The following is a 72,089-nucleotide window of genomic DNA, read 5'->3' as shown; positions in this document are numbered from 1 at the left end:
TGTTTGATTGCCATCCTTGTTTGCATCTGAACATATTGCACAGCTATCCATGTTAAATCACACAAACACACAAAATATATATGTATATATATATATATATATATATATATATATATATATATATATATATATTTTTTTTTTCAGACATAACTGTGTGGTTCACAATTGCCTTCCCACAATTATATCTTTGTTGAGCATTAAACACTTGAGGAATTTATTTTGTCCCCTCCCCGGATAAATGTGCTTTATGGCTCCATTCGAGAACATCAAGAGTTAAAAATAAAAAGACACAACCTACCTGCCAACAACAAAATGTCGGTACAACCAGGAGCAAACGGTTTCCAATTTAATTCAGTTATCAAGATGAATGTAGCAAGCTCTATATTGACTTTGGTCTCAAGAAATGTGCGTTGCTTATTCTATCCTGTCTGCAGATGCTTCCCTTCATCTGATTTTCTGTCACGAAGTGACACCTGGCAAGCAACGACCTGTTCATAGCTTTGTGCGCAATATTCGCCATCGATTTCTACATTTTCTCTGTCAACCCCTCCTCACCTCCTCCTTTCCATCGGATTCCCCAGGCGCGGCAGTCTGTTTTTACTCTCGCACCATCGATTTTCTACAGCGAAATTCTCATGCTTTCAGCAGCAACGAAACACACACCAATATGTATATATATATATATATATATATATATATATATATATATATATATATATATATATATATATATATATATATATATATATATATATATATATATATATATATATATATATATATATATATATATATATATATATATATATATATATATATATATATCACATATAACACATATCTAATATATAAAGCCCTTTCTAAACACTGACTGATATTAAAGATCGGTACCTTCCGGATGATGTAGAAAGATGACATTTTGCGTGATGATGGACATCGAAGCCAATACACTGGGGAAAAAAAATCACAGAATCATCATACAGCATCTGTAAATGAAAATATAAATAAATGAAAAATAAATGAAAAAAATGCAGGTGAGTATCACAAGTTAATGGGGAAGCACGGTTCGTTATTGCGTACAATGTGTAAGTATACCTCGCATATATATATATATATATATATATATATATATATATATATATATATATATATATATATATATATATATATATATATATATATATATATATATATATATATATATATATATATATATATATATATATACAAACACACACATGTGGGATAAGCCAAATACCATATATTTCTGCATCATAAAGCAAGAGTGTTCGTCTGTCTGTTCCAAAACTACTCCCTCAGTTTTGGAGCAAACCCTGTTTAACCTCCTGTGGAACATTTTGGGGTCATTGCAGATGTCCTAAGGTGGGTGGGAGATTTCATAAATACCTCAATACAATTGCTACTTGTATTTTCGATCCATATGAAGCTCCTCCCAATCCGGATGTAAACAATCATGGGTTCAGCAGAAACATTCGCTGGTTTGATCATATCTCAATACAACTGTAATTTTGAGTTTCCACCCAAATGACCCTGCTTTTATTCACCCTAAGTTGAGTGGGAGGTTTCATAAATTTCTCAATACAATTATGATTTTAATTTTCGATGTCCACCCTTTCTTCCCGGCAGATTTATCTGCATTGTTTGTCACGTAATTGCGGCATCTTATATTTTGTTTACCTTAGGAGTGCTTGTATTTTGTTATATTTATGGTATAGTATGAATTTGTCATTGTAATGATACTGTTTGGAATGAAAACATATTCAGATTGAGTTTGAAGTGGAATGAAGAAATTATGGGAGTGTTTCCATCTGTGACATTTCACTGATTCAGTACTTGCAGTTTCGTCAGCTGCAGCAAGTTTTTTTTTGCCCAAGTCCTTCACCAACTGGCTGTCCATGGTTGATGTTAGACTGAAGGTGTCACAGGAATGTGGAATGTATTGGTTCATGATTTGGCATTTGGTGTTTCCGCATTATGCGTTTGCTGTTGGGCTCCCTTCCATGCATAGCACGGGTACCTTGCTCATATATAATGTTTATAGTGTTGTGGGAATGATCTTTATGGGGTGAATAAAACTTTTAATTGAACGATCGTTATTTCTTACCATTTGTTTGCATAAGTGTGGCGTACTATTTGTGCAATAGATTTATGTTGCATATGTACAGTGAGATATTTGTTTTCCCTATCCTCCTGTTTTGTCCTCCCATATTCAAACCTCAGGCTGTACGTCCTTCATGCTTTAAATGTACGTCATGTACGTCAGGCTTTAAATGCTTTTTTTTCCTCTATTTACATGTTTTTGCAAAGTTCACACAAGAACTTTGCAGCTCAAGCCATGAGAATGTGCAGGTGTGGTGTATCTGCATTGAGTAACTCAACAATAGCCTCACCACAGGAGCTCTCTCACGTGGCTATGCATTGAGCCAGATTGACCGTTGATCTCATACGGTTTGACCGTTAACAGTTGCTTTGATGGAGAGGGAACTATGTTGAGGTCAGTTGCAGCTGAGAGAGAGATAGAGATAGAGATAGAGATAGAGATAGAGATAGAGATAGAGATAGAGAGAGAGAATTACCCTCAGAGGAGAGACAACCAATTGGAGAAATGGCGGGAGGAAAGAGAACACCTTAATCTATGAATGTTTTGAGCTGAGTGTGCTGGAGCTGTGAACATTTAATCCCCAGAGCAAAGAGGGCTTCGAGGAAGCAGAATTATGGAGCTTGAGGAGTTTTTACGCCAGATTGCACCAGAGAGCAGCCGATAACTATGCTTCAGGACTCTAACACAGCTTGCCTCCAGGTTTGCAGTCGACCTCTTGGTATTTGTATTCCTTGCACTGTATTCTTGTCAAGTGAGTGAATGAGCTCTAAGATAAGAACTGTTAAGAAACCTGCGACATTTGTTTTAACGAGGGTAGTAAGGGATAAACGGATTTATTTACTGATTCATTTACACTCAGTGTACAAAACATGAGGAACACCTGCTCTTTCCATGAAATAGACTGATCAGGTGAATCCAGGTGAAAGCTATCATCCTTTTTTGATTGCACCAGTTAAATACACTTCAATCAGTGTAGATGAAGGCGAGGAGACAGGTTAAAGAAGGATTTTTGAGCCTTGAGCCTTGAGCCTTGAGCCTTGAGCCTTGAGCCTTGAGCCTTGAGCCTTGAGCGTTGAGACTTGAATTGTGTATTTGTGCCATTCAGAGGATGAATAGCCAAGAAAAAATATTTAAGTGCCTTTGAACTGGGTATGGTAGTAGGTGCCAGTGACACCAGTTTGAGTGTGTGAAGAACTGCAACAATGCTGGGTTTTTCATGCTCAACAGTTTCACGTGTGTCTCGAATTGTCCACCACCCAAAGGGCATCCTGCCAACGGCAAGCCAGTGGTTGAAAATGGCTCATTGATGAAAGAGGCCAAAGGAGACTGCCATGAATTGTGTAGAGCAATAGTTAGTCAACTGACAGTGGAATACAACATTGGTGCCAGGAGACTGATAAAATAATGTACAACTCGTCGTACCTTGACACAAATGGAGTATTGCAACAGATGACCTTTCACAAAAAAAAAAAACAACAACCTGCGGTTGCAGTGAGCTAAGGAACAAAAACACTCGACAATGGAGGATTATAAAAACATTACCTGGTCTGATGAATTCCGGTTCCGATTTGGAGAAAACCACATGAGTACATGCATCCATCATGCCGTGTGTCAACATTGCAGGCTGGTGGTAGTGGTGTGATGATGTGTGGGTGGGGGGAGGGGGGTATGTTTTCAAAGCACACATTGGACCCTTGATAAAAGTGGAGCAACGTTTGAATGCCACAGTATATCTGAACATCATTGCTAATCAGGTGCATCCCTTCATGGCAGCAGTGTATCCATCTGTGAATGGATTTCGCCAGCAGGATAATGCCCCATGCCACAAGGCTAGGATTGTCCAGGAATAGTTCCCTGGACATGACAGTGAATTCAGCTTACTGCAGTAGCCTGCCCAGTCACAAGATCTCAATCCAATTGAGCATCTGTGGGACAAGTTGGAATGAGCTATTCAGAGTAGAGATTCATTACCAGCTAACTAGACACAACTGTGTGAAGCATCAGAGTCAACAAGGGCCAACATCCCTGTAGAATGCTTTCAACACCTTTTAGAGTCCATGCCCTGACAAATTGATGTTGATCTGATGGCAAAAGGGGATACAACTCAATATTAGGAAGGTGTGCCTCATGTTTTGTACACTGAATATGTATTTGTTTATTGCATATTGATTCCCTTCAGGTAATCCTTCCACATGCCATTTAATTGTTAAATAAATGTAGCTTGTCTTAGGGTTGGATTCTGCTCATTATGTTGATCTCATTTGGTCTCTTTTGGTGATTTCAGTATCGTTAGACGAGCTGGCTCAATCCAGCTCAGAGTGCTCGTGATCTCTAGTTGCTCGACCAGATTAGGAAAGTCGCGAGTGCGAATTGGCATATCACTCGGTTAGATACATGGTTCTAACAAGTATTGTGACCTGACAAACATGTCTGGGAACTTGATCGGGGCTGTGGACTGAGCTGGTGGTCACTATCTATATTAGCCTTGATATTGAACTTTGAATAACAGGTGTGATGGCAACAAAATTTGAAGCCAATCAGTCAAATGGAAGAATCCAGAATGATCTTTGAGAAAAAGATGCACTGAACAAACAGATATTTTGGATGAAGTTAGCCTGTGGTTGCATCGCTAGGCACTGCCAGTTACTTTGCCTTCAGAATGCACAGGAATTTTGCCAAAGTACTACTAAAACTGAAGGTTTTGGAAGCTCAACCAAGGCAATTTGTGTTCTGCAGTGTTAAAATATTTAATTCAATTGAAATAAAATCATGGTTTTAAAGGCTGCAGGGGGGAAAAAAAAGAAAAAAAAAAGAAAACGAAAGAGCATCTCAAAATGCAAAGCCTGTCCACTTCCACTTTGTACTCAAACTAAGCTTTACGAAAGCGACAGGTAAAATTGTACACTTTATTAATTTGTTTTCTCCACAATCTCATAATAAAGACTTGTTTAATATTTGATGAGAAAAGCTCAATTGTTAAAAATGTCATGGCTTGGACATGCACACTGATCTCAATGGTAAGCAAGGATTTCGATTAAAACATTTATTGCTGGTCTACCACTTCACTGATGACATCATCCTTGCAATCATATATTCTCCATTGGGAGGAGGAGATGTGCCAAATTTCAACTTTTTCCATTTTCTTTTGGGGGCATGTCTGCTCTGCACGGCTGACAGTTCGACTTTCCCGTCCTGTTTTTGATATTGTATTGTCTTTGCCATCCAGCTCTTTCTGATAATTTAAAATAAATATAAATTTGTGCACAGTTCCTTTCTATTGATAAGTGTTGGGTTCTGACATGATTTGCAGGACATATTCAGTCCGAGAACAAAATATATTTGGCTGATCTCCCCCATAATCCCCATCCCCCCCCCAGCACCATCCACCCCATCCCCCCTCCACCATGCCCTCATCCCCCTACAACTTCCGATCCACCATCATCCCCATTAACCCACACCCACAATCCCCCCCCCACCATCCCTCAGTCATAGAGAGAGCAGGTATGGTCAAGGATGCCTATGCCTCTGCAGAGATGTGTGGTGAGATGCATTAAGCATGCTGATCAGGGTTCTGATCTGAACCCTTCAGGGTTCTGTTCTTGATCCTACTCTTTTTCTGGTATGTGTGTGTGTGTGTGTGTGTGTACATATATATATATATATATATATATATATATATATATATATATATATATATATATATATATATATATATATATATAAATATATACACTGTATATTTACTGTATATCCATAGCATGGTGGCTTCAAACCTCAGCGAAGTTACCGAGGAAACGCCTTAAGACCCCAGACAGCGATGTGGCCTAGGAGTGCATGATAAAGAATATAAGAAAATAAGGCCATTAATTATCTTCAAAAGGAGTGTTTTAATTAACCAAAACACCCAATTTTCACTCCTGCACTTCCTTGGAGTTTTCTTTTTATGCATGCAAAGATTCAGGCTGCTAGATTTTATAGTTTTGAATTTATGGAGGAGATACACTGACACACATTGATATTTATTTGGTGTGTGTGTGTGTGTGTATATATATATATATATATATATATATATATATATATATATATATATATATATATATATATATATATATATATATATATATATATATATATATAAATATATATATATATATATATATATATATATATATATATATATATATATATATATATATATATATATATATATATATATATATATATATATATATATATATATATATATATATATATATATATATATATATATATATATATTCATTCATTTACATTTTACAGGGTTTTCACTAATTACCGTTCCAGATTTAAAACATAATAGAAAAGAAAGAATGCAATTGGATAAAATGATGCGGTTTTATGCTTGTGAAAGAACATTTCTCAAAGTTTTATTAACAAGATCATAATATAACATTTATCATAATTTGGTCTCGATAAACAAGGCAAAACTGCTCTTTCTTGTCGAGATGCCATGTGCAGTAAATATGATGTCACGCGTCACACTTGAAAACGAAAAAAATGTAATGAAACTTTGAGAAATGCTCTTTAAAATGCATCAAACCGCATTGTATTACCCATTTTATTAATTTCTTATGACAGTTTGAATTTGGAACGGTAATTTCTGGGCACCCTGTACTCTGCAAATTTTCTTCTGAATGTCACCACGATCATCGAGGCTGTACTTTTTTTGAAATTGTCTTGCTTGGAATGGAACCTCCTTGTCATTACTCATGAATTCCTGGCTGTATCAGTATTCTGATTTTTTTTTTTTGTCACTGACAACCTCTCAAACAGCGTTTTTACAACGTTTGGTAAAAAAAAAAAGTACATGTAAAATCCGCTTTCGATTCCTACCAACCCACTTTTCATCACCTCCAACTTACCAGGTAGTGTATGCACAATCCAAACCCATTCTCAGTCACCTGGCCTTATCTGGTTGCGGACAGGGGAGAACACGATTACACACAACTTAACTTCTCAAGCTAATACTGGTTCCAACACTGTCTCTCAGCGGTGCACAAACATAGGACGACTTTTCTCTATCTCAGCTAACCCACCGCAAATCCCTCCTTCCGAATTTCCAGTTTTTCCGACTTGGAATTTCCTTTGTTTCCATCTTGTCCACCGCATGCATCCTCTATATCCATCTTGTCCACATCATGAATGCGTGTTTTGCGTCCTGTTTTTGTCCATTACGTCCTGATATTTTCGGTGTACTCGCTCTTCCATGAGCCTCAACTATGTATACAAACAAACAAACAACCTACCCCATTGTCCGGATTGTGTTCAGACCTTGATCCAGCAACTAACCTCCTCCCTTCATAAACATAACAGTATTTTCAGTGATTCTGTGGTTGCAGCAATACGTTAATGGAAAAGAAAAACGATGACGACCATTTATGCTGCAGACCTTGAGTATGCATCAGAGGTAAAGGGGAATAATGGACAGGATAAGGTGTACCTTTGAGGTACAATATATATATATATATATATATATATATATATATATATATATATATATATATATATATATATATATATATATATATATATATTGTTGCTGATTCTCGCCCGCCGGCGTGCTGACGGCCACGTAACTCGAATCACGGCACGTCGCCCACCGGACGGACAATCCAGTCGTGACCCTCTCGGACTAACGCCGGGAACCAGTCACGGGTGGACCTTTCGGTCTCACCGCGATCGAGCCAATCAGCCCCCGCGTGGGATAGGGTTGCTTGCCAAATTCGACCTACCTAAGTACCCACGCGGAGGGTAGACCGGGCGATCGCACCTCGCCGCAGGTCGACTTCGGACACGGGCCACTTAAGCGACCCGTTCCGTACTATCGGGATAACCGAGCGGTGTTATTCGTCGACCTCGACGGTTCGATTAATTATCGGGCGTATTCAGCCCACTACCAACCCTTTACGTGAAGCAAGATGAGGACTCAATGAAGGAAATGACGAAGCGAAGCGGGAAACAGTTCAACACAAAGCACATTTATTCGCGATGAACGGAAAGCACACATATTCAATTCCACCAAAAGCACACAGAAAAGAAAAACACAATTCAATTTACACAAAAAGCAAATGCGACAATGCAGATCTAATACCGATTACGCGAGCACACGGCAACACTTATACAATTTTACTTCACAGACGGCGCCGACAACACATACCCAAAACCAAGGAAAATAATACCCTCAAGGATGAGGCGGGCCTGAGGCCGAGACCGGGTCGGGCCTACCCGTCTGGTGATGAGACGCGGAGCGGCGATGGTGCCTCAACTCCGCGGGCCTCGCGGGCAGTGTCTGGTAGGGGGTGGGAAAGGGGCCCCCTTGGTCGCACTATCTCAGCGCGGAGGGAAACAGGAGGGGGTTGCTGATGCTCGGGGTGTAGAGGATTTTTATTGTCCCGCGACGAGCGTCTCCACCTCGGCCAGGTCGCGCTGTCGGCCTCCCTGGGGTGCAGCTCCCTGCACGACGCGAGCACCCCCTCGTCTGCCCTCGCCGCCTCTCCACAGCTCCGTCCCCTCCGCTCCGACTCCAACGCACACGACGACCAGCTCCTTCTTGCCAACTCCACCGCCCGCGAAGTCTTAACTCTCTGTTCCCTCTCGACTCTACTACTCTCTGGACTGACGAACACGGTCGCTTATATCAGCCCCGTGGCTTCGCCCTCTCATCTTTGACCCCCGCCCTTCGACCTTTCACCTCGCTCCCCATTGGCCAGAGAAAAAGTGGGCGTGAATGCTTTTTGATCCATAAATTTGCATATATCGATCGCCCTCCAACGCCCTGGGGGCGGGGCCAATTCGCCCCTCGCTCACCGATTGGACGGCAAAAAGTGGGCGTGTGTCGTTTTTGATCCGTTTTTGAAGCACAAAATCCGTGATTTTGTACACGCTGTTCGGCGCGCGCCCTGCACGAGTCCAACACCGGTACCCACAGGCGGCGCAAGAACGGTGGCGATGCGACGGTTGCGAGGTGTGACGTGAAGTTCGTGGCGGTTGTGGTGAAGCGGCGTTGTGGTTGGTGGTTGATGTTGTGGTTGTGGTGGTAATCATGGCGGTTGGTCCAAATTAAAGATAGTAAAAGAAAAACGGCTATCCTGAAGAGTCGCAGCACGCATAAATGACATGTATTCCCACTAGACAACGGGTTTGGGCCTAACTACACATGTACTTACCGAGATACCTCACCTAAGGGACCTGAATGGTGGTTTGTGAATTTGGTAACCACAACAATATATATATATATATATATATATATATATATATATATATATATATATATATATATATATATATATATATATATATATATATATATATATATATATATATATATATATATATACATACTAGCTGAATGCACCCGGCATTGCCCGGGTTCTTTTTGAATCAATTTTATCTTCCGTACACAGGTCTGATGTGAGCCCAGTATCAGTTCCATATTGGGCCACGCAATCATAGCCTAAGGTGGTTGGTGAGGGGAAACACCCAACAACCCCCGACCGAGGGGCCTCGCCACCTCGCCTATAACCTTCCCGGAGCCTGTTCCGACATTTTTTGTTTCATATGTTTCCTCCTATCTTTCACCGTTCAGGAGATTAGCACATGCAGACAAACAAACAAACAAACAAAAACTTCAAATATATATATATATATATATATATATATATATATATATATATATATATATATATATATATATATATATATATATATATATAATAAGGTTGGACAAGATAAGTTTTTCTTCTCCTTACTCTCACAATCCCTATAATCTCCCTTCCTCTTGTGTTCTCTAATTATGGTCTTCCTTTTCTCAATTTATTTTCCTCAATTTACCCAAACACCTCTCACACATAAAATGTAGACACCACACCCCACACTTTCCAGACTCTGCCTCCAAGCCCAATATACAGGATGTGCGTGGTCCAACATGTGGTCGCAACTCTTGCACCACAAGAGCTGCCAATGAAATTGATAGTGTACACTGTGTCCACAAACGAGACGATGTTACATCATCAAGTTGGTTTTCAAGAAAGCTCATGTGTCAAGCTGATAATTCTCTTCTCCTCCCCCCAAGGGTAATTTATCATTTTCATCAACTGGACTGAGAAAAAAAAAACATCCCAACCAAAATCCAGAGGATTGCCTTCAAAATCATGAGAAGGAGCCTCCAAAATCATCACGTGCTTGAGGGAATGGGGGGGGGCTTCCAAAATCACGATGGGCCCTTCCAGTGATAAAAGGAAAACTACAAAATCACGTGCTCATCATTTCACCGCATACAGTGAGGATGTGTTCAGGGGGAACGTCACATTAAGATAAACGTTAACAGCCGCGGCAAGCCCAAGAGGTGTGAGATCTTTCTTTAATCTGGCCGTGCGTGTTTGGTCAATTCGAGCCACCATGGTGGGAGTTTGGAAGTTTTCCAACCGTGCTCAGCAGGAGGTACGGACGCTTTATGGATTAGTGCAACATCTGGGATGCCAAGACGGCCCAAATCAATTAAACCTTTACACGGGGATTAGGGTTAATTAATACTCGCGATCTGAGCTTGATCAGGGCAAACTCTAGACGGATTGAGGGAGGACGCATCGTGGAGACCTTGACACGTGTACCTTGCAGGAGCCACATAAGGATCAAGTCGTCGAACTTGTGTGTGTGTGTGTGTGTATATATATATATATATATATATATATATATATATATATATATATATATATATATATATATACATCTGTTATATCTCATTCTCACTCTCTAACACTCACTCACACCTTAGCTGGCAATGGCCATCTGCAACAGCCAATTCTCAAAGCATCACAGAAATTTAATTTTTCCCTGGCCATGCATGGGATCTGCCATTCACTTAATGAGGGCAGCTGCGTTGCTATACCGCAGGCACAATCAGGGCAGGTATTTTTCATTTTAGGGTGCTGGCAATAAACTCACCTCATGTTCGTCGGAAAACACCGTGTGCCAATAAAATCCACGAGCTAATGCTATCAGATATGATGCCCAGCTTAACGTTCTCTTCCAATGGACCATATACACATTGATGTAACGCTCCAGTGCGACAATTCACAGTTTTTGTTGGGAATCAAACCCAGACCATAGAGAACTCAGAAGTGAGTAATCCACCTCTGTAGTATTCTACTATCCCTGGTGGATCGCTTCGAGCGTCGGTATTACAGCCAGACACTTAGGGGTAATTAAAACATCCAGTATCGACGGCAGCATAAGGGCGACCCTCCTCCCCATTCCCTTTCTCCCCTGAAAGCCTAAATCTACCAGGCAGTTTGATGGAGCGCTGTTTGTGGAGCATTACTCTGGCGGACCGGTCTCCCCTTGGGGTGTGGTTGCAATGGGATGACAAAAAAGAAAATATAGAAATGGAAGAGATATACATAAATACATATATATATATATATATATATATATATATATATATATATATATATATATATATATATGTAAAAAGGAAAACTGGTGTGAGAGATGGAAGATGCCACACCCTCAGTACGAGAACGTCTGCTCTAAATGTCGCGGGGGTAATGGCACCGGAGCCCAAAATTGGTGAAATATCTCCCAACGGCGATCACCTGTAATTTCGCACTGAATCTGTAAATTTCTATCAATCACGATAATGTGCTTGAACCGTATGTGCAATTTATGTGTAAATGGCTGCCGTGCACTTCGTACGCACCCCAAATCTATTACAATGCCACACTCAAAAGATATGACCCAGACGGAATGGCTTTCCTTTCCATCCATCTTTCCCACTGTCTACATCATTTGGAGCACACTTGCACGTTACACGAATGCACATTAAGCCACAAGGAGATGCTGTAATGGCAACCGAGAGAACAAGCTAAAGAAAAAAAATAAATAAAGAAGGATATACCTGTGACGATTTGCTACAAACCCTACCACAGTTTAAATCACAAACATATTGAAACTGAAAACCAAGAAGGAACCCGAAAAAGAGCAGAGATGGAGTCATCGGGAGAAACCGAGATAGGATTCGGGTTTCAGCTGCGACATTGATTGAAAAAGCTTCCTTTGTATTCAATCCCAGGGTAGAACATTTCGCCTATTTAAGAACAGTTCGTCGATTCACCTGTGATTAAGTACCGGCTTCGTGATGTAACTTGGCACTTGATACATTTGATGGTTGATTCCAATTGTTTGTTTATTTATTTGTTGGTTACACCACCGAAGATGGAATGAGGTTATGTTTTCACCCCTGTGTGTCTGTTTGTTTGTTTGTTTTTGAACAGGATATCTCAAAAAGCTGTGGATGAAATTTGGTGGAGAGCTTGGGTATGGGACAAGGACAAAATGATTTTATTTTGGTGATGATCCGAATCCAGATCCAGATCCGAGAATGTTTTTTTAGTGATTTTTCACCATTGAGAGATCGGGACAAAAAACGACATAGAGCAGGATATCTGAAAAAGTTATGCACAGTTTCAGCCGAAACTTGGTGGATGAGTTGGGTATTTGAATGAGACAAACTGAATCCAGTTCCAGATCCGAGAATTGTATTCAGCGATTTTTCACCATTGAGAGATCGGACCAAAAAAACGACATGTAGCAGGATATCTGAGAAATTTATGGACGGATTCGGATGAAACTTGTCAAGAACAAGCCAATAAAATTTAAGTTCAGGTCCGAATCCAGATCCGTCCTATCAGTGGGATAACGAAACGTAAACTAATCAGACTGGCAGAGGTATGCGCTCTACCGAGTGATTGTTCTCGTTTTTTCATGTACCACACTCTTTACAGAGTGTTGGTGCTGCTGAAGCATTTTCTTGGCAAGGGTTTTCCTGGGTGATTTGCCATTGCCTATCCAGCATTGTTTGTCTGTGCTCTATCCTTAAATGCTGAGCATCAAGCAAGGAAGCAGCATGTACCGTTTTAAAAGTCTTTGGTAGGACTCGGCCGTGGTTTGGACCACCGACCTTCCAGACTCTGAGCAGACAGAGCAGATGCTGTTCTAGTTGTTTGTTCCTTATACGTTTCCAAACCACTGGGGCAATTTCCAAGAAAATTTCTGTACCGTTTTTGTTTTCACAAGCGGAAGGTCAACATCACAACAGAAGCTTGAAATTCTCAATCAAATTGATGTTAAAGCTTGAAATAAGTGTTTTGGATGATCACAGTCGTATGTTCAGTGTTCCCCTCGGCGGATGGAGAGAGTCTTGTTTCTCAATGCTTCTGCTTGTCAGGAATCGAACCACTTGCATTTAAATATTTATACTCTGCACCGTATGCAGAATGGAAAGTAATAGAAATGGGTCCACAGTCTCCACGGGGCTACACCGAGCATCAGGAGTGGTCACACGTTATTGTACGACTTTATACAAGGAAACATGGAGGCCATTTGGGTCACAACTGCCGTGTTGCACTCCCGAGTTAATTTTTCCTCCTGGCGTAAAACTTTCATTTCTGGGCTCATGTTTTTTTTTTCTGAGTGTTTCTTCCCCTCACCTGTTCTTCCTCTGTTTTTTTTTTCCATCCTTTCCATTGTGTTAATAATAATTAATACTAAAGTCTAAACAACCAGATCTTGATCAGGTGACCCAACTTGGTGTTGACAGGTATCCACTTTTTTATTTTTAGGTGGAGTGGTTTGAGATACAAATTGACATTTGATTGTAATTTCCTTTTATTATCTTTCCAAAACGAAGTTTTTGCAAGATATGTTAGTCAGCTTGTATGTTTTTGTTTTTTTTTGGTTTATTTGTCTGTAATCACGTATCGATCACTCTGCAGAGCACAGTTATCATTGGAAATTTTTGTAACTTCGCATATCAGAGTCCTATAGAGGTCCCTTTCAGCGCAGAAAATTTTCAAGGTCAAGGTCAAAGGTCAAGGTCACTGTCGCAAATCAGGGGAGTCAACGAAACCCTTATTTTTTGAGTAATTTTGATCGGATCGTCTTCAAACTTCATAGGAATATACTTCATGTTCTGGCGCTCGGCTGATTAATTTTTGGTGGCGATCGGCCTTGACCTTCATGGTTAGCGCTGGAGGTCGAAAGTTTTTGACCCCAAGTCAAGGTCAAATTTTGAAATCTTAGATACCATATCGAGTAATACCTCATATGAAAGCGCTTGATAAGTGCTTTCCAGATCTGTCAAAAGTTTGACGCTATGAAGTCATTTGATGAAGTCATGACGAAAAAACGGATTTTCATGAATATTTTATTTCCTCAGTTCTCATCAAAATCTCTTGATATTTCATGTACAACGGTCCTAGAGAGATACCATTAACCGTACGAAAATATAAAGGTCAAGGTCAAAGGTCAAGGTCACAAAAAGGTCAAGCATCAAGGTCGACGAAACCCTTATTTTTTTGAGTAACTTTAATCGAATAAATAAGTCACTCATGTTCACATTTTGGCAAGATACTGGTCACCCTGGGGTGACATTGGTTTTTTTTATTTTTTTTGTTGCTGTGGTAAAGTACCCCCATTGTTTAAATTCTGTGTTCGAGATGGAATTTCTCATTTGATGCATTTGGTGTTAAATCTTTTTGTTTGTCGGTTTAGTTTGTTTGTGTCAGTATGTATCTGCATTATTTGAGTGGCAAGTCGGACATCTCATTTGACGTTTGATGGTAAATTCCCTTCATTTGTTATTGTGTTATTGTTAACCAGGTTATTTAAATGACTAGTTGTCGAGACATAATTTTACATTTGATACACCTGATGTCATATCCGTTATGACTGTTTGCTTGTTTGTGCCCAGAGGTATCCGCATTATTTTTATTTATGGTTTAGAGACGTAATTTTACATTTTATCTTGTGTTGGTAAATTCATCCTGTTTGTTTGTTTGTAATTGTATATTAGTATTCACATAATTTTAAAGCTATACATACCGGATACATATATCTCGTTTAAAATTTGCCATAATCTCCGATTTCTCTAAAAGCTCAATTGTAGTCTGCGTTAATTTAGTTAATTGGCCTCAAAGCGATTAATTGCTTGGCAGCTCAACTTTGCACAAAAGCGCGTTTGCTTTATTATGTAATTGTGTTAATTGTCTCACGCATATTAATTACAAACAGTTTATCGTGCCGTGTGTTTAGCTCGGAGTTCTTTTTTTTTGTGTGTGCTTCATTATTTTACTTGTGCTCCTACACAGACTCCCGCCGGTCGGCATGATGTTTCAGTTCTCATCCGCACAAAGAGCTGGAACGAATTGCGCGTCCGCCTTCAGAGTGCACTGGACGCTGCGCCGCCTGCAGGGCTGTTGCCATGGCGACCCCCAATTAGTACCGAAGCAGAGGATGTGAAATGGGAGTACCTCTTCAGACGAAGTTTAGCCTAAGGCTAAATGGTTTGGTGTGAGGTCCCGTTGTGTTCAACGTGCATAAAGTTGTTGATGAACTTAACCTTGGAGGGGGTGAAACATTTTATCGAAATCTGGGATTAAATTCATCAACCTTGGCATCGACAGCGAAACATGTATTATATGGTGCCAAACGGTGATTAAACAGATGAATCTTCGTCTGGCCATTTATCGGTATCGATGTGAATAATGAGAATATTTTTGTCTCCATGAATGTAGTTTTTGTTGACCCTGCACAGTCTGGGTCTATGACGATTAACATGGTACCATTTTTAACGACAAGCTCAGATCAATTCAGGATGTCAAGAGAATGTATTCAGATCCGAATCATATGCTTCGAGTTCTCCAGCTCGTTTTAAAAAAATTGACAGGAATGTAACTGTTACATCTAGTTCAATCTTTTTCTTTTACAATTTCATGAACATGTAAGTAATGTATGATAAAGTAAGCTGTGGCTTTCTATTTCGAAGCTTATGTACTATGTGGATGTTAAATCAAACTCCACAAACCACAAAACAAGAAATACATAAATAGAATCTAGAACGGTATTCAGTAGAGCACGTACCTCCGCCACATAATGCCTGATCCACGAGAACATATCATTTATTTTTTGAAATATCATGCTGTATAGCACTATATCGATTTTGGCCCTATCTCTCAATGGTGACGAATCACTTGAAAAATTCAATAAATCTCGTATCCAGATCCGGATTCGGATCTTTACCAAAATCTAATCAATTTGTCCTTGCCACACACCCAAACTGTCCACCAAGTATCATTCAAATCCGTCCAAAACTTTTTGAGATATTGTGCTATATGTCAGTTCAGCACAATCTCTCAATGGTTAGGCCTAAGTCACATTTTCTCTACGGCGAGGATACGGCAGCGGTACGCCCTCTGAATTGACAGAAACGTGCGGCGGCTGCAGTATAGCTATCTTTTACAGGCCGTAAGGTCGCTGTGGAATTATAGCGCGGAGTTATAACTTTTTTCATTTCTACGTTCGCCGTAGCAATTTGACAAGCCGAAACAAAAGAACTGGTAAAAAATAAATAAATAAATAAATCCATTCTTTACTGTCCGTCTGGACGCACGTTCGCCTTAGGGCCCCCCTGCGGTCACCTTGCGGGCACCTTGCGTCTGCCTTGAAAATTATATGGCCGCCGCAGGAACGCCCTAAGGTCACCATGCGACATCAAATCGAAGACCGTACGGCACCCCCACGTTTTCGGTCTCCACAATTTATAAATACGCCGTGCAGCTCCCCGAATAATAAAAACATATGTGACTGCTACATTGTGTGACCGTGGAAATACTGTGGCCGCCGTATAATTGCTTGTGGCCATAGATTTTGGTGACCCCACGGCTGCCGTGGCAAATGTGACTTAGGCCTTAGCACAACACTTGGCGAATTAGTTGACCTTTCTGTGTAGTGGTCCAAGCTGTAATGTCATGGAATGTGTGGTGTTTATTTGTTCGTACATTAATAAAATGACGCGACGTCACAAATAACAATTATCAGGCACGCGTTGTCATTGTAACCGCAGCAGATTGAAAATTTTCACAACTCATTTAAAGCCCCCATGTGACATTCAACAACTTATCATCGGTGCTTGTTGCCTTCATTGTGATCGTAGAAAATATTTGAAAATATCTAGGAACATTGCTTTTCAACCAGCTTTACGATCCCGTTATCAGGTTTGAAATATGTTGTAAAACAAAAAGATGTATTTTATATGCGTGTTTTTCATGTTTTGAGTGACCCTGACCTTGGGTCAATTTCGGTCAAACTTTGTACACATGTTAATACTACATGCATAAATAGACAGTATAAGTTTCAATATAACAAGTGCAAAACTGTTTGAGAAATAGCCATGTGTAATTCACAAAATTACCCATTGGTTTATAATGGGAGATAATATAAAGTGATGCAGAATCCAGATCCTGATCTTGAACATCACCAAAAGTCACTAATCTTTTTGCAATGTGGATTTCTATCAGCTGTTAAAATTTCATCCAAATAGGTTAAGAATTGTGACCTGTAGAACGAATATAATTTTTTTTTTGAAATCACGCCAATAGCTAAAAATATTGACGTCATACGCTTGCGAAAACTGTACATAATTTGTACTAACATGCATTTTAAAACATTTAGATATTCCATTGAAGTTTGTTTTGGCATCAACAGGAAGTCGCTACGACTTCCGGTTACTGAGTTATGTTCAAAAGCTTGTTTTCACCTTTTTTGACGTAACGTCGTGACGTTAAGTGCGATTATGACGTGATTTGATCCCTGACTATTTCAGCAAGATTGGCTATCATGTGTTAAAATTTGAGAACGATAGCTTCAGTAGTTTCGGCTGCACAGGAGAGTAAATATTTTTTTTAAATGATGTCAATAGGCAAAACATTGACGTCATACACTTGCGAAAACTATGCGTAATTTGTAATAAGATGCATTTAGTAATCATTTAGATATTAGAATGAAGTTTAATTTGCCGTCAACCGGAAGTCGCTATGACTTCCGGTCACTGAGTTATGTCCAAAAATGTGTTTTCACATTGTGTGACGTCACGTCGTGACGTTTAGTCCGATGAAGATGGGGTTTGGTCGTGGACCGTCTCAGGTGGATTGCCTATCAGGTGTAAAATTTTAAGAACGACTGGTCCAGCCGTTTGGGCTGTAGACGACCGGACAAACAAACAAACAAACAAACCAACAAACGGAACAGACCAACATACTTGACAAAATCGAAGATTTCGCCAAGTAACAAATGAAAAAAAAAAAATCGCCTGACCAATATACTTACTTGAAAAATATTTGATTTTGCAAGAAACAAACAAACAAAAGGGGTTGAAAACATATCCTCCTCCACCTCCGGTGGTGAAGGTAATCGAGAACGGTATTCAATAGAGAACATACCTCTGCCATGCTGAACAGTCTACGATTTGTATCCCTCTGATAGTCTGGAACTGCATCCGGACACGAACTGAACCAACATCGAATCAGCTTGTTCTCATCATCTACCCAACTCATCCACCAAGTTTTTTTCGAATCCATCCACAACCTTTTGAGATATCATGCAATATATCGTTTTTGGCCCGATTTCTCAATGATGAAGAATCGCTTAAAAAAATTCTCAGATCCGGAGCCGGATTCGGATCTTCACGAAAATCGAATCAATTAGTCCGTGTCACACACCCAACCTCACCACCAAATGTCGTCGAAATCCGTAAAAAACTTTTTGATGTTTACAGACAAACAGACAGACAGCTGAAAACAGAACCTCCATCCACCTTCAGTGGCAGAGGTACCGAGAACGACACTTAGTGGAGCACATACCCCCCCCCCCCCCCCGTCAACCTGAACAGTTTACATTTTGTATCCCATTGATAGGATGGATCTGCATCTGGACCTGAACCAAAATCCAATCGAATTATTCTTGTCAACTACCCAAATCATCCATCAAGTTTTGGCATAACTCATCCATAATGTTTTGAGATATCGGACTAAATATCGTTTTTGGTCCAAACTGTTAATGGCTAAATAACGAATAAAAATTGGAGTATCCAGATCTGGATCTTCACAAAAAGTGAAACAACTGGTCCTTGTCACACATCTAAACTGTCAACCAAGTTTCGGCCAAATCTGTCTATAACCTATTGAGATATCGTGCTCAGAAACAAACAAATGGACAAACAGTGGTGAATACATAACTCTGTCCACCTTCGGTGGTGGAGGTAATAAACTTACCTTGACGTATCGGTACATTACTCCAGACGAGGCTGCTTTTCATTTATTCTTCAATATCGAACTGTCATTGGATTTTCATTTATTTGAAATTTGTTTTGACTTTGATTGGATTTGATTTGTGTGTGACCTCCTTTTTTCGTCAATAAACACTGACAACAATGTGAGTGCCCATGAAAATGGTACAAAAGTGGTCGGGGAAGAATTGCACTGCAGTGATATCCACTGGATGAGGGACATGCCTTCCATGGCTTCAACAAAACTGTGTACCAACTCTTTTACCCATGGGTTTAGTTTTGTGGTTGCTGTTGGTGAAATACAAGCTCATCCACTTTTGATTGATGTCATTGGCAAATACTACTTCATCTACCTTTTCATGGTTGTCGTGCGCTAATACTAGCTCATCCCCCTTTTGATGGTTGTTGTTGTTGTCTAATACTAGCTCATCCCCCTTTTGATGGTTGTTGTTGTCTAATACTAGCTCATCCACCTTTTGATGGTTGTTGTTGTCTAATACTAGCTCATCCACCTTTTGATGGTTGTTGTTGTCTAATACTAACTCATCCCACTTTTGATGGTTGTTTTTGGCTAATACTAGTTCATCCACCTTTTGATGGTTGTTGTTGTCTAATACTAACTCATCCCCCTTTTGATGGTTGTTATTGGCCAATACTAGCTCATCCCCTTTTGATGGTTGTTGTTGTCTAATACTAACTCATCCCCCTTTTGATGGTTGTCGTTGGCTAATACTAGCTCATCCACCTTTTGATGGTTGTTGTTGGCTAATAATAGGTCATCCACCTTTTGATAGTTGTTGTTGACTAATACTAGTTCATCCACCTTTTGATGGTTGTTGTTGACTAATACTAGTTCATCAACCTTTTGATTGTTGTCACTGGCTAATACGAGCTCATCCACCTTTTGATGTTTGTTGTTGGCTAATCCAAGCTCATCCACCTTTTGATGGTTGTTGTTGTCTAATACCAGCTCATCCACCTTTTGATGGTTGTTCTTGGCTAATAATAGCTCATCCACCTTTTGATGGTTGTTGTTGACTAATACGAGTTCATCCACCTTTTGATTGTTGTCACTGGCTAATACTAGCTCATCCACCTTTTGGTGGTTGTTGTTGGCTAATCCAAGCTCATCCACCTTTTGATGGTTGTTGTTGGCTAATACTAGCTCATCCACCTTTTGATGGTTGTTGTTGACTAATACTATCTCATCCACCTTTTGATGGTTGTTGTTGACTAATACTAGTTCATCCACCTTTTGATTGTTGTCACTGGCTAATACTAGCTCATCCACCTTTTGATGGTTGTTGTTGGCTAATACAAGCTCATCCACCTTTTGATGGTTGTTGTTGGCTAATACAAGCTCATCCACCTTTTAATGGTTGTTGTTGGCTAATAATAGCTCATCCACCTTTTGATTGTTGTTGTTGATTAATACTAGCTCATCCACCTTTTGATGGTTGTTGTTGGCTAATACAAGCTCATCCACCTTTTGATGGTTTTTGTTGGCTAATACTAGCTCATCCACTTTTTGATGGTTGTTGTTGGCTCATACTAGCTCATCCACCTTTTGATGGTTGTTGTTGGCTAATACTAGTTCATCCCCCTTTTGATGGTTGTTGTTGGCTCATACTAGTTCATCCCCCTTTTGATGGTTGTTGTTGGCTAATACTAGTTCATTCCCCTTTTGATGGTTGTCGTTGGCTAATACTAGCCCATCCATTTGATGCTTGTCATTGGCTAATACTAGCTCATCCACCTTTTGATGGTTGTTGTAGGCTCATACTACTTCATCCCCCTTTCGATGGTTGTTGCTGGCGAATACAAGCTCATCCACCTTTTGATTGTTGTCATTGGCTACTACTACTTCAACTACCTTTTGATGGTTGTCGTTGGCTAATACTAGCTCATCCACCTTTTGATGGTTGTTGTTGGCTAATAATAGCTCATCCACCTTTTGATGGTTGTTGTTGACTAATACTAGTTCATCTACCTTTTGATTGTTGTCACTGGCTAATACTAGCTCATCCACCTTTTGATGGTTGTTTTTGACTAATACTAGTTCATCCCCCTTTTGATGGTTGCTGTTGGCTCATACTACTTCATCCCCCTTTTGATGGTTGTTGCTGGCGAATACAAGCTCATCCACCTTTTGATTATTGCCATTGGCTACTACTACTTCAACTACCTTTTGATGGTTGTCGTTGGCTAATACTAGCTCATCCACCTTTTGATGGTTGTTGTTGGCTAATAATAGCTCATCCACCTTTTGATGGTTGTTGTTGACTAATACTAGTTCATCCACCTTTTGATGTTTGATGTTGGCTCATCCAAGCTCATCCACCTTTTGATGGTTGGTGTTGGCTAATACTAGTTCATCTACCTTTTGATTGTTGTCACTGGCTAATACTAGCTCATCCACCTTTTGATGGTTGTTTTTGACTAATACTAGTTCATCCCCCTTTTGATGGTTGTTGTTGGCTCATACTACTTCATCCCCCTTTTGATGGTTGTTGCTGGCGAATACAAGCTCATCTACCTTTTGATTATTGCCATTGGCTACTACTACTTCAACGACCTTTTGTTGGTTGTCGTTGGCTAACACTAGCTCATCCACCTTTTGATGGTTGTTGTTGGCTAATAATAGCTCATCCACCTTTTGATGGTTGTTGTTGACTAATACTAGTTCATCCACCTTTTGATGGTTGTTGTTGAGTAATACCAGTTCATCAACCTTTTGATTGTTGTCACTGGCTAATACGAGCTCATCCACCTTTGATGTTTGTTGTTGGCTAATCCAAGCTCATCCACCTTTTGATGGTTGTTGTTGGCTAATACTAGCTCAACCACCTTTTGATGGTTGTTGTTGACTAATACTAGCTCATCCACATTTTGATGGTTGTTGTTAGCTGATACGAGCTCATCCACCTTTTGATGGTTGTTGTTGACTTATACTAGTTCATCCACCTTTTGATGGTTGTTGTTGGCTAATACAAGCTCATCCACCTTTTAATGGTTGTTGTTGACTAATACTAGCTCATCCACCTTTTGATGGTTGTCCTTGGCTAATACTAGATCATCCATTTGATGGTTGTCGTTGGCTAATACTAGCTCATCCACCTTTTGATGGTTGTTGTTGGCTAATACGAGTTCATCCACCTTTGCATGCTTGTCGTTGGTTAATGCAAGCTCATTTGCATCACAACAACGGTTCGTTGTCGTGATGGTTTCATAATTTTTATGATGGCATCTTTTAACATCTCAAGGGTTTCACCCACTCAGGATGTGTTTTTACTCACACCAAATACTCTGAAACTTCGTATTCATTTAAAAAACTTTCTTTCAGACAGAAAAATGAGGAAAAGAGAGGGAAGAAAAAAAAATTCAACCAACAAAGAGTGCGAAGAACAAGCATAGATAGGTACACATGTTTGCAGAATGACCTAGCACAGCACATGGCTGGAAGAATGAGATGTATCAGAATGCTAAATTTTGAAGACGTTCATTTTATAATTAAAATATGTTGTAGAATGCAACATTGATAAGTATGCCACAATGTATATCGTGCTCGCAGGCGTGGAGATTAGCCAATCAGTCCACTGTAAATATTTCATATTGCATCAATCTTCTCTTGAACTTTCAAAGATTTACCCTATGTAATATTGATGAGTTTAACAACCTCCATGATAACCCAGCCCACAAGGTGACATCATGTTCCCCAAGCAATAACTTTAGCACATGACATCATGCTCCCAGAACATTCAAATTTAGATACGACATTTTCATCTTCAACGGCCAAAATTATCCCCACGTTCTTGTGGGATTGGCTGGGGGAAGCTTGGCCCAAGTCTTTCACAAACCGGATGGCCAAGCCTGATGCTCGATTAAGGTTAGAACAGGAATTTGGAATCGGCTGCATACGGATAAGTAAATAACCTCTAGGCTATCCTGCAAGCCCAAATGAGGATACGACATCATGTTCACAGAACATTCACCATACACGATACAACATCATGCTCCCATCATAATCACTCATATTAGATAACATGCCAAATATTCCACGATGCAGATGGTTATTTTTACTGAAACATGAACAACATCATTTATCTTTGCAAGTCGATAGATCTCTATGGACAAAACATTCATGTAGTTATAGACAGTTTTCAAAAACAAAAGAAACTACGAGGGCACTTGGTAGAGCCCACACCTCTCCCACGCAATACCTGATCCAGTAAAACATATTGGGCCCATTACAATTTTGAAATTTCTTGCGATATATCGTTTTTGGTCCTAACTCTCAATGGTGAAGAATCACTTAAAAAATTCTAGTCCTCTGATCCGGATCCAGATCTTCACCAAAATTGAATCAACGATTTAACCAACACCCAACGTGACCACCAAATTCCCTCTGAATCCATCCACAACTTTTTGAGATATCCTGCACACAATCACAGACAGACAAACAAACAGATAGAGGGGTGAGAAAACATAACTTTCTTCCACCTTCAGTAGTGGAGGTAAAAAAAAAAGGAAAATGAAACACTTTATAGCATTTCAAACCTGCTTTTTGTTTTTATCGTTGTTGTTGTTATTATTATTATTATTATTATTATTATTATTAATAGTAATGATAATAACTGGTCTCGTAATGAAGTTGTTTTGTAAGGATGACGATTCAAGGAAAGAAGACCCGTACAACCATAATTACAGACAAGGCTTTACTCGGTAGAATGGTGAACTCATGGGAAGAAGAGAGCCGCTTTAAGGATTGCTCTGCATTGAGACAAAGGAGTGCCTGGCTCATTACGAGCTGTTCTTAATTGTCTCTACAAGACTTAATTAGTCGGCGGTTGCCCTGAGGAAGCAACGCAGCTGTGTGTGTGTGTGTGTGTGTGTGTGTGTGTGTGTGTGTGTGTGTGTGTGTGTGTGTGTGTGTGTGTGTGTGTGTGTGTGTGTGTGAAAAAGAAAAAAAGAAAACGCTGGGTAGGGATCCCTGCCAGGAGGGTCCACTCATGCCTGACGTGCCGTCTGCAATCTCATCGTTTGTTGCTAGGGTGATAATAAATGACGTGCGCATTGAGGGTGCGGTAGCTGACTCGAATGCTTCAATGAGCCATTTTCAATAGCAACTTGTCCTCTATAAGATTGCGTTGTTGGATTTACTTATTACATTCTGTCCGAGTGGTGGGTTTGTACGTGCTGCCTAAATTACAGCACTCTCATAATAATGCTCCGAAAGCCATAAAAGCTTGAAATTATATCCTACATAGGAATAAAGTGAGTACCGGAGAGTGAAGTCAGGCTCTCATGAAGCTTTGAAGGTATGGGAAGAGTCAGGTGCTCTGGATTTGGAAATGCTAACATGTGAGTCATCTGTATTATTAGAGCAATTGGCAACCTTCAAGGAGCAATTGTGTAGGGTACAGACAGAGTAGGTGTATTATCGCAATAAGCTGTGAAGGTCGAGGTAGAAAGAGACCAGGGTGGAGGAGCATGGAGTTTGGTAAGCATTGTTCTTAAGGATAAGCAGAAGTATTCATTAAAAAAAATACCGGAATCGAGTCTAACTTACATCACTATATGAGTAACTAGAAGGGCATTCAGTAGAGCGCATACCTCCGCCAGGTTGAAGAGTTTACCTTTGTAGCCCACTGATAGGCCGAATCTGAATCCAGATCTTCACCAACATCAAAATCGGATTGCTCTTGTCACACACGCAACCTGTCCACCACATTTCCTCCGAATCCGTCGATAACATTTTGAGATATCCTGTTCACAAATAGACAAACAGATGGATAGACAGTGGTGAAAACATAACCTCCACCCACCTTCGTTGGCAGAGGTAAATAGGGACTAGTTAAGAAAATATCTCGGCAAGAAAAAAGGGAATATGAAAAGGATATAACCAGGAATATGAAACATAACAGCAAGACATTCTTTAAGTACATAAGGTGTAATGAAAATGTTAAGACAAGTGTGGTCTCCTTGAGCAATAGCACCGGGAGAATGAGTATATTATGAGGTCGAGATGGTAGACTTATACAACAGTTTCTTTGCTTCTACATTTACGCAGGAACAATCAGGAGAACTTCCAATAGTAGAGAGTCTCTATCTCATCGGTGAGAAAGGGAAAGGGCTTCTTGAGAAGATCCAGGTAAGAGTGGAGGAAGTAAAGAAACAGCTAGAAAAGATTTAAGGGATGATAAAGCTCCATTGCCTGATAGCGTACATCCTAGAGTGTTGTGGGAGGTGACGCAGCAGATCATCATGTTATTAGGCACAACACAAGAGGTTATGAGCTCAGGTAGGGGGCTTGTGGAGTGTCTGGTCAGGTAGCTAACTGGATTGAAAACTGGCTTAGTGGTAGGAAGCAAAGAGTGGCTGTGATTGGGAGGATGTCTTGCTGGGAGGATGTAAGTAGTGATGTACCTCAGGATCAGTACTCGGACCATGACTATTCAATATTTACATCAACGATTTGGATAGTGGGGTGAAGAGTAGGCTTTCCAAATTTGCACATAGCATGGAGCTTGGAGGTGAGATAGACAGCAGAGGGGATGATCTGATTCAGGAAAGGTGCGATACATTAATAAATTGGGCAAAAGATTGGCAGATGCAGTTCAACACAAGGAAGTATAAAGTATAATGGGTGGGTAAGAATATTGAAATACAAGGGTCAATCTTGGAGCATGTAACTTGTGGGTAGGTTCTGAGGAGGGAAGGGGGTGGGGAGGCTAGTAATAGATGCTGGGGAGGTTGGGGTAAGCAGACAACACAGTGACAGTCAGACATAGTTAAAGCAAAGGTAATAAAGTTTTGGGTTGCATTCGCAGAGGTCAAATTATAAATCAAAAGAGGTGGGAATCCAGTGTTAACTCTGTATATGAATCCAGTGAGGAAGGCCTCATCTGGAATATAATGTGCAGTTTTTGTCAACACAACTCAGGAATGACATAGTTGTCATCGAGAGGGTAGAGCATGGAGCAACGAGATTAATCCTGGACAGAGCTAAATTAAGATGTGAGGAGCAGCTGAAAGATCAGAGAGGAGGCGATTATTAGGGGATCTTATGGAAATGTTTAAGACAATGAAGGATAGAGAAAAAAATTCGGGAGTATTTCAGCAGATTGGACAGTGACACGACAAGGGGCACAGTTTAAGAGCAAATAAGGGGAGTTAGGAAGGTTTTAAGGCAGGGGTCTTTCACTCACAGTGATGAATGCATGGAATGGTCTTCCTGCAATGGTCGTGGCAGTAGAGTCAGTGGATAGTTTAAAAATTGAGTTGAATATGTATCTGGAAGGATTGGGGATGAGGGAGTAGAGTACGAAGATGTTGGCGTGCTTACGAGGGATTGATGCACCAAATAACCTCCTCCTGCGTTGAAGATCCCTGGGTTCCCTTGGAAGGTAAACATTACAACGTTAGTGTCTGATAAAGAGACTCCATTTATTATTTCAGATAAAAATAAAAGCTGAAAATATCCAAACAGCTCTTCAAAACAAAATGAGGCATTCATAATTACAAAATGACCACAATTAATCTTTCGTCACACGTAAACATTTTAATTAGGGCAGAAATAATGTAAACAATGAGCGTTTTGTTGTTGCTGTGTGATAAGGTGAAATTACATCCATAATTTACTCATTTTCTTCATTATTGTTTTCAAATTGCACCACATTGAAGGCTGTTAGGCAGGAGCAAAATAACAATTGTTTGTTTCATGAATACTTGTATTTAGTAGCTGTCTGTTTAATATGGGGAGGGGAGGATGTGGTTGGAGGGGAGTGTGGGCAAGTGCATACACTACAGGGAAGGAGGGCTTCAGGAGGTTGTGTATTGTATGCGAGAATAAACATCAAGATGCATGAACATCTTATTTGTAAAATTGTCCCCAAATTATTTTTCTGCATTATTAAAGCCCCTATACCTGATGTAAGGTGTATTTCTGCAAATCAGTGCCCGCAAATCTTTGATTGTACCTCTGGGTTTCTCAAAGCCCAATGAGTAGGAAATCACGACTTAGGTTTTTCTCGAATTTTTCTGCCAAAGGCCAAGCTGTATCTCGGCGGATCCGGCTGTGACTTACGGAATGACTTTTTGCATCAATAATGAGAATAAAAACTTTGTGGGGTTGACATTTTCTAACTTTGACCTAATTTTGAAGTTCATGACCCAATAAAAAGGTCTCTTCAAAACAAGGGACACTGGATACCATTGGCCAGAGTCACAAAGGCCAGGCGAAATGGCAGAGCTGAGCTGTTCAGTCAGTTGAGGAATGAAATTGTACATGCACTAAGGGTGGATAAGTAGGCCTACGTGTGAAGAATCTGTGAGGAGGAAGAACATCACCTGTGGTCAAGTGATTATCGTCCTGTTTACAGGAGAATTTGCGCATTGTGTTCCTCCAAGCCCATCCCTTAGTAGACTGCAGTTAGAGCGGAGGGTGGTGGGCTCTTGGCAGAGGAGTCCGAAGTGAAGGCCCGCTGGGCCGGTTACTTTGAGCAGCTGTACCAGGCTTATCCACCAGCTGGATATCAGGGATGTTATTTCCCAATTGCTGACCCTCAAATCAACTGTGATCCATCTTTGGTTGTGGAAACACAGGCTGTGGTGAACCGGTTGAAATGGGGTAAAGCTTCTGGGATCTGTGGCACCCAAGCTGAACTTCTTGTTGGACTCATGTTGTTGCATGCAGTTCTCTGCTGTGCCTGGAACACAGGCATCATCCCAAGTGACTGGGCGGGGGGCCTTGTTATCCCTCTCTGGAAAGGGAAGGGTGATCGCCAGGACTGCAACAACTACCAAGGGGGTGATGCTGCTCTCAGTGCTGGGAAAGGTCTTTGCTCGGATAATTGTTGATAGGGTTCGCCACCATCTGCCTGAGCGCCAGTGCCCAGAGCAGTCAGCCTTTACACCAAAGAGGTCAACGATTGACCGCATCCTTACTCTTTGGGTCCTCACTGAAAGCAGACAAGATTTTCGGCAGGGGCTGCTTGCAGCCTATGTTGATATCTGAAAAGTGTTCGATTCAATGAATCGGGATGCCCTCTGGAAGATTCTTGGCCTTCATGGGGTGCCAACAAAACTGCTCAATCTGATGTCTGAACTACATTCTTGTATTGAGAACATTGTGAGATGTGGTGGTACCATCTCTGACTTATTTCCAGTTGTTACTGGAGTTTGTCAGGGGTGTGTCCTAGCCCCCACACTTTTCAGCACTTGTATGGACTGGATTCTGGGGAGGATGTCAGAGAGATCAAGCTGCAGCATATCGTTTGGGAATGTCAAGATCTCTGACCTTGATTTCGCAGATGATGCAGTCATCTTTGGGGAGACTCTGGATATCATTTTGGGGGCCCTCGATGTGCTGAATGATGAGTTGGAGCCGCTGGGATTACGGGTTTCCTTGTTCAAAACTAAGATCCAGGCTTTCAATGACATATTGGATGCTGCTATCTTGTCTGCACCTGTTTGTGGTGATGATGTTGAGGTCACGGAGAGATTCACTTACCTTGGCAGTGATATTCATGTCTCTGGTGGCAGTGAGCCAGAGGTTAATAGACGTCTGGTTCGGGCCTGGGGAGTCATGGATTCACTGGATGATGGGTTGTGGTGCTGCCAGCACCTATGCAGGAGAATGAAAGTCTGAGTCTTCAGGTCCTTGGTGCTTCCTGTCTTGCTCTATGGATGTGAGACAGACTCTGACCAGGGAGCTTAGACGGACAGTTTATTCCTTTGGTACCAGGTCTCTTCGTGGAATCCTCAACTATCGCTGGTCAGAATTTGTGTCCAATGAGTGGTTTCTGAGAACGACTCAAAATTAGATTTGCTACATGCATAGTCCGTGAGCGTCAACTGCGGCTGTATGGACATGTGGCTTGTTTCCCTGACTGATCCTGCTCATCACATTCTCTGAGCGAGGGAGCCTTATGTGTGGAAGATGCCAATGGGCCGACCACATGCGTTGCGGTTGCATCAAGTTGATCAGCATCTCAAGGAGATGAAAATTGGCTGACATCTTCCTGTGGGATGGACAGACAGAGGCCCCCGGAGTACTGGCAGAAACTGGACGCAGCGTTGCACTGCTCCAGCACATCCTCCCATTCCTGACCTGACCTGACCCAATTATAGACATTTAAACATTTTCTACTGTAACTCGACTATGGTTTTTCCAATCAGAACGAAATTGCCCTCTCTAGATTGGATAAAGCAAGGCACATTTAAGCCTAATTGACATTATACCCCTCTGGGTTAAAGGTCAAGGTCAAATGGCGGCCTGAAAAAAAAATGTTTTTTTTTGTCATTGCTCAATTTTCCTAATGCGGAATCTCAAAGGATGCTTAATCTTCCAAAATGTTCTCAGATCATAAGTGTACCTACACTGAAGATGTGCACCTGTTATTTCATTCATGTGCTTGGCCTACTTTTTTCGGATTGTGACCCAATCAACAAAAAATACCTTTTTGACCATAAATTGAATAATTTTCCTTTGATTTTCATGATATTGAGCTTTTTGATATTGAGCTGTAGATGATATTTTGATATTTTTGATATTGAGCTGTAGATGAAAACACATTTTATTAATTTGCACTGCCCATAAATGTTGAAGGTCAAGGTCATATGGAAGTCTGAGAAGATCACTGGCACCGGTGGATGCTTATTGTGGATCGCAGATGTCTAGTTTTAATTGAAACTTCATTCTGGTTATTGAGAAGCCATCACACCTACATATTGACTTGATCTGAGAGTTTATGTTCCAAATGCAAACCCCGTTCTTATCATGAACTGAATCGAGATTTGCCTTTGTCGAAACTTCATCATGAACTTGCACACTTCACTCAGGAATAATTCATTGTTATTCAGCTTTCTTTAACTCTTCTCACCCTCTACCCTAATCGCAATCACACTCCTTCCAGCGAAGTTTGGATGTTTATTTGTGGAGTGTGTGTGTGTGTGTGTGTGTGTGTGTGTGTGTGTGTGTGTGTGTGTGTGTGTGTGTGTGTGTGTGTGTGTGTGTGTGTGTGTGTGTGTGTGTGTGTGTGTGTGTGTGTGTGTGTGTGTGTTTAGGAGATGTTGCCAGAGATCAAGGTGAAGCCCAGATTGCTGAAACCAGTGTTTAGCTCACATGGACTTCAGTCCGGTGAACTTGTGTGATCGAGCAGTGTCAGTGGAATCAGTCAGTCAGTGAGTCTGCAAACACTTCGGTCATGATCACTGAACCAAACACACGATTTTGATGAAACTTGCTCAGCAGTTCATATCTGATGTCAAATAAAGGTTTATTGACCGCATCAAAATCTGCGCTCATTGAGAGATTTTACGGGGGGGGGGGTGGGGTTGATCGCCCAAAATGGGTATTTTCTCTCTTCTCCGAAACTGTACACAATTTCAATTTTTGTTTTTTTTGTGTACCTTGATGAGGCTCGTATGAGAGATAACACACAACACACAGCAAGGGGGGGGGGGCATGAAACAAGAGGGGAGGGAGTGGGAAGGACAAAACAGTGGGGAACAGACAAATGAGGAGGTCTGTGGAAGGGAGAGGGATGGGGAGGGGAACATGTGGTATACAACATGGACATTACAGGGACTTTCAGGAAGGAAAGCAGTGAATTTGAAGGAGGTGGATTTGGGGTGGATTAACGGGGGTAGAAAAGATCGAAGATTTGGATTGTGGATGATAAGAGGTGGTGGTGAACAGCTGTTGTGAATGCCTGGAGGGAAGAATGGGATTGAACATAGTGAGGGAGTTTATTCCAAAGGCAGGAAAAAAGAGGAATGAAAGAGTGAAGATGAGCAGTGATTCGTGATTTTGGTAGGTTTACCAAACGGGGGTTGTTGACGGACGTTGAGCGCCCTGCGGAAATAAGGCAGGGACAAATCGCAGTCACAGCAGGGAAGGCCATAGAGGACCATAGAGGAGACGGTAGAAGACAGAAAGACCACTGACCTGTCTGCGGTGAGAGAGTGAGAGGCCCAAAGACTCAGCCTCATCGCGGGAGATGTAAGTGATCCGAAATGCCTTGGTTTCCACAGCGTGAGACCAAGAAAGGTGGAAGACAGGAGCACCAGCCCAGAGGGGGGAGCAGTGCTCCATCAGGCTGTGGACAAAAGCTTTGTGTGTGGTCAGGAGCTCGGGTGGGCCGAGGAAGGACTTTGAACGATGAAGGATTCCCAGTCGGCGACTGGCTTTGGAGCCCAGGTTGGAAATGTGGCTTTCTCTGGAAAGATCATTGCAGATAGTGAGACCCAGAAGCTTGAAAGAAAGGACTTATTCCAGAGGATTGTTCAGAAAGTGTATGGGGGCGGCGGGGGTGGATTCCAAATGGTCCTTTCTGAGAGACATCGTGAGAGTGTGAGATTTGTCCGGATTGAAAGACATGTTCCACGTGTTGGACCAGTTTGTGATTTTACCCAAATTTCTTCTTCTTCTTGCATATGGTAAATATACATTGTGCTAAAGTTTAATGTCCAGGTTCTGCAGCCATGTGGCCGCTTCAGGGATGAGTTGGTGGAGAGGTCAAAGTCTTCCCAATAACTTCTGCAAGGGACAGTATGATGTGATCTGTTTCATTGTCTGAATTCCCCAGTCAGAGTGCTTCTGGCCTCATCCTCCATCAGTGGAGTGTACTACCACAATGGCCTTTTCCAGTGTGGAGCCTTTTGAGGGCTGTCCATTACATGAATGATTGGATCATAAACACTTTGTTTATTAGGAGCTCTGGCAGCCTCTCAGAGAGCCCTCCACAAGTCAGCTTCACATTGATGGGCTCCGGTAATGAGCTCGGCATGGTTTCATGGTGGTTTTCAGGACTTGAGGCGATAGCAAAGATGTCCAGTGAGAAGGTGCTGGGCTGGAATTTCAGCAGGCAAAATGCGGCGGAAGAATCGGGATGATAACACATCCCTATGGATGACTGGTGAAGCAATGTTGCAGAGGTTAGGAAGCACTCAGTCTTTGTTGATTTGATGGCCTTCCTATGGTCACTCACCGACCAGAATATTGTGCAATACTCTGCCGTTGAGTATATGAGGGTGACAGTTGCTGTGTGTAAGGTGTTAACGCCGGCTCCCCCCTGATGTTCCGGCCATTATCCAGATGAGGTTTACCCATGCACTGACCTTCTCCTTGCATAACTGCAGGTGTTCTTTGAAGGTCAGGGTCCTGTCAAGTGTAACCCCAAGGTATTTTGGATAACAGACATTTTCAACTTTCATAAGGCAGATTGTCACATCTACCTCCACATTTGCTGTGCGATTGTCAAGATGGTGGGTGCAGCCGGCTGTTTTGTTGGGGTTTGGGCAGAGCCTCAATTTGTGTAAATACTCCTCCAGTATGCCCAGATCTCAGGTGAATTGGTTCCCAACAGATTTTAGGATGGGTCCTTGAACTACGAGTGCAATGTCATCAGCATAGGTGGGTTTGAAGGAGGTTCTCGTTGGCAGGTCACTAACATAGAGGTTAAAGAGGGTGGGTGCTAGAACAGATCCTTGAGGGATGCCATCCTTTAGTATTTGAACATGGCTGATTTTCTGTTGAGGCTAATGCAGATCTTACTGTCCCCAAGGTATACTGACAGCAGTGTGATTGTCTTCTGACAGTGGAAGACTTTTGAGACTTTGAGAAGGAGCCCTCAGCACCAGACTGTCATAGGCTGACGACGGGTCCACCAAGGCAGTTGCCATCTTGTTTTCTCTGGAAGCCAGCCTCGATGATGGTGGAGAGGGCAAGAACCTGATCACAGGTACTGAGGCTGGGCCTAAAGCCCCCCTGCTCATCAGGTAGGAAGGCCTCCAGGGTGGTGGTTAAATGGGATAGTAGGGCCCTCTCCATCAGCCTTCCCATCATTGATAGTAGGCCTATAGAGGTGGTAGTTCCAGGGCAAGTCTGCTGGCTTACGTTTTTAGGATGGTAAGAAACATTAGCCTTCTTCCAAGTTGCAGAAATTTGCCCTGTTTCATGTACAATTTCAATGAAACTTGAGCAAAACATTCATCATCTTTGATGTACCAAAGTTTGTTCATGGCATTAAAAAAAAAAATCAGGGTCTGAAGGGGTCTTCAGCAGGGATTTGAGTGACAGTTGCTCCTGATCCAGGTGAGCTTCAGGATGCGCAGTCCTATTTTTATATTTGAACTTTACTTTTGAAAAGCAAAAAAATTCTTCAGAACACGATTTGGTGGGAAACGTGTACCAGGTGTGAAGGTGAGTGCTGGTGGTGATAAATTTTACATACCAACATTGATAATAATCGTACAAATTTAATAATTAACAAAATATGGTGTTTCCTTCATTTATTCCCCCATAAAAAATATTTCACAAAATTTTATCACGTTCTCAACAGGAAGTGCTGTGTTGTGTTATTGGGGGGGGGGGGACGTTTTCACCTTTCAGTTTGGTTCAACATTTAACAATTATCACAGAGGATACTTAGAGTGGTATTAAGTGATGGAGACAAAGTTTCATTGCATAATTATTCGCATGGGCGGGATAATGGATGGTGGCTGGGGCTTCAGATTGGTGTATACATGGAGCATACGAATGTGGAGGGATTGTTGGTGGGAGAAGTCAAAATGTCCCAATATACACATATGTAATAACCTGATGGCCCTTCAAATTCAAAGAGATCTGACATTATCTAAGGCAAAAGGATATTTTAAAGAGCTTCATCCTCTTCATTTTGGACAGTCATAAATATCGGAATCTTGGAGAACCGACATATCAGCATAAGCATCACTCCAAGAGGAGGGAGAACTCAATGTCTGTGTGGTGGGATGAAGTGACCCTGCAGGTACAGCAACAGAGCCATTCTCTCGGCATCATCAGATCAGATCATGAACCCTGCTCTATTTTCAGAATGTCGGTGCTGCCGAAGTAGTTTCTTGGGTTGGCTCGCATTACAATCCTGGTCAGATTGCCACTCCGACACAGGAACTCAGAGCAGGAATTTGTAATTTCTTCCATGGTGCCAGCGATAACTCGACGACCATTCGCAAAGAACACTGTGAGATCTTTAACGTCCACCAACTAATTCTCAGCATCACAACATAATTTGATGGAAATATATATATATATATATATATATATATATATATATATATATATATATATATATATATATATATATGTGTATATATATATGTAATATATCTTCTTCTTCTTTCGGCTGCTCCCGTTAGGGGTCGCCACAGCGGATCATCCGTGTGATCCGCATCGTGATTTGGCACAGGTTTTACGCCGGATGCCCTTCCTGACGCAACCCTGGTCGCCTCTTACGACACAGGGATATGGTACACCTATTCTAACCGGGGTATACACCGGCCCAGTACACTGGTACTCATTATATATACACTCATCTCGTGTATATATATATATATATATATATATATATATATATATATATATATATATATATATATATATATATATATATATATATATATATATATATATACACGAGAGAGAGAGACAGAGAGAGACAGAGACAGAGACAGAGGTTTAACGACTCAGGACAGATCATTCTGCCCTGTTAGAGCCAGGATACCGACAAACAATGGCCCACTTTTGTGTGATACATATCTACATGTTAGTATAAGATGAGGAGCTCTGGCAATCGAGTCACCATTAACTCCAAAGAAAGGCAATATCTATGATGTAAAAGCCTGTCAACAAAGCACCAAGATGAGAGTTCATTCATCAACAAATCCCAAAGGGTGTACTGGAGTCAAACCAAGCTGTAGATTATTTGGAGAGATCACATTACCACAGACACGATCTGCTGGTATCTCAAGCCCTTGTGATATCAGGATCAGAGCAGGCAAACCATCAACATATATAATCTCTCATACGACAAATTTCAGCTTGGGTGAAAACAAAACAAAATAGAAGTCCCTTTTGGCTCAATCCTTGCAAAGAACATGTCTTTTGTGGATGATTCAGTATCAATCACCTGTCCCCACTCCCTTTTCTTTACGAAGCTCACAGTGGGTGCTTGCAGAAACCATGGTTCGCCGATTGAGGGATTCTGCTGGCTGAGATGGGGGAAACAATTCGCTAAATACTTTCCATCTCATTGTCTCGATCTGCTCTCGCTCATTCGAGCTTTCTGCGTGGGATCTGGTTATTTTTAAGACACTGGTAAAAAAAAATGTTTAGTTTGCTTATCACCGGGTGTAACTCAGTTAGTGTGTTCAATAAATAAACGTTAACCCCAATTTTTAGCATTCCATCTGCAGTCTGTGTGAATGAAATAGTGATTTAAAAAAAATAATATCCAAGACAGATGTGTCCCAAAGTTAAGGACAAACTAAAATTTAAAGATTGTTTATGGATGGTGACTTGCTGATGTCATCATTCTATCTGAGGGTTTGCAGGATTGCTTAATGATAAATATACATACTCGCCAATTGAGCTGTCTAGCATGGGTTTGAATCCCGGCCAAGCCATAAACAGTCATCATGGTTTTTCGCTTGCAGGGCAAGCATCGATACGTGTGTGTGTCGTCCATTGGAAGGACGTTAAGGTGGAGGACCTGCCTGCCAGCATTGGTCATTGGTGGACATTAAATATCCCATGGTGTCTTTTGTGAAGAATAGACAAATTATCGCCAGCAATCGAACCAATTTAGACATTTCTGACCAAATTAGCTCCAGTTGAACATCAGGCTTGATGGGAACACAGTGTGATATGTTAAATTTGATTGAACCTCAGCTCATTGCTTGACTGGTTTTAAAAATACATTTTTTACATGTTCACTCAAAAAATATGTATATATATATATATATATATATACACACACTAGCAAATACAACCATTCACTTCACCGACAGGGGTGTGAAGGGGAGGAGGTGGAAAAAGAGAGAAGGGGAGGTGAGAGAGATAAGGGAGGCAGAAAGGTTGGATGGAAGGGAGGGGCGTGGAGAGGAAGGATTGGAAGTGATGAATACTTCCATGTATTTAACATGGGAGTACCGCTCACGTAAAACCTCACGATCCCATCGAGCGTGAACATCGAAAACAAAGCATTGCGACCAGATATCATACTGAGCTACAAAAAAGAGAGAAGAAGATATTGCTAAGTTAGGTGTTAATAGCAATGATTTTGGACTAAACGATGCAGAAATCAAAAAAATTACCAAATCCCAAGACCTCAAGAATGAAGTAAAAAGATGCTGGAAGCTAAAGAATGCCAAAGTTGTACCAGTGATAGTTGGATCTATGGGAATGATGACAAAGAACCTCACAGAGATATTAAAAAACATCGCTGGGAATATTATTACCATCAAACTACAGTTGGAAGCTGTCTGGGGTTCAGCGACGATCCTGAAGAGAGCCCTCGACACAAAACATTGAGAACACAAAACTTCACAGCTTGGTCCATGAATCGTGACCCCTTCTAGAAATGAAGGTGGATACTTTGAACCCACACTGGGAGCAGTGTGACCTCTCCTTGGCTTTTTTCACAAGATCTTGGCTATTCGTTGTTCACCTTGGCGTCTTGGTTTTCTTTGGGTTTTCTTGGCGTATAGATTTTCCATTATCATCGCTGTTCCGAAACCTTGTGAATTATTGGCTTTTCTCATTGGATCACCTTGGCATTTATGAAAATGAGGAGTGGTCACACTGACTGGGAAGACTCCATTCTACATTCTGAAACTCACAGATGAAGATACCAATCAATGACACACACACACACACACACACACACACACACACACACACACACACACACACACACACACACACGTAGATTATTTGAGACGTGGTCGGTCTATGTTTCACCTTTGACACCCAGGCAATGCCGCCAGGAAGCAAGTGGATATGGAATTGCGAGGGAGCGTTGTACTTCTGAGATGAATGTAGACAAATGATAAATCAAAAATACTCTTTATAGCCAAATCTCTCAGTCACTGCCCTGCCCAAATATCAGCTTCCTCGCTCTAAAGGTGCCTGAGATATTGCCAGGATGAGAAAGAAAATAAATAAATAAATAAAAAATCGATAATAATTAATTCATTAATCAATTAATTGATTAATCAAAAAATAAGAATTTCTTTTTTTTTGCCAAAGCACATCTTCACTTTTGTCCCTAAATTTCAGCTTCCTATCTCGAAGGATGGCTGAGATATCGCCCGGACAAACAAACACGAAGAACAAACAGAGTGCAAACTGAGTGCAGTACTCCCTTCTTTCTGCGTTCGGCGATGACGTCATGAATCACCTGGATATGACATTGGGAAGGAGCGGTTTACAACATAGAAAATGTAAAGGAAAGAATGGAGAAATAGTAGTGTGTTCCATAGGACCAAGTAAAATAAATTAATAGTTGTCATCCCCGCCCGCTTCCTTTTTGATTGCTGCCTCCATTTGTTGATATTTACCATTTTCTCTCCAGATATAAAAAGCAAACTAACAAACAACAACAAAAAGAACTGATTCATTCATCCCTCCCTTGGTGGGGTTACATTTTTCCTCTCCTTTATCAGATTTTCTAAAAATTTTGCGCATTATAATTTATTCTTTATATTTTTGCCATACGAGTCTGGAACCCTGATCAATAATTATTTATCGGTCCCTGTAGGCCTGCCTGGCTCTCACACAAATTAAATGGATCTCGTCTGAAAGTACACTTGATCACACCACACTGTGCGCTCAGTGAATGCGGTTTTTAAGAAGGATGCATATACGTACGTACGTATGTGACGTGTACAGTTCAGTTAGCTAGCTAGCTTTCGCGATAGTGAGCGTTATTGATCTCAAGAACGAACTTTCTCAGAAGCTTTAATTGAGCCACTGATGAAGTACAGTGGACCTAAGTCGTTAAAATTGTCTTCATTTGTGTGTGCATCCAGAAGGCTGGCAGAAAGTTTTTGAAGGCAGGGCATGTCGTCTGGTGTTCGATGGAACCCAGAATCTGGGGAATATTTTAAAATAATTTGCAAATAGGGAGTTCGACCAGGGATTGCCCATCGATGCCATCAATAAAACTGCTCACGAAAGTAATGCAAGTCTGCATACACTGTATCTAGTGCTGGCTCAGTATGTACAAGTTTGGTGGAGGAGGAATAATGGTCTGAGGATTTTTTTTCATGGTTCAGGCGAGGCCCCTTAGTTCCAGTGAAGGGAAATATTAATGCGACAGCATACAATGACATTCTGGACGATTCTTTGCTCCCAACTTTGTGGCAAAAGTTTGGGGAAGGCCCTTTCCTGTTTCAGCATGACAATGCCCCCATGAAAAAAGTGAGGTCCATACAGAAATGGTTTGTCGAGATCAGTGTGGAATAACTTGACAGAGCCCTGACCTCAACCCCATCAAACACCTTTGGGATGAATTGGAATGCTGACTGTGAGCCAGACCGAATCGCTCAACATCAGTGCCCGACCTCACTAAATGCTCTTGTGGGTGAATGGAAGCAAATCCCCGCAGCAATGTTCTAACATCTAGTGGAAAGCCTTCCCAGAAGAGTGGAGGCTGTTTTCGCAGCAAAGGGGGGGGGACCAACTCCATACTCCATGGTGGGTAGAGAGAGCAAGAGTGGTGGGGTAGACAGAGAGGGTTGGGGGAGAGTGAGGAGGTGGAGAGGGAAAGAGAGTGAAGTGAGGGGAGGCAAGGAGGGGTGGGGGAAAAAAGAGGAAGGGAGAGTGAGGTGAGGGGAAGGGATGGCAGACGTGTGGTGTAGCATTAATTCCGATTCATACCATCTCATCGAAATTATTCTGCACAGAAAGCAGTGAAGAAGGAAACAAAATGTCTGAAATCCATTTTCTACTGCTCAAAATATAAATACAGCCTGGAGACAAACACCACACAGACATGTCTGGAAATAAATACCGTCCGGAGACAAACACTGCCTGGAGAAGACTGGAGACAAACACCACCCAGAAGCGTCCGGAGACAAACTCCGTAAAGACATAAACACCACCCGGACAAGTCAGGAGATAAATATTACCTGGGCAGATCTGAAGACAAACATGGACACATCAGAGAAAAACATCGCCCAGGCATAAACATAGCCAGGACATGTCTGGAGACAGAGACAGACAGACAGACAGAGAGAGAGAGAGAGAGAGAGAGAGAGAGAGAGAGAGAGAGAGAGAGAGAGAGAGAGAGAGAGAGAGAGAGAGAGAGAGAGAGAGAGATGTGGGATGCTGCTGCACTGTATTAGGAGGGGGTGCAGCAGGGATGAGACAGAGAAAGGTGGGGGGGAAGGGAGTTAACAGAGAGAAACTGTTATGCTTTATGAACGACACACACACACACACACACACACACACACACACACACACACACACACACACACACTACACCCTTTTAAAAGAACCGCAGTTAGTTGATGTTTCGTGTGTAGCCCTTTGTCAAAAAACTAAGGAACCAAAACATCTGCTGCAATATATAACGAAGTAATAATAAACAGGTGTGTGAGTAATTCATCAGTTGTTTGAATGAGTAAAAAGTCTGGAATGTAACATCGATTCCTTAAGGGTGTATAGTACCAACCTGAAAGATGACTTTCTCCACCAAGCACTTTCAATCCAAATCACTGGAGCACGCCTTAATAACACACACGTGAAAATCAACCTTGGTGTGATGAGCAAGGTTAAAGTGTGCTGCCACTCGAATACCCGCTGTGTTTAACCAGAGAGATCTTAAATGTTCGGCCACTCTGTCGGCCATACGTCGCTTGGTTTCACCAATGTAAAGCAGTTTACAACGATCACATGACAAAGCATACATGATCTTTGTAGAAATACAGTTGAAGTGACCTTTGACATACCATATGCCTCTCGGCCCTCTTATAGTGTCATGTTACCCAGCATTGTGACAAGTTTTACATCTGGGGGGCAATTGTAAGGTTTTGTCCCCGATCATTCTACTCCATCATCGTTGGATGGAAACCCGGAATGAATGAAATTATTCCTCAGACCTGTTTGCATCCTTGTATCCCATCAGAATATGATTGTCACCAAAAATATCACGAGTAATTTCATCAGTCAAGAGAAGATTAAAGTTGTCTTTGACAGATCTGGCAATACGGCTCGTCATCACATTTTTGGTCATAGTCAATGGAAAACGATAACCGACATTAATTTGCTTTTCGGTCATTGCCGCTTGTTGAGAAACCAGTGTGGTTTTTCATCCGGTTTCATGAACAATGGTGATGGGGTAACCTCTGTTTTTGAAAAAAAAAATCACTCATTTATCGAGTCTGTGTGTGAAAGGTGTCATCATTGCTGCAAATACGTTGCGAGCGAAGAAACTGGGAACATGGTAAGGAATTTTTGCACGATGGGGGATGCGATGACTCATCTATTAAATAGTTTCTTCGCTTATGACATATTTGCAGCAATGATGACACTTTTCACATAGTGGCTCAAGAAATGAGTGATGTTTTTTTTTAAAAAAAATAGAGGTTACCCCATCACCATTATTCACGAAGCCAGATGTAAGACCGCACGGGTTTTTCTCCAAGAGGCATTGACTGAAAAGAAAAATAAATTCCGTCATTGCATTCCATTGAGTGTGACCTACAACGCAACATTGAGCCGTATTGCCAGATCTATCAAATAGAACTTTAATCTTCTCTTGACTGATGAAAGTACTCGCAAGATTTTTGGTGACAATCCTATTCTGGTGGCATACAAGAAAGACACAAGACTAAGGAATAATTTATTTCATTTCCGTTTTCCTTCCAACGATGTTGGAGTAGAACGATAAGGGACAACACTTTGTATTCTCCCCAGATGTAAAAATTGTCACCATGTTGTTTCACATGACACTATTAGAGGCCCAAGAGGCAAATGGAACGTCAAAGGTCACTTCGACTGTACTTCCACAAACATCATATATGCTTTGTCCTGTGATCTTTGCAACCTGCTTTACATTGATGAAACCAAACGACGTTTGGCTGACAGAGTGGCTGAACATTTAAGATCTCTTCGGTTAAACACAGCGGGTCTTCCAGTAGCAGCACACTTTAACCTTGCTATTCATACCAAGGATGATTTTCACGTGTGTGTTATTCAGGCAAGCTCCAGTGATTTGGATTGAAACAGTTTGGAGAAAGTCATTTTTTTAGCTTGGTACTACACACCCTCAAGGAATCAATGTTACATTCTGGACTTTTCCTTATTCCAACAACTGATGAATTACTCACACACCTGTTCATTATATATTGCAGCACATGTTTTCTTTCCTTAATTTTAATACAAAGGGCTATGCCTGAAACATCATCGAACTGCAGTTCTTTTAGAATGGTGTATATTCACCCTTATTATATTTAATAATATTTCACCGATGCAGAATATATACAGGGTGAGTCAAAAGTAGTGCCCAATTTCTGTTTTTTCGGCTCTCAGATTCTTTCTGGGAAGTCATGTTGTTAATAATTGTCTTGCAGATTATTAATTTTCGTAATTTATTTATTTTTGATTTTGTTTTGCAGGTTATTGCTGCGAGTTTGGAAAGTTACTGAATTTGCACCAAATTGAGCTTAATGACACAATTAACACACAATTGCATCTACTGGGCTGCGAATAACCCAAGAGTGACAGTTGAGAAGGAGGTAAATTTACCTGGAGTGACAGTTTGGGCAGCCATATCTCCATAAAGGATAATTGGACCCTTTTTATTTGAGGGATCTGTCACTGCAGAAATTTACCTGGATATGCTGCAAACCTTCTTTTGGCCCAGGGTACAAGATCAGGACTGTTATTTTCAGCATGATGGAGTTCCACCTCATTATGGCCGTTATGCTCGTCAGTGGCTTGATGGAAACTTTCCCAGAAAGTGGATCGGCCGCCGCGGTCCGATCGAGTGGCCGGCACACTCCTCAGACCTTACACCTCCAGATTTCTTTCTTTGGGGGCTCATGAAAGACCTTGTTTATCGTGAAAAGCCTCGTACCATTCAGGAATTGAAGGCTCAAATCACTGCAAAGTTTGAGGAAATTCATATTGAACTCTGCAGACGTGTGTGCCGCTCTGTGCCTGCTCGGCTGCAATTGTGCATCGATCATGAGGGAGGGCACTTTGAAAATTGCAAGTAAAACAGCTTGGTACAGTTCGGTAAAATTTTTTCTTGAATAAATGATAAGATAAACATGTCATTCATTTATTTCTACCTTCTTGTACACTGTAATACAAATGGCAAACAAACAATCAACTGGCAGAAATCGGGTACGACTTCTGACTCACTCTGTATGTATATATATATATATATATATATATATATATATATATATATATATATATATATATATATATATATATATATATATATATATATATATATATATATATATATAGTTCTGACTAACCACTGACTGACTTAATGACTGATGTTAAAGATTGGTGCCTTTCTGATGAGGTAGAAAGCTGAAATTTTGTGTGCCGATGAACACCGAAGCGCATACACTAGAGAAAAAAAATCACAGCATCGTTGGACAACAAACATAAATGAACATATGAAGAAATGAGAAAAAATAAATGAAAAAAATGGGGGAAAATATGCATGTGAGTGACTCAAGACAATGGCGAAGCATGGTAATTTTGTATGCTGACGGACATTGAAGCCAATACACCAGGAAAAAAATCACAGCACATTCAGAGAGTATCCGTAAATGAAAACATAAATAAATGAAAAATCAAATGCAGGTGAGCGACCAGAGAACATGGGGAAGCACGGTTCATATGCTTACACAATGTGTTTGCACACCACGCTAGTCTAATATATAATGATCATTCTAACCACTGACCCACTGACTGATATTAAAGATCGGTACCTTCCAGGTGACGTAAAAAGCTGAAATTTTGCGTGCTGCCGGACATCAAAGCCAATACACCGGGAAAAAAAATCACAGACCGGTGGGAAAACATCTGTAAATGAAAATATAAATTAATGAAAATAAACAAGCGCGCTTTGCGGCTCGTTTCCGTACGAGTTCCGTCGAGGTATAAATTATCGGTACTTTTGTCTGCGCAGATAATTAGGTATATCGAGATTCGGCGATTAACCCTGTCCCGCATGGACAGAATATTGACAGTTTATGGTGCGTTAGGGCACCCATAGGAGGTTTCCGGAGTTGTCCAGGAAGCTACGACTGAATTCCGGTTTTCGGCGGACGCGCGACTGTGGTTGGACTGAAGCGGTCGTACGTAGGCCGTCCGAACCGGCTAATTCGTAACAATATTACATCCCTACCCTGGCCTAATGTGACAACCCAAATTTTGTAGCATTCTGACTGGTGGATCAGGAGAAGAAGATTTTGAAAGGAATTTGTGGGACAACCATTTTGACACACTTCTGGTCATGTTATTGGCATGGTCTCTGCAATTTAACATCATGACCCTGTCCTAATGTTGTAACCCAAATTTGATATCATTCTGACTGGTGGGTCTGGAGAAGATTTTTGAGGAAATTTAATGTCAGCCATTTTGATACACTTACAGTCATGTGACCGTAACGAGCTTTGCATTTCCTGTTACCAGTCAGGAGAGGAACGTTTCTGCAAAATTTCAACCAGATTGGCCCAGGGGTTTGTCCAGAGAAGTCGAAAAAGGAGACGGACAGATGGACGGCGCATGATGACAATACCTTATCTGAAATGTAAATTCCAGATAAGCAAAAAATAAAAATAAAAGCAACTAAAACAATCTCACTGTGTTTGTGCTCTTTTTGCATTTGAGTAAGCCTATATACTCTGTAGTAATTTGGAAGAACGAGCTACTGCACACAGGTTGTACATTACAACACACAAAAAGCAAAAGCACAATACCTCAAGATTATCATGATAGTGCCTTTCATTTATTACTCCAGTGTGTAACTGGAATTCAGTAAGTTATGTTCATTAGATGGCTGGTGTTTATGATTTGGATGCAAATTGTCATTTTGAAGGGGGATAACAGGTTTTTGAAAGCAGTGTAACATTTTGTCAGAGATTTCTGAAGTTTTGCAGAAAGGGTTGACTGTTTTGTGTTTATAGTTTTGAGAAATGAGGTATCGTTTTTGGAAATGTGTGCAAACAATTCAGAAAAACTGTGATTAGATTCAAAAGGGGTGTTTAAATGCACCCAAACACCCAATTTTCATTAATGCACTCCTTTGGAGTTCCATTTGTATGCTTGCAAAGTTCTGGGCCACTTGGTTTCATGATTTTGGAGTTATGGAGTAGACAGACACACATATGCACACTGACACACTGACATTTATCATTGGAGATGTCCTACTACTGATTTACAAATGTTGTAGTACAAACTTTATAGACGTGCTTACATTGTAACGGTACTGTAATACTTTATAGACGATCTAACGTTCTAAATAATAGAGTATATCAATATATTTGTGTGTTGTTGCTGTCGATTGACCCCGTGGCTGCCCTGCACGAACATGGCAATAGCACGGAGACAGCCCCATGTGGCACTTATGGTAATTTCCCCAATTGGTGGGGTGAAAATGAGGGATTAGGGGGAAGGGATCATGGCCCCCCTAGGCTGAAGTTGAACTGTCATGAGGAGCACAACTTTTACCCCCCCTTTTTATTCCCTTTGAATGGGTGGATCCACATGGGGAGCACAACTGCATGAGTCCTTACTCTCCTGATGCATTTTCCCAAATTTTGTCTGTATCACTCAGGTACTTGTGGAGAAGAATATGTTTTTGCGAAAATGAGGGATTTGGGGAGTGGGTCCGTGACCCCCTTTGTTTGGGAGATACTGCCATGAGGAGCACAACTTAATGTTAGGGCATGGTCCCAATGCGAGTTTGGTCTGGATCTGTCTGGCGATTTCTGAGAAGATTTTTGAATAAAACACCAATATTTTGGGCAAAACCCCCCTTTCACCCCCTTTATAGTGGGTTCATCCAGATGGGGAGCACAAATCCATGAGACCTTGATGGCCTGATGCATCGTACCAAATTTGGTCCATATCGGTCTTTAGTTTGTGAGAAGATGTTTTTGTCAAATATCAAACGGATGGATAGCCGGACACCGGGACCTATTCTGAGCTTATTTCAGACAAATAACTGAACTGGAGTTTATCTAACACATTACCTCCATGATGTCTTGAGAAACAAGGACATGGGCGGCCTCTACGAGCAGCAAATTGGATTGGTCGTGATGACGTCAAATGCTGTAATATTGTGTCCAGGCACTGCTAAACAGAAGGGTTTTGAAAGTGTTTAAAAGGCGATTTGTGTTTTACAGGGTTCAAGTCATGTATATAATTTCAATTGAAAAAAAAAATAAAGATTTTGAAGGTTGGAGGAAAAAAAAAATTCCGGAAGTTTACCACTGTTGATGCAGCATTTCACATCTCCCCATCTAACATGTTGCAGGAGTTATTCCTGCCCGTTGTTTGTGTCCATTATGAAGTCGTTAAAAAGAGTAAGTTTCCTGTTTGGAACGATTTTCAATTTTGTTTCACTGCCAGACAGACAGACATAGTAAAAAACAAATAATCTCACACTGTGCATGCACGACTGAGATGACTTCAGAGCCAAAGTGTTGTTGCAAAACTACAGATTTGTTTTCCGATTAATGTTGTGAATCGTGTTCATAATATAACATTCAATTGAAATTCAGTTGTTCCTCGATCATAAACTGGCGTTTGTAGACAGAAAGACAGACAGAAGAAAACCAGTTGCTTAACCCCGCTTTTTGGTTCGCGTGCGCCGAGTAAAAAGGTACAGGTGGTTCCTTCATGCCTAAATCTCTTGACTGTACCCTTGATTCTGCAGAGCCATGGGAATGGATGAAGGGTAGCAGCCACAAGCCATCCAGAACAGCACAAAGTTACCTACTGTTGTTGAAAGTGTCGAGATCTTTAATATGCACAAGGGAATACTTCAACACAGGACAGCCACTTAATGTTCCCTCTGAAGGCTAGAGTACTCATTAATACAAGGCCTTGCCAGTGAAACACAAGGATGAGCAGTTATACTCATCACTGTACGCGTCATGGCCTCATGTACTGGTCGGAATGGCCAACAGAATTAACTCAGTTGCAACGGCTGTAACTGATGGTAAAATAATACCACCAAGATACCAATACAGAGTCAAACAAGGGACCATTCCATAGAATCTTCAGACAATCTCACCAGAGACTGTCACCTGATTCAGAAAAGCCAAAACAATTTCAGACAAGCAAGAGATCAACAAAAAGGAGCTATCAGCATTCTGTCAGGAAGAAGAATCATTGTTTCTACTATAAGAGAGCCATTTCTCTGTCTGTCTATCTGTGTGTTTGTGTGTGTCACTCACCATTTTTCTCAGAGATGGCTGAACGGATCATGGTCAAACTTTCAGAGGTTCATCTGTGAGTTCCTGTGAGTGTTCAGGCAAAACATTTTTGTAAAAATTCGAAAAAAAAATTGTTTTTCTTGGATTTTTTTTTTTAATCGGTCCATCGTGCCTAATCTGTTGTAGCTGTGTGAAAGATAGTATTAAATGATCCCTGTCCCCATTCCTGAGTGCGTGTAGGGAGGTGTTTTAGGCAACCACAAAAAATTGATTTCTTCAAAATGCCAAGAGGATTAGAACAGCACCGGGTAATGGGGTACTGCCCCCCACCCCCCCTCCAGATTTCCATCCACTCGCAGTATCCAACCACTCTCACTCCCCCCTTTTGGGTCGGGGTTACGTGTACCTACAAACAACCACATCTAGTTTCCCTCCCCAAATCTAAGCTCACCTTCATTCTTTCATCCCTCTATTCTCTCATATGTGGAACGGATTCCGTGTCTGTTGCCTCGTGCTCTTCCCTCCGGTCTTTAAAGCATGTCATCCATCATCACTCCATGCTTTCCCCGATTACCACTCCAATCTTTTCCTCTTGCTGACCTCCTCATTCTCCCTCCTTCTTTCTCTTTATCTCTCTTCCATTTTGCTACTCAACTACTCATTTACAACATGTCTGTATGTTTTTGTCTACCGGTTTACCCTCTGTCGCTTTGTTTCGCTCCTGCATGAGCGTTGAATTTGCGTTTAAAAAAAACTGCTCAAATAGGATTGCCAAAATGTCACCGAGTAAGATAGCTTCCATTTGAGACTTTTTTTAACCTTTGAATTTTAATGTCGACCATACGATAATATATATATATATATATATATATATATATATGTATATATATATATATCTATATATATATATATATATATATATATATATATATATACATATATATACATATATATATATATATACATATATATATATATACATATATATATATATACATATATATATATATACACATATATATATATATATATATATATATATACATATATATATATACATGTATATTTGTATATATATATATATATATATATATATATATATATATATATATATGTATATATATATATATATATATATATATATATATATATATATATATATATATATATATATATATATATATATATATATATATATATACATATATATATATATATATATATATATATATATATGTATGTTACTCAGCCCTCTGACGCTCCCCAACTCTTCCTGGAGTTAGATGTTTTTTTTCCAATCAACCCCACCTAGTTTAACTCTCAAAATCCAAGGTTGCCACATACTTTCACTCTTCAATCCCCCCTCTGCCCCCCATTTGTGGAACCACCTTCCTGAGGCTCTTCATACCCACTATTCCCCACAGGGCTTTAAGCAGGTGGTGAACCCCTTCTTAAACCATCTTACAGGTTACTTTTTCCTCTCCTCATCTCTCTTTTATTGTCAGTTCATTCCCTTGCTTGGTGCCTCCACCTGTGGTCCCAGTGCCCCAGAGTCCGTTCGATGCCTTTTCACCCTCCATCACCTTGCTTTTCCATGAGCCTCAACCTTGGGCAGGAAAAAAAAAAATCTGTAATTCTTTGATGTTCCAAATTCGAAATACAATTTTGCTTCAACCCTCACTGGCAACACAACTACCGCTGACATCATCTATTACTGGATATGGTACAAGTGTTGAACTTTCAAACTGTGAGAGCAGGGAGGACAGAGCTGATACGTGCAGTGGAATGGGAGGAGGAAAATTTAATGCAAAATAGTTTGTACTTCCATTTTAGACCATCTAATAGAGCCAATGTTTTGCTAATGGTACCTTTAACTTCCCACCATTTTGACTCACAGATCTATTTTCTCCACAACACCTTGTTACCTCTGCCACTGAAGGTGGATGTCAGTTGTCATCACACCTGTTTGTCTGTAAGCAGGATATCTCAAAACGTTGTGGATGGATTCGGACAAAACTTGGTGGACGAGTTGGGTAGTTGACAAGCCATTAGAAGGAGTTTCATGGCAGACTGCTACGCACCCTGCAGAAAGCACATAAAGAGCGAAGGGTGCAAGACCAGAAAGGATGCGGTAAAAGACAGAGACCACTGACCTCTGCGATGGCAAAGTGATAGATCCATCGACTCTGCTAAATTTCAAGATATTCCAATTATATTGTTTGCTATAAGCTGCTGGGTGAGCAAGCTGATTCGATTTTGGTTAAGGTCTGGATGCAGATCCGGCCAATTCGTGGGATACAACACGTAAACTGCTCAACCTGGCAGAGGTATGCATTCTACCGAGTGTTGTTCTCGTTTATTGATGGCACATTTAGTATCCACTGGCTCCAGTGACACAACTGGTCAGTATTTGGAAGAAATAGGGGCTGATAGGTCCGGTGCTCTTGCGTTATGGATCTCATCGAAGGTCTATCACTTTTCTGATTTTAGCCTATGTTCTTTAAAGGTAGGACTTTCATGACAATCAAAGCATTGAGTGAGATTTCCCAAGTTTCTCTAATCTCCACATCACAAACAAAAGTCTATACACATATCTTATGTCGATACACATAATCGTTCCTTACCTGCCCTTTGTACGTATGAGGGGATGACATGATTGGTGATTATTCTAAAAAGCAGCTCTTCATATCCAAAATAATATCTCCTTAAAGTAAATCAGCGGGGTTATATCCAGTTTGAAACCTCAAAGGGTTTTTGTTTGCTCTGTGTGCAAGTTTCTCTCATTCGGCATGAATATACATTTATCCTTCAACAAGGCTTTTGGAGTGTTAAGAATGGAAATGTAGAGACATTTCTCCAAACAGATGATTTCATAGTGGTGCAGATGAAACCTGAAAGCTAATAATCAGCAGTGCATCAAATCAGCAACCTTGATCAATCATTTCACTTCAGGCCCTGTCACACCTTGACGTTTTAGCCAGCGTATGGCAAGGTATCAAAATATATGTAAAACGCTGGCGTATGCTGAACTATTGATGTTTTTTTTTCCATTTTTGGACGTATTCATAACGGGTTGGACGTATGCATAACGTATTAGTAACGTACACAGAACGTTTCGATAACATATAGATAACTTATATCAACGAATGCTGAGTGTGTTGGTGGCATTCACAATCTATGACCAACGATAGTCTAACTAATGCATAGCATGCGGCAGCGTATCGCTGACGATCACGTTGCGTAGGCTATTAATGGGCAGCAGCTCAATGATTCAAATCATAACCGCACGAGACATCAAAGAGTCAAGCCACTGTCACACCTTGACGTTTTAGCCAGCGTATGCCGATGTATGAAAAATTTGCCGAATACGCTGGCACACGTCGAATACGTTATGGGTAAGTTTTGTATACGTTAAGAGCACGCTGAAGCACGCTGGCATACGTCATAGTAAGCCGAGTACGTCGACTAATTTTCAGCATGTTGAAAATTTTTCGACGTATGCTAGCGATGACACACATTCCGCATATGCTGGCCATAAGTTGTAGGCACGTTACTTGTAAGTTACTCATAAGTCGAAACACGTCGAAGTAATGTTTAGCGTCAGTGTTCCAGACTCCCTGTTTTTTATTTGTTTCTTTTTTTCTTTTTTCCTTCAGTATGATGGTGATGTTGACACTTTGATTTCTGGTGCGGTTATGATTTAAATCGTTGAGCAGCAGCCTATTAATTATATTATAATATAACCGCACAAGAAATCGAAGTGTCAACATCACCGTCATACCAAAAGAAAAAAAAAAACAAAAAAAAAACAGGGAGTCGGGAACACTGACGCTAAACATTACTTCGACGTGTTTCGACTTATGAGTAACTTACAAGTAACGTGTGTCGACGATCGTGTAACAAGCCTACAACTTATGGCCAGCGTATGTGGAACGTGTGAGTCATACACTGGCATACGTCGAAAGATTTCAAGCATGGATAATTTGTCTAACAGCTCGGCGTACTAAGACGTATGCCAGCGTACTATAACGTATGCAAAACTTACCCATACGTATTCGACGTGTGCCAGCATTTTAGACAAATTTTTCATACGTCGGTGTACGCTGGCTAAATCGTCAAGGTGTGACAGGGCCTTAGCATTAACTCCACACAGCTAGCTTACACAATCAGCTTCATGGATGCATTCCCCAAATACACAGCAATGTACACCTTTCAGAATGACAGCAAGTCACACGCAATATGACACGGTTCCGATAAATTACGATTTTAATCTTGAAGCCACTTTCATCATTGTAACATGACGAAGAGTATTTTAAATAAGCAGGTAAGTTGTACATTTTACTGTGCCACATTTTAAAATAAAGCTGAGAGGTTTTTTTTTGTACACTAGTCAAGGTTCATGGAAGAGACAGAGCACAGAACGGATCAAGGATACAACAGAACCAAAGGAAGAGCAGAAAAAGAGGGGTTGGGGATGCCAACAGCAGGACAGAGGGCCAAAATAGACGGAGACTTGGACAAACAAGAGATGCGGGTAAGAATGAAGTGGAGGAGAAGACACACGTTGTGGACAACATGGATACAGAAGCGAACTCTCACAAAGAAAAAAAAACCTGGAACGTTGTTGGAAAGAGTTGTGCTTAGGGAGGATTAATGTGGGAAGAGAAGATAATGGTTGTGGTTGAGGGGGTGATCTGAGATGGTAGTGAACAGAGATTAAAGATAACGGGGAAGTTGGTTGGGCAGGTGGGGAAAAAAAAGAGGGACGAATGAACGAAGGTGAGCAGGAATGTTGGATTTTGGTAGTTTCACTAGAAGGGGGTTGATGGTGGACCTCGCGCGCTGTGCATAAAGCACAGAGAGGGCAGAGGGTGCAAGACCGGAAACTAAGCGGTGGAATATAGAGAAACCACTGACCTGTCTCCGATGACAAAGTGATAGGCCCATAGACTCAGCTTCATTGCAGGAGATTCCAAATATATTTTTTAATCGAAGTATGCGATACCTTCAGTTTATCAACACTGGAGCGAATTGTATTGGCAAATCCTGGGCGATTCACCTCAATCATGCTGGGGGTGCCGCCGAAGAGTCACTCTGCGTTCTCCTTCAGGGTGAATGTGTGTCGCATCGGAACTCGACACTGAATACCTTATTTTGCCTGAGATTCATCACATCATTGGCATCATGTCTGGCATGTTGTACTTTTTGAGTGAATCACTGATGCATTGACGTCACTCCTGTTGTTTCTCATGATATCTGCAGATTGTCCCTCCACTCCCCCACCCATTCAGTGTGACCCAAATTTTAGAGTTGATTTCGTGCCCTCATCAGGGGACGATGCCACAGCTTAATTTTTCTTTTTAATCTACTTCATTACTCCATGGAATAGCTCACACTCTAACTTCGGTAAATTTTCATTTTAAGTGGCCAATTATCAGATTATGTGATATTTGAAAATTATTTCACCTAACATAATCCTTTCAAGTATTTAAATTTTCTGACACACACACACACACACACACACACACACACACACACACACACACACACACACACACACACACACACACACACACACACACACACACATACACACACACACACACACACACACGCACAGTGTCTGTATGGATTCTAAAGTAAGATATACATGAGATCCATCAGTGTGAATCCCAAGTGACTATTCAAGAATGATTAACACATTCCCTTGATGTTCACCGATGACATGAAGGTGCGATGGTACAAATCCCGAGTGAATTCCAAGCCAACTTAAAATGCATCGACATGATTTCTAAGTTTTCAAATTGTGATGTGCATTATTAACTTAAAAATTCCATGAAATCTGCTTCTATTTTTTGAAGGTTGCGAATGAGGCAACTGCACGAAACCGGCCGACTCATCCTACTCTTGCAATGAGTCGCCATAATTGCGAAAAATACAGATGTAATGTTAAGGTAAATTGCAGGTGATTCGCTTAGGGAGTGGAGCATCTCCTACTCAGTGCTCATTATATGGCGATATTCAGACAAAATAACTTATTTTGGGCAGGTGCCATGACTCATACACTCCATTGTGACACTCATACACACAAGGCAACAATTGGTTGAAGTCTCTCTGCTGTATATTCTGGTCTACAAAGCTATTTTCAAAAGGAAGAAGTTACAAAAATTTAGTTTGCCATTGGGGTTGCCAATTGTTTTGTGTTCCCATATAAAGTTCCAGTTCATGATGTGGGGAACCCATGCTCAAAACCCATATAATAATAATAATAATGATAAGAAGATGAAGATGATGATGAAGAAGAAGAATAAGACGATGAAGAAGAAAAAGAAGAGGAACAAGAAGACGAATTGTTTTCATATAGTGCGTTTTGCTCTTGGGTATAAGGTGCTGGTTTACTAATTTACTTTGATATTCTTGTCAAAGGAAATTAATGCATGTGAATGCTTTTGTCCTGCATGGGATTCGAGTACAAGCCTGCATTGCCTTTCAAAAACATCAATGTTAAAGGTTCCAGTGATTTTGAGGTGATTCACATCGGTGAATCACTTCGATCAAGGCTTGGCTTAACAGAAGGATTGATGCAAATGTATAGGTAGAGGGAATGCAATCGACTTTGAGCTGCGTCGTTTTGTGTTTGATTTTCACGAAAACTGTGAACTGTAATCATGGTACTTTGCAGGCAACACAAAACATCAATGATGACAACAATCTCCAGAGGGGATATTAAGCCAACTAATATGTCTGACAGCACAAGGTCATGAATGGAAAAGATCCAACAGTACCTTTCACGAAGACTTGTTGAGCGATTGGAGGCACCCAATAATAAATTTGAATTACCCTTTAGAACCCTTGAGAATTACGCTTTCGAATCTTCCTTTAAAATTTTCTGTTGAACCCATTAGAAGTACCCATTGGAATTACCCTTCAGAACCACCCTTTATAATTACCCTTTAGAACCACCCTTCATAATTACCCTTGAGAACCACCCTTTGTAATTACACTTTAGAACCACCCTTTGTAATTACACTTTAGAACCACCCTTTATAATCACCCTTTAGAACCACCCTTTACAATTAGCCCTTAGAACCACCCTTTATAACCACCCTTTACAATTAGCCTTTAGAACCACCCTTTATAATCTAGCTTTAGAACCACCCTTTACAATTAGCCTTTCGAACCACCCTTTGTAATTACCCTTCAGAACCACCCTTTATAATCACCCTTTGGAACCACCCTTTATAATTAACCTTTAGAACCACTCTTTATAATCACTCTTTGGAACCATCCTTTATAATCACCCTTTAGAATAACCCTTTGTAATCACCCTTTAGAACCACCCTTTAGAATCACCCTTTGTAATTACTCTTTAGAACCACCCCTTTATAATTACCCTTTAGAACCACCCTTTGTAATTACTCTTTAGAACCACCCTTTGTAATTACCCTTTTGAACCACCCTTTGTAATTAGCCTTCAGAACCACCCTTTATAATCACCCTTTGGAACCACCCTTTATAATTAACCTTTAGAACCACTCTTTATAATCACTCTTTGGAACCATCCTTTAAAATCACCCTTTAGAATAACCCTTTGTAATTACCCTTTAGAACCACCCTTTGTAATCACCCTTTAGAACCACCCTTTATAATTACCTTTTAGAATCACCCTTTAGAACCACCCTTTAGAATTACCCTTTAGAACCACCCCTTTGTAATTACCCTTTATAACCACCCTTCATAATTACCCTTTAGAACCACCCTTTATAATCACCCTTTAGAACCCTTTAAAATTAATCTTTAGAACCTATTATAATTACCCTCTAGAACTCTGTAGAATGACAGGTGTGCAGGTTGGTCCATTGGACCAAATTTTCATTGGTCTTCAAGACCTTGTTGCATGCCTGTCTGCTGTGCTGCTTGAACATTAGTTTGCCTTTTTCCAAGCCTAGATGTGCTTGGGCCAGGGCAGAGATTATACATTTGTTATTATTCTTACCAAATTATCCGACTATTATTATTATTGCTAATATTTTTTATATTAATTAATGTATGGTTTGTTACAATGCTATCATTATTTTTGTTATTTATTTTGTAAATAAAATATCATGCCGCAGGACCTATTAAGTAGCCCAATACACCTAAACACGGCATGCGTTTATAACATAAGGATTCTTCGGAGTTCTTTGTAGTTAATGAGCCTAATCAACTCAGGACATCATGACGATCATTTTGGTGTTTCACATTCCACATCAGAATGCTCCAGAAGAACTCCACAAAAACATTACACACACACACACACACACACACACACACACACACACACACACACACACACACACACACACACACCTAAACCCTTTATAATGAAGACTCAAAGTATCTACACTCTACAGCGTCTTTTGCGTCTTCAGGGTATTTTGGGTACTTAGGTTGTTTTGGGTCCTCTTGGTTCTCGGGAACTTTTGGATCCTTTGGGTCCTCTGGCTCCTCTCGGTGTTCTGTATCTTTTGGGTCTTAAGGGTCTTAAAGGGTCTTCAAAGGTCGAAGGTGTCTCAGCGCAGTGAAGTGTGAAAGGGTCAATTTTTCGAGGAAACACCGTCTGTTAGATAAGTTTTTCTTCTTAATTTTTGATGGATGGACGAATGGAAACAGTTAAACATTGAAGGGCAGCTTCACCACTTAAAAACTATAGTTTTTTTTTTAAAGATCTTCACCAAAATCTAATCAATTGGTTCTTGTCACACACCCAACCGATCTACCTATTTTCATCCGAATCCATCAGTAACTTACTGAGATATCTTTCTCACAGACAGACAGACAGACAGACAGACAGACAGGGGTGAAAACACAACCTCCGCAAACCTTTTGGTGGTGGAGGTCATGAAATTTAGTTATAAGATCACGAGCTTGTTTATTTCTTACACCGGCCGTTTATCAAACTTTAAAAGTTATTGTTTTCACCATCGAAGCATTAAACACAGTGTCAGGACTGATCCATCAAATCTGTGTGTAAGTGATGAGTATGCTTTCAAAATGTAAAAAGGTCTTCAGGTAGGTCATTTTCAAATAAAGAACACATCATTTTTTCCCCCTTTGAAGTTCACACCAATGCTTGAAGTTGTTGCTTTCCTGCCACGTTGTCCATATACATGAGGTTTACCTGATCCCAGGTAGACAAATTTGGATTTCCAAGTAATTAGCTAATTCCATTCATGGTGCGGTTATTTTTTTTTAATATTTCCCTCTGTCTCTTTCTCTTGACACACACTACTACCTCCCGTGAATACAAATTGAATGCACAGCAAACACAAAGGAATTGAAAAAAAAAACCCCCATTCATTAATTCTCTCATGTACCTGTGTATATACTGCAAACACACTTTTAAAGGAAAGAAGTTTTTTTTTTTTTAAACAAAACAAACAATTGCATTTTCATGAAAAAAACAAAAAAAAAAACGAGTTGGACTCTTTGATTACTGCTAATATCAGATGTTTTTTTTTTTAAGGTTTCTTGTGGATCACGATGATACGATTGCATCTCGTGTCTAAGTCCATCAGACGTCCGCAATGTAACAAGTGCAAATGATTTGGGCGTATTTCAATAATGAAGAGCCGGGAACATGAAAGGACCGACATTCAATGAAAAGAAGTGCATGAAGTGAAGGTTTTTCATGGCTTTGTAACATTTGCAAATTTATTTGTTTGGATTTTCGTTTATCAACAGATATACAGTCACCCAAAGCTGAGAGGTTTTAGGGTAATTTAGGTTCTCACTTTCTCCTCCTTCCCCTCTAATCCCTCTCACTGTCCCCCCCCCCCCTTTCCCCCGTCACCCTTTCAACGAGAGAAGGATAATGGAGGATGTTTATAGTATGTATTGCACAAGCAAGGGCACATGAGGACCAGTGTACTTCACATTTTTACAAGGATATTGGAAGACCCTCAAACAATTACCATAGTAAAGGTGATTTTAACATGAGGACCTCGTTTTATTATAAAAGCAACACCACCACCACCAAATTCCACCTGCTATCATTCAAACCCAACCCTTTCCACCAGTCACATACAGCGTCCGTCTGTTCTCGTTATATCTATCTCTCTCTCTCTCTCTCTCTCTCTCTCTCTCTCTCTCTCTCTCTCTCTCTCTCTCTCTCTCTCTCTCTCTCTCTCTCTCTCTCTCTCTCTCTCTCTCTCTCTCTCTCATATATTCGTGTTTTGGGCCATTGATGTATTTTCTGATTCTCATCTGTATACCTAAAAAAACTCGTTTTTCATACCGATGAGGATATTAAATCTCAAACGGATGCCAAAGTAACATTTTCCAAAATCACGTGACCATATTGGATGGGGATCGAAGCTGTCGTCCCGTGGATATGTCTCTCTCCTCCTTGGCTATTTCCTTCATCCACATTTTGTTCATTCAAAGCCAGCCCTCATTATTTTCAAATCTTCAAGACAAGCTCTCATGTCGTTTTACCAAGAAAACAAATGACATTAATCCTCTCTTCTGGGATACATCATGTGGAATAGGCCTACGCTTCATGCGTTGAGTGGAACCTTCGCAGAACACTCTTAAGCGGTCTTGGCATTCATAAACAAATCTCATTCATGCATTTCATTCATTTCACATCCACCCTGCAGCACATGTGTCCAAGCACAACAAAAGTCAAAACACAACATCTGGAGGTGTTCATTATACACAGCCACTTGTGTCAGTGTCATTTGTCATTCCCAGCTTTAGATTATGAGCTCATTCTTTCTCTGTAGAGCCACCTGTCATGATCCAACATCTCAATTGAAAGCTGCTCCAGCAGGTTGCCCGGTGACTCTTTTCCCCCAACGTTCAACAAAACATTTCAAATTGACCGTTCCTTCCCCCCACCATGTTTCTTCGGCAAAAACGTATTCATTTCAGGCAATCTGATTTCAATTGAGAGGAAAATACCCAATTCCAAAATTTCCAAGCAAGACTGCATTATTACTTTGATAAAACTATTATTTTTTTTTAAATGGAACCCTGGCCTGGCCAAGTTTCTAAATTCCTGTGCTATTCTACAGGGGTACCGCATTTTAGGCAAAGCTGTGCCTCAGAAATTATTCAACTTGCAGTCTGACATGGTTGGTGAGAGTTATGGTTAAAACTGTGGTTATACATCATACTATGATTGGTTAAATAGTTACACAACTTTTTGTAAAAGATAATAATTGCTGTAGCAAGTACATGATGTGTTTAGAGTTGGCAAAGTAAATTTATTGTCCCCGCCCCTCCGCCAAGGTCGGAGATGGGGACAACAAAATGAGCTCCATCTGACCGACCGATCATCTGTCCATGTACTTTTGTGTACCAGATAATTCAAAAACTGGGGAAAGTTTACCTTTCATATTTCAGATATCCAATGCAAATGACATTATCTCAACCTGATTAGATCACGGCTGTGATTGGTTGAATTCTGTTGATATTTTCACATAGCAACTATTTCGTTCATTTGGCTTGTGCATGTGATGTTTGGAAAACCGTCCAGATTTAGCTTTCATATTACACAGATCTGTTCCTCATACCACCCAAAGAGGCTAGGGATCCAGAGTATCAGCTCCTTGTTTCAAGAATCACACACTCTTAAATTGTAAGGAGACATATGCTTGCACATCGTAGTTATGTATAATGCCAGTAGTTTGTGATGTGACGTTCAATGGTTCGAGCTGACATGAGACCACTTGAAAAACGACCCGACTCAATACTTGTGACGTACAGAATATGCAATGACTTTGTGGCCTTGACGACATGAACATCTTAATTTACCATGATGTTGCAACATGTTCGTGGGGTGGGGGGGGGGTGTACATTTGGTATGACACATTTGATGTACATTGCGAACTTGCACCCTTGTTCGAGACAAGGCCTGAATGGTTGATAAGGCACTTAAAGACCATCAAAATATTTTTACGGTGTCGGACCATTCCGGTTCAAATCCAGCTGGTCATGTCAAAGGGACAGTGATGGTCGACCATTTCAAAAACTCCCCTGTCGGATCTGCGTCTGAATGTCGTGGTAACACACAGATTAGGAGCCCCAAAACGGTCCAGCATCACGCCAATAGGCATCACGTCATTTGATCTAATTCGGCCAGCCGAGCAACCAAATAGTGGGGCAACTTAGCTAAATATAGCATAACAATTGTGCATTTTGTGAGGAAAGCACCAGATTTGGCACAGGAGTAGCCTATCATATTATGAACAGATTTGGATATTGGGCCATCTCAAATTCAGCTGCTGATGGCTGTGGCAGCCATTTTCCACTGCCATAAAAAATTTGAGATGGCCCAATATCAAAATCTGTTCATAATATTATAGGCTACTAGTGTGCCAAATTTAGTGCTTTCCTCACAAAATGCACAATTGTTATGCTAAGTTTCCCCACTAAAAGTCACATTATGTGGTTGGCTAAGCGTTGTGGAGACAACAACCAACTATCTCCTTCATGTGTCTCAAAACCACAGAATTCACCCCCGAGACCAGGTATATTTTATATGCAATGGCCCAGGTAGGAAAATATACAATAAGCAATCAATAATAAACAAACAAAAAAAAAAACGTTAAACTGCTACTGAACATAAAAACAATGAACGCACGGAATTGCTTCATTAACTATGCCTTCCCTGGGCCCTCAGTCATACCACAAAAGAGAGACAACAGATAAAGGCGAACAAGACAAAATGTGGGCAAACGCAACAAAGGATGATCGGATCTGGTCGCATCGCTCCGGCAGGGTGAACGTCCTGAAGCCAAGAAGAGGAGAGAGAAGGGCATGGCTAAGTGCTTCATGCAAGCAGTCTGGCACAGCTGTCTCTGCCAATGACAGAGCGATCTCTTTTCCTTCCAGTCATCCCCACCTTTTATTTCCTCGAGTGTATGCGTCATGCCCCCCCCCCTTTCACTCACCATTTGGCACCACTTGGCATGGTGGGCGGGACTATCCCACTGTGAACTCTCACCCCGAGTTATCTGAAGTAATCTGGGCCTGTGGTGATCGTCGGCTGTTCTCCCACCAAAACTTGCAAAAGAAGGCCAAGGCCACAAGCCCCGCCAAAACTTGCACGTCGAGGCCGAGCGAACGCTAAGAATCAGCATAAATGATGGATTCGAAAGGGTGAAGTATCAAAAATGGGGTGGAACGGGTTGATAATTTTCGAAACACAAATCGGGATGGGTAGAGGTCGTCCAATTATGATATAAGCGACACGTATCTAATATTACAATTATAATTACTTTATGCTTACGCTAGATATTCACTTTAAATAAATTACCACGTGATATTAGTTAAACATCTTTAACCCACTCGGAGTCATTTCCACAACACTATTACAGCATGTGCGTACTTCGAAGGATCAATGTTTAAGAACAGGTACCGATGGAAAGGCGGAATGGCGTTCTGTTGACGTCTGTTGTCTATTGTGCAGTCAGAAAATTATCCAAAGGGGAAATAAATGAACTCAGTATTTTTGAATTTATGGTTGTGCAGTAGCAGCCAAGACATGAGTACAACCTGGAACATGTTCAAAATCTGGAGTGCAGAGTGTGTAATGCCAGTGTGATGTAATATTGGCAGCGTTCCTGGTAGGAGCGAACAATCCCGTTTTCCTAATATCCCGTGCTTCAGAAGATCTATCTTTTGTAATAACATACCAGAAGCATTGATGCTTGAAGCAAACTTATCTACAATGTGCTTCATGAGATTAATATCTTTAATCTCCAAAACTTCCGAAATAACTACTGGAAGCATAATCAACAGTCAACTAACAGTCTTATTGCTGACCCTACAGGATGGCAGGATGGCCTAGAGGTAGGCACACTCATCGCTATGCTGTCTAGCCTGGGTTTGAATCCCAGCTATAGAGTGTCGTTCTGGTGTTTCACAGGCAGGGTGATTTATCAATGTGTGTGTGCCGTCATTGGATGGGCATTCAACTGGATGTCTGGTCTACTGGCATTAGTCGGTGCATGTTAAAGATCCTGTGTCCTTTGTGAAGAGGAGGTGAGCTATCGATGGCACCCTGAACCAATTCTAAATTCCTGCCCTAACCTGCAAGGGGCATTGCATCAGTGGCACAAGCACAGACTGTGAGCTCAACCAATGAATCTACCCTGCAGCCTTGTGCTGCATATGAACGAAGACGAAAGTATCCCAATCTCAGAATTACATGGGCCTCTCAAGGTTACCTTCTTTACCTTTTAGCCATCTGCCGCCACAAGAAAGAAGAAAAGAAGAAGCCATCTGCCTTTATTTTCACATGGTGTAGTTTTTCTTTGTTGCATATTTTGCTTGGTCATCCAGAAATGGACAATTGTCATGGAAATCTTGATATATATATATATATATATATATATATATATATATATATATATATATATATATATATATATATATATATATATATATATATATATATATATATATATATATATATATATATATATATATACATATATAACAACTTCAACGTAATAATATGCTTGCTCGTCCATCCATGTGTTAACATTCTTGTCCACCCATTGGTTGGACAGCTGGCATGGTTCCACCCACAATTTCAACCTGAATTTTGTGAGAGGTTGAGGAGTTGTGGTGGGAGATGTGGGAGAGGAGGGGGTTTGAAAGTTTTAAGTGAGGAGGGGAGTGACACCTTAGGGTTGGGAGGGGGAGACTTTTGATGGGGGTGGAGGGTGGGAAGGGGGTTTGAAAGCACAGAGTGAGGAGTGGATTGAAGCGTTAGGATTGGAGGGGGTAGGGACTTTAGGTTGGGAAGCAGAGGTTGAGGACTTGGGGTTTGTGGGGGGGGGGGGAGGTTGGGGGTTGATGACTCGGGGTTTGGGGGGGGGGTTGAGGACTTGAAGTCACATTTTACATTGCGCAGATGTTCCGTGGGTCCATCCATCCATCCATTGGGACCATACTTTGTGCGGAGCGTTGGTGCTGCCTCAGCAGTCTCTTTGGCAATTGGGCACAATCCTGGACGGGTCGCTACTCCGACACAGGATACCAGCGTGCTGGCACTCATTTTACCGACCTCAGAAGGATCACAGGAAGAGTCAACCCCAACTGGTATTAATTCAACAGCCGACAAGAATAGGTGACACAAAAATGGAAACAAAGGAAAGGTATCATGCCAAAAAATAAAAATAAAAAACATTGGGAATTGTATTCAGCCTTTTTCATCCTCATCAACATAATCTCTTGTGTTGCATCTTGCGTTCCTCACCGCAGTTGTTACTGACTTTCACCACTGTAACTCCCAGATGCAGGCAAAAAATATTCCCTCTTCCAACCACTCTTTGTCCCTGATATAGTAATAATAATCAGAATAGTAATAACAATAATAATAATAATAATAATAATAAATAACAAAAATAAAATAGCCCTGCCAGTGCTGTCATGGCCTTGTCACATTTTGTGTTTTTCCAGTTCATTTATACATGGGGTTTTAAAAATAAGAAAATTGTTTACAAAATTGAGCCTCATGGAATATCAAGGTGAAGAAAGGGACCTCACTGAGAGTGGGGCAATGGGACAACGTGGTGGACATAACAAGCAAAGGAAGGACAAACAGGAGGAATATGAGAGAAGAGAGGAATGGGGAAAGACATTATATCGTAATCCACTACTTCCTTGAAGGGCCTGAAGGGAAGAGTGGGGTTGAACTGACTCAGGAAGGCAGTTCCACAAGCAGCAGAAAAGTGGAACAAACGAGTAGAGGTGAGACCACCTTGATTTTGGGAGTTTTGCCAAGGGGTTACTGAAAGAATGCATCCTGGAAGGACTTGGGTAGGTTGGAGAGTTGAAATAACAGAAGAAACTAGAGGGGGAGCACTCGGGAGAGTGCAAAACCTCCGCCGCCAATACTGCTGGGTCACTCAAGTGAACCTTATATCTTATTCATTAAATATGATGTCAACAGTGCTGACAGAGTTATAGTTCTTTTCTCCAACATTTTTTTTGGGGGTGGGGGGTTGGAAATCACTTAAAACATGTAGAAATGCAAAAAAAAGAAATCGAAATTTTGTTGAAAAAAAAGGTTGCAAAAAATTTTTTTCTCTAACAATTTTTTTTTGGGGGGGGGAGCTTGGAATTCACTTAAAATATGTAGAAATGCAAAAAAAAAAATTCTCAATTTTTTTGGGGGGGGTTGGAAATTACTTAAAACATGTAGAAATGCCAAAAAAAAAAAATTTCTCTAACAATTTTTTTTGGGGGGGTAACAATTTTGGGGGGGGTTGGAAATCACTTAAAACATGTAGAAATGCAAAAAAAAAAAAATTTTCTCTAAAATTTTTTTTTGGGGGGGGGGGGTTGGAAATCACTTAAAACATTTAGAAATGAAAAAAAAAAAATTTCTCTAACAATTTCTTTTTTGGGGGGGGACCAAGTCCAAATTTAATGGCATGATCCTTGGACCATACCTAACCCCCCACCAAGTTTCGTCGAAATCCGTCGAGGAGTTTTTCTGTAATACTGTTAACAAACAAACAAACAAACCAACAAACAAACAAACAAACAGAAAGGGGTGAAAACAGTAACCTCCACCCATCTTCGAAGATGGCGGAGGTTAACAAGATGAGAAAAAGGTAGTTTAAGAAAAGAAACTGCCAACCTGTCTGAGATGACAGAACATCATGAGATGGTTGTCATTATTTGTGGGAGATGCGAATCATGTTGAGAGCTTTGATGCCACAATATCCAGGAGAGACAGACAGGTGTGTCACGCTCAGAGTGGAGTGGGACTTCTGTTTCTGCTTCATTGCAGGAGATGAAAATGATGGAAGGAGCACATTCCCACATAGCTACAAGTGTGTCCCAAAGGTAGGTAGGAGAGGATGAGGATTGATTAATATAATCACATCACATAAAGGATACCAGGAAGCGAAGTGAAGCAGAATTTGAATACGCCAACACATTGTCAGTGACATCATTGATGACATCATTGAGATGACCAGTACTTCTAAAGAGGAATTAGATTGAAGAAAGCCTCAACCAAACTTATCAATCCTCAGAGAGACACCTCCTAGGATGACCCCAAGACAACAATGATGTTAAAAGTTGGATTATTCAGGCCATGTGAAAGATCGTAACAAATCAGCCACAGTCTGGGTTATTTATTTAATTTGTTTCTCTACTGTAGGTCGGATTAGACAAGTAAATACGAGGAACTTGGACGTGCATCTCTATCCGATTCAATCATAATCTACTCATTTCTAATGTATAATATAAAGTCTTGTCTCCTTCAGCTGCTCCTGATAGCTCAGTCAAGCTAGCCCCGGAATTAATCTCGTCACTCCATGCTGAACCCTCTAAACGGAAGCAATACCTTTCCCGAGATGTGGTGACCAAAACTGCACAAAATAAAATTTAAGACCAAACACTGTATTGGAGTCATCAGAAGGAACCCGAAAAATCAAAGAGCAAAGATGGAGTCATCAGAATGAACCTGGATAGGATTCAGGTTCAACCACTACTACACAACCCTCAAACCCATCTCGGCAGAGCCAAGTGTAGTGGGCATTACAGAAAAAAATTTCTGCAAACATTCACTTCTCCCTCGGCAGATAGACAAAGAAAGAAAGAAATATAGAAGACAGAGGTCTGTGGACGGATTATGACAAAAAAATATTCCAGATGAGACGTCACTAATTGGGGGCTCAGCAATGAACACTTGACCATTTCGTTTGATGTACAGTGCACGTGTTTGGCTTGCAAGTTACACCACAACTCCATTCAAAGCACGAAGTGAAGTGCACATTTTGGGTTTCTCCAGTAATTCATTTGTCATTAGGGTTAATGGTGTTATACAACCCAAGGGCTACTGGTACGTCGAAAGGCAACACAACAAGTCCGCCTGACTCAAACTCCTCGGATGTAGTTGATCTGATCAAGGCGTAACCCTGTAGAGACCACAAGGGTTTCCGAGGAGTGTCAACCCAAGGAGACATGAGCTGGGTGTCGAGCTCAAAGAGAAAACGCTGCCCCAATTGCTATTTGGTGAACATAAAATGTAGTTACCATGTCATTATAGCTAATTACACTCAAGAAGTCTGTGTGCCATCATTAACTTGTTTATTCTCTCCTATTAGATGCTGAACTTTTCATGGGGTGATTATGTTGGAAAAGTTAGTTCAATTCGTTCTCCGTGACTTTCAAACCACTCTTAAATGTTTCGCTCACCCGAGGTTGCAGTTGTCTCGACGGTTTTCGTCTAAAATTTTGACCTCCGCCACCGAAGGTGACAAGGATGAAGGTGATATGTTCACTCAGGCTTGTTACTTGGCAATTATTATCTTGCCAAAACGAAGTTTTTGCAAGATATGTTCGTCAGCTTGTATTTTTTTTTTTGTCTGGAACCACGTATAAATCACTCTGCAGAGCATAGTTATCATTGGAAATTTTTGTAACTTCGCAAATCAGAGGCCTATAGAGGTCCCTTTCAGCACACAAAATTTTGAAGGTCAAGGTCAAAGGTCAAGGTCACTTTGTCGCAAATCAGGGGAGTCGACGAAACCCTTATTTTTTGAGTAATTTTGATCGGATCGTCTTCAAACTTCATGGGAATATAGTTCATGGTCTGGCGCTCAGCTGATTAATTTTTGGTGGTGATTGGCCTTAACCTTCATGGTTAGCGCCTGAGGTCAAACATATTTGAACCCAAGGTCAAATTTTCAAGTTTTAGGAACCATATCGTGTAATACCTCAAAATTGAACACCTCGATGAGTGCTTTCAAGATATGTCAAGCTTGAGACATTATGACGTCATTTGGTGACGTTATGAGGCAAACGCATATTTTTCATGGTTACTCTGCAGAACGATTCTCATCGGAATCTCTCATAGGCAGATATTCCTCAAGGAGTCGCTCCTGGTGGATATCAGCTCTGTTCACCTCAGTGTGACCTTAAAGAAGTCACACGTGGTCACCTTTTGGCAAGATATGGGTCATCCTGCGGGTGACATTGGTTTATTATTTTTATTTTTTGACAAGTATGTTGATCAACTCCATATGTTTGTTACTGTTACACCTCGATATGTTATCTCCAAAATCTAAGATTTTTCAAGTATATTGGTCAGTCGATTTTGTTATTCTCTCTGTCTGTCTATAATCTATCTGTCTCTCTGTTTATCGCCTACAAGTCAATTTTAAACAGATATTCACGAAACTTCACCATGGTGGAGTTCATCATGGGAAGAAGTCTATTGTTTTGGAGGTCAAAAAGGTCAACAAACGCAGGTGAGATTTCTAAATCCTCTATTTTCATCCGATTTACTTGAGATTTGAAGAGAATATATATATATATATATATATATATATATATATATATATATATATATATATATATATATGTTTCAGGTCACTGAATTCAAATAGGAAATTATTTTGAGGTCGACATGGACCAAAAGGTCAACATTGGCCCAAAGTCAACAACTAAGGTGGTGTTTCTAAAATCCTCAATTTTCATCCGATTGACTTGAAATTTGAAGATAAGTTATATTTCAGGTCACTGAATTCAATCAGCCAATTATTTTGAGGTCAACATGGACCAAAGCGTCAACATAGGCCCACTATCAACAACGAAGGTTGTATTTCAAAAATCCTCATCTTTCATCCCATTGACTTGAACTTTGAGTATGATTTTCATATCAGGTCACTAGATTAAACAACCAATTATTTTTGAGGTCCACATCGGCCAATAGGTCAACATAGGCCGAATTTCTAAAATTGTCAACTTTCATCCGATTCACTTGAAATTTGAAGATGATTTGTATATTTGGTCATTTAATTAAACCACCAATTATTTTTGAGGTCAAATTTGTTTTATGGATTTTGCAAGTATCGTGCTCTGCACGACATCATCTTGTTCGTCGTCTGCACCACATGGCAAGAGGAGGCCAAAAAACATGGCGGCTTCAGACCCCATTGAGGTTACCCAGGAAATGTCTTAAGACCCAGAGAACAAGGTGGCGAGGATCACCTGATGAAGGATATAATTAATGTCGTTAATCATCTTCAAAAGGGGTGTTTTAATTAACCCAAACACCCAATTTTCACTATTGCACTTCCTTCGAGTTTTGTTTGTATGCCTACAAAGTTTCAGGCTGTTTGGTTTTATGGTTTTGGAGTTATTGAGGAGACACACACTGACACACAAACAGACACACACACACACATTGCCTTTAATTCGTGTTGATGTATCATTATGTCTCAAAAACTATGTCGATTAGTTGGTTGGGTGACAAAAATAAGCAGATTCGATTTTGGTTCAGATCCAGCCCATCAGCGGAATACAAAATGTCAACTGCTCAGCCTTGCGGAGGTTTGCGCTCTTCCGAGTGCCGTTCTACTTTGTTCTGTTTTGCCAAGTGTCGCTCTTTGAGTAATTTTTCATTTGTTTGTTTGGCTGTAAACAGGATATCTCAAAACGTTGTGGACGGATTCCGTCGAAACTTGGTGGACAGGTTAGGTGTGTGACCAGGATAAATTATTTCTGTTTTAATGAAGCTCAGGATGCAGATAGGAGTATATTTTAATTTTCCAAGTGATCCTTCACCATTGCGAGATGGGGCCAAAAAACAATAGATGGGATTTTTATTTTAAAAAGTTGTGGATGGGTCATGACAAAACTTGTTGGACATGTTGTACAGATGCAAAGGTTTAATTAATTCGATTTTGGTGAAGATCCAGATCCGAATGTGAGATTTTTTTTTTATTTTACAAATTATAATTCACCATTGAGAGAAAGGGCCAAAAAACGACATCGAGGAAGATATTTCAAAAAAGTTGTGCACGAGTAATGACAAAACTTGGTGCTCAGGTTGGTTAGGTGACACGAACAAGCCAAGTAGATTCTGGTTCAGGTGAGGATGCAGATCCGGCCTATCAGTGGGATAAAAAAAATATGTAAACTGGTTAGCTTGGCGGAGGTATGTTCTCTACCGAGTGCCATTCTAGTAATCCTAATCCTAATGTCATCCTAATGTTTCAAATGCAGAGCGAAGCATCAGCGTGTGCGCCGTCCATCAGAAGGATGCTGAGAATGGACGAAGGATCCGTTTGTCAGCACTGATTGTTCACAGACAATGCTATACATCCCAGAGTATCTTTCACAAAGAGGAGACAAGTTATCATCAGCACCCTGAACAAATCACAAATTCCTGTCGCTTTTAGCAGAACGTCGGGCCTGGCCGGCCCTTTGGTGAAAGACTCAGTCCTGAAAGCGTTCCCTGGCCGACCCGACAAGTAGGTGTGAATAATTAAACGCTCTTGAACGAAGTCGTTTGCAGCACTACCCCAATAACCCTGCACATTTACTTGTTGCCCTAATGATATTGATATAATCAAAATTAGGGGACCTCCCTCATAAAATTGTGAATCTGCAACAACTTCCTGAATACGATAAACTTGATTTTTGTTTACATATTTTGTCAGCCTCATATGCATCATCTGCAAATGCTGCGACTGGGGGTGTGAGGCAGGAATTGTGGTCCAACTGGCAATTTCCTTCACCTGAATTTTCTCCCTTATTCTTGTGCAACAGTTATTTTGATTTTGTTTTCTTTCACCAGGCTACACTTTTCTAAAGCAGATTGTGTAAGCTATAAAAAACTACTACTACTACTATTACAACTACTAATGGCCTCAATTATTCCCCTTGCTCTTGTTGGTTCGGCCGGGAACGTTTTTTGGCCTAAGTCTTTCACGAACTGGCTGGCCAAGCTGGACGTTCGACTAAAGATGACTGCAATTTGTCATTTGTTCAGGGTGCAAGCAATAATTTTCCTACTCTTCACGATGGTCCCCTTGGGATGTTCAACGTCCACCAACTAAAGCTTGCAGGGGAGATGCCCAGTTCTTCTTCGCCCTGCCTGCGAAACACCAGGACGGCAGTTTACAGCTGGACCGAGATTTTTAACACAGGCTTGGCAGTTGAGTGGTGAGTCTCGACTGCTCTGCCAAGCCTTGTAATATTATACATCCAAAGACCAAATAGTCGTATATCTCTGTCACAGCCAATCACCATGCCAACGTGCAGCAACCCTTATGACATCATAATTGAAAACACAAAGCCATAAATGACCACACAGGGCAGATAGGTTTTGTGAACCAATTATTGCTTGCCATGTAAATTAATCATCCACAATTTGTTGCATGTTGAAAATGTACAGCAAAGATATCCTGATTCTAAAGGCAGCAAGCAACACAGGTGTTGGTTGATCTCTTATATCCTTTCCAAAGGAATAATTGAAGCCTACAAGGACTTCAAAAGAAGGTATGAACATGTTTTCATTGTATGAATAGCTATCAAGAGGTTATATTCCCATTTCTTGCAAATCAGGAACAGGGAAAGTTGCAATAAAATTGATGGCAGTAAGTAGTTGGTGAAAGGTCTGGATATCGAGAGTCTGCTTCGAGTCAACAAGCATCAGAGGACGATTTCGCCAGAAAACAAAACCAGAAGTTATTTTAACTCGTATTACACATACCGCTCAAGCGAGAAAATTCTGGACACTGAACTGGTCATAAAATATTATTGGTAACAACAAATTGGAGAATCCATTCTAATTATCAAACTCTAGTTGTCATCTGTAGTGCACTTGCTTCATGACATTTCTAATAAGTTCGCTGTGACGTCACGAGTCCCTCTTTCGCATCATGTTGCATAAACAGGCATGTGAGAGGCACCGCACGTCGTGCCTTATCTCCAGAGCAAATTGCCAAGCATTGTGATGACACAAAGGTTGGGCAGTGCTACACACCGGCATTGTAATGAGGAGAACGAAATGACGAATGCCATCATGTTGTCCTTTTGTTGTGTTCCATGTCTACATTTGCCCTGGTTCTGACCAATGACATGCAGGAAGTAATTGCTGCCTCTCAGATTGCATCATGCACTTATATCTGCATTTTATTTTGTCCTATAACTCCTACTACTCCGACATATATCGACTGGCCCCAATTAATTCCACATTGTTGTCTTCTTGTGGGTTTGGGGAGGGAAAGTTTTTTTTTTTGGGCCTCAACTCTTTCACCAACCGGCCGACTAAAGACACTGTGGAATCTTTCGTATCTTCCGACCAACGCTGGTGGATCAGACACCTGGCTTAACGTCGGTCAAAGGAACGGCACACTTTCTGATGTATCTGCCTGGGAAGCACCAATCCGACATTTTATGGTTTGAACCCAGATGAGATGACACAGAGGAAATGTGTGCGACGTATGCATCATTCTGTGCCAAAATAAGTGTGCACTTGCCATTGGTGATGGGCTCTATGCTTGAAGCTTGAAGCTTGAAATTACGACCTCCAAAGAACAGATTTAAATGATACAAGTCTGGAGACGGCGATGGTTTACGAGCAATGTACACGGTTCGCCTTTTTATTTTTTGACCTTCGAGGGGACGCCACGGGCAAACGATGTAAAATCGGGAAAAAATGTAAATGATGAAAGTTGTCGTACTCGAAGAGCACTACTTGCATACCAACTTTCATTCGAAACAGTTCAAAACCCGAGGAGCTCGATGCCCAATTTATTGATTTTTTTTGGACATTTTCTAAGTTTGTGACCTTGTGACCTTGACCTTGGGAGGAAAATGAAAAATCTAGCTCCATGGGGCTATGCAGGTGCATTGGGCTAACCAAATACCAAAACCCCTGCCAGATTCGATAACCCCCCTTGGAGAAGATGTAACTTGAAACCGGCTACTCCCTAAAAACATGTTTTTTGGGCGTGGCTCCACCCATAATGGGCGCAGCATGCCCATTCTCTGGAAAACACAACTAGATAATGATAGAAAGCTCGCACCCTAATTTTATCAAGATCGGATCAAAACCCACGGAGCCATGCTCGGGACAGACAGACAGACAGACAGACAGACAGACAGACAGACACACACCCATAACTAATATAGTGGTCACTTACTGACTCGTGAACCAATATTAAGCAGTGGTGACCTCATTGTCAACCCCAAAAAATAGTGACGTCACATCATCAAGTTGTATTCTTTGCATCACCCAGCAATCATGTGTGAATAAATTTACAATTCGGATTACAAGAAAATTAGGAGAAAAAGTTAAAAACACATTTTGATCATTCACATGCAGTTTACATCATGTGGCTATAAACATGCGTTTCACGGAGCAAAGCAACTGAAAGGAGCTCGATGTATGAATAATAATTAAACCAGGTTTGACAATAAACAAAACTATTCCCACTTCGTTTTCTTCACTTTCCTGATGATTTCACTATTGATGCCAGCCAGCTGCCATGTTGGTGTCCCAAGAACACCAAAATTATAATGATGATGGACGCAACATCACCCTCATATAATTTATGATTGCAACCCTTCCTGACCTGGACCTTTTGGTTTCATCCCAGATTGTTCATATCTATCTCCATCTCCCACCCCCACCCAACCCCTACACAAATACAGGATGACCAGGTCTGAGGGGGAAAAATACACGGCATACTCAGGCACGGATCAAGTGGGCTGCCATAGGCTGCATTGCCCATTGTACATTTGTAGGCCCCATTGCCCTTTGTGCAGTCATAGGCCCCATTGCCCTTTGTGTAATTGTAGGTCCAATTGCCCTTTATGTGGTTGTAGGCGTCAATGCCCTTTGTGTGGTCGTAGGCCTCATTGCCCGAGTACGGTCATCGGCCCCATTACACTTTGTGCGGTGGTAAGCCCCATTTCCCATTGTGGAGTCGTCGGCCCCATCGGCCCCCTGTCTCTGATCTTGTCAGAGGAGCCGGGGACAAAAATGAAAACCATTGAACATATTGTGATGGTTTTTGGGGTATGTAGCCTCTGGATAACTCCGAGAGGACGGCGTGTCTTTAAGAGAACACGGACACCATTTGCAACTCTCAACTCTGGCAGGATCTTTGTGCCAAAGGTCGGTTTATCATGCCAGTTAGTTAAGTGAGGCAAAAGGGGAACCGTGCCTGCGATTACACAACAGACCTTAGTCAGTCGGCTGAGCAGAACCAACGTCATGTTACTGCATCTGAGATTTAACTCAGATAATTAATCAAGCTAGCCAAACACCTCAGCAGTCTTATGCCGCCATTTGAACAAACAGAATAAGTCAGAACACAGTTTCTTAGAGAAATATCCTTTAGTGGCAGTACCAAAAATGCAAGTATTTCAAATGCAGCCAAACATTTATTTACAAGGAGCCAAAACAATGGAATGACATACATCTACAATTACAGCACTCCTGTTATTATAATAACAAATATATCCTGACTGAAACCGGGAACCTGTGCACTCCATTCACCTCCTGCTCCTCACATGGCCGCAGCACTGGAGTTTCCCCGTGAGCAGTAGATGAGGCAGGGGGTCCAGCTACGAAGCTATCGGACGTAGGAACACAAAAGTGAAGTTGTGCAAGGGCAAAAGGTTAAGAGGTAAGGAAGAAAGCAAAAGGACAGGGATGGTAGATACAAGAAAGAATGAATGACGAAGACAAATGGTGTGACGAGAAATGAACAGAAAAGCAAGCCTGGTGTTGGCTCAGCAGCTCCGTCAGCTGGG

General features: G+C 40.9%; 1 long non-coding RNA gene across 3 annotated transcripts; it reads right to left on the bottom strand.

Annotated features, from left to right (window-relative positions):
• Positions 1–22,594: 22,594 nt before the first annotated feature.
• Positions 22,595–51,624, bottom strand: LOC147035306 (uncharacterized). 3 transcript variants are annotated; one of them, XR_015061766.1, is made up of 4 exons: positions 51,438–51,624; positions 26,489–26,678; positions 24,917–25,046; positions 22,595–23,715 (listed from the first exon to the last, which is right to left on the bottom strand). It is a non-coding gene; the product is annotated as an uncharacterized LOC147035306 (long non-coding RNA). The 3 variants fall into 3 exon arrangements; XR_015061778.1 differs by having other exon boundaries at positions 51,580–51,611; XR_015061805.1 differs by lacking the exon at positions 51,438–51,624 and adding an exon at positions 39,234–39,358.
• Positions 51,625–72,089: the final 20,465 nt, after the last annotated feature.

Source organism: Eptatretus burgeri, chromosome 1 (genome assembly GCF_056783735.1).
Source record: "Eptatretus burgeri isolate ZD-2024b chromosome 1, Ebu_testis_v1, whole genome shotgun sequence".
NCBI lineage: Eukaryota > Metazoa > Chordata > Myxini > Myxiniformes > Myxinidae > Eptatretus > Eptatretus burgeri.
Note: the sequence above shows the minus strand (reverse complement) of the source record. Positions and strands in the feature narration are given on the sequence as shown.